The following is a 55445-nucleotide window of genomic DNA, read 5'->3' on the forward strand; positions in this document are numbered from 1 at the left end:
CACCTGACACAGCACAGGTAGATTGAGTAAAGAATCACCGCTGTTGCACAGAAATAATCCATTTTCTGAAAGAGAAAAAACATTTAGTGAAGTCAGAAATCAACATCAAGGATCAAGAGAAGAAAAACGGTCTGTCGTGAAATATGTAACAGAAAATACAGAGCACACAGCTGGGGGGGGGGGGTAACAGCATTAGGATGCTAGTGATTAACCTAACTCATTAGCTGATGAATAAGCATAACGCTGATGGCACCAGGGAAGACATTTCAGCAGCTAAGAGGTTTAATTTCCAATTAACAATTAATGAACTGGTCCCCTGTTAAGTCAAGTTGCTTGTCTAAGTATTGGAACCTCCCAGCTCTCAACAAGCCTCCATATAAACAACGAGAAATATTTTCCTCAGTAGTAATTACAACCAACTGGAGCTATAAAAGCTGAGAGAGGATTCAATTGACATTAGTTAGATGCAGTTACCCGTGTCGCTCTCTTTCTGCTGACGAGGCTTTAACTCTCTACTGACAGGCCGCTGATAAAAACGTATTTTTTTAAACGACGTAGAATCATCAACGTAAAGAAACTCTGAGATCCTGTCATCCATTACCTCAGTGAGATAGGTGTCCCGGGTGTGAAACACTGTTGACCAAAACCAGGCGTTGAGAGATACCTAAAGAAAAGAAACACACGGGCCTTTGTCACATAAGCTGCTTTCAGACATTCACCAAAACCCTCCTGCAGGTCCTCTAGTAAAATGTCTGGAAAACTGAAAGTGAGCAAGTGTTTGTGTGAATGAGGAAACTGAACACGTGTTGGACCCACCAGAGAGAAGGCGTTGATAGTGCGGTACATGGGGCTCTGGCGTGGCACCATGCTCCGGTAGCGCAGCAGCATGAGAAGGCAAGCCAGGCCGTTGAGCAGAGAGGCCAGGGCAGACGCTGGCTCTTCAAAACACAGGAAGCGCGTAAACGGCCACTGTAAAAAATAAAAAAATACATAAAAATATGTCAGCTATATTTTTTGATATAGAATAATTTCAGATTAAGGTTTTGGTGAACACCAACCTTGCCGTGGAACTGGGGGACCCTGTAGCCCTCGGCCTGGTAAAGACCCACGGTGGTCCACATGCACTTGTAGCGACAGTCGTCACGGCAACTCCAACCTGCAACACAGGAAGTACAGGGACGCTGAGGGGTCAGACATCCTCCTATGCCTCCAACAAATAACTCAACAAATTGATTAATATAAGATATACATATTTATTTAGGTCTAATATGACATCTGTGCTTGTAAAATACACAAAAATTATATCATTATTGAACCTTAATTATAGATATTTATTGTTGTTGTATTGTATATTCCAGCCCGAATTACTTTGTTAATTGATTTGTCAGCTGTTCTTTTTCAATTGATTGTTTAAATAGTTTTCGTTGCTTGTTTTGTCCTAGATACAGATACGATAAGATAAGATACTTCTTTATTGCAATATTACAGCAGCAAGAGTCAAAGTAAGTAAGTCAGTAAGTAATAAGTAACATGCAATACTTAAGTTTAAGGAAATATACAAAATATAGACAAACATGAATAAATAAAAACTAATATATAGAGTGTAAAAAGAAGACAAATGCATGCTTCAAAATATAAATCACAATCATGAGCTGGAACAAGAGGAGGTTGAGTGTTCCTGCTTGAGAACTGAACACAACTTTGTGATTGACTGATAAGGTTCATCTCTATTTCAGTTTGCTTTGCTGACAATTACTGAAGACGGAAAGTAAAGAGTTGAGAGGAGAGAGTGATAGACTTGCTGGAAACTGACTGAGGACTGTGCAGTGAGTCCCTTCAACCAAGAGAAAAAACATTTTTCAGCATGAATGTAAAGTGTATACACTTTACATTCATACAGTCCACAGTCGGTTTCCAGCAAGTCTATCCCTCTCTCCTCTCAACTCTTTACTTTCAGTCATAACCAATCGAGTTCAATTTAATATACTCAATTCCCTTGTGTATAATGTATTTGATTTCATTAAGTCCATATAACGAGAAAATGTACATAAGCAGTTACTTAACACAGTTGTGTGGAACCACTTGACAAAACTTTGTTAAGTAAATCCAAAAAGCCATTTTTTTGAGTGTATAGGTACAATTTTTAAACATCAAGTACAGATGGAAACGTTTATTTAATATATAAGAAACCCTCTATTGAACTTCTCAGTCTCTTATTATAATTGTCCTGCTGTTGGTTTGAAATCTGTCACAGTGCCTCCATACATCTGCTAAAGACTAATGGTTGCCTGGGCCTCAAGAGGCACCTGACCCAGCCGGAAAAACTGGATTTGACAGTTTCAACCATAGACTGGTTTCAACCCAGTTCCTCACAGAGCAGCACAAGTTCCATGCAGACATCACAGGAGAGGAGTAAAGAGCTGTGATCTCTGAAGCAGCTCCAGCAGAGAGCCCAGTGAACACAAAGCAGTCAGCTGATCACATGTGTAGTGGATGTAAACATGTGTATCATCACAGTGGGGGGGGGCAGTAGCCTCCAGGGTGCTAGCAGCAGCAGCTACCTCTCACCTGTCAGCGCCATGTACCGGGGCTGGTCGGACTGGAAGCCCCGCAGCCGGTCTCCGGTGCAGTCGGTCCGGACGCACAGCTTCACGCAGTCCCGGTACACCGGCTCCTTGTCCCCCGGGGAGGACCGGACCCCGGGGACCGCCAGCAGGAGCAGGAGGACCGCGGCCAGCGCAGCGGGGGGGCGGACAGATGTGCAGCGGGGGGACGCCGAGGCCATGGCGGGCGGGTGGAGGGTCTCTGCCCGGGCGGGAGGAGCGGAGGAGCGGCTCGGTCTTCCACTGCCGCCGGTGGTCGTCAGCGCGGAGCCATGCTGGGTTCAGTGGGAGACGAGCTGGGCCGGTTGTGTTGAACTGGGACTGTGGGTCCGCTGCCCCCTGATCACACACACAAACACAAACACACACTGCTTCCGCTTTCACTTTCTGTCTTCAAAATAAAACACGAAATCTCCCCTCTCCTCTCAGCTCACGTGACGATTCACTCCCAGATATTGTTCTGTGCTTTTATTTTTGAGGCTTGAACGTGTTGTTCCCTCTGGTTTTACTTCCGGTTTCGGTTGGTCACGTCACCCGGTCACGTGACTGCCTGATCTTTGAGGTTACATATAAATAAATATGAAATGGTTGTTATAATACTTTTTATTATCACAAATAATAAGTAAATAATAATAACAAATAATAATAATAATATGTCAGTAAATTTAATTCTCAGAGAAACTTGAAATGTCCATTACTCATTAAATAAATGAATTCTTCTGATTCTGAGACTTTCACTCTTGGCCTGTGTGAAAAGCTAAAGATGAAAACAGTTTTACACTTATTTGAACTTTTATTTAAACTGTTTTATTTTGTTTTAATTTCTCCAACAGAAGTTTTGCAGAATTTGATCCAGCAACTCATTATTGACAGAATTTCCGAATCTCAATCTGTTGTCAGTTCAGTCGTGGTTCATGATCCACAGGGAAATATGTTGTATGAAGACACAGGTTCTGTGTATTATTGGGTGTTTTCATTATTATGTCTGTCTATTAATAACCATTAAACTGATCCTATCCCGACCTTATGCAGTCAGCTTTCACCCACAGCCCAATTTAAAGCAAGAGACAATGGCGTACAAAAGAAAATGTATTTTTATTTGTGTTTCTTTATTTGTTACAGTGGATTTGAGACAACAACAGGAGGGGAAACACCAGTGAGAGGGAGAAAGAACAGTCCAAAACAAAGCTGTTTTACTTTTGTTTATTTCTTTCCTCACTCCTACTCACCCTCTTTCACCATCTCTTTCTCTATTTACTATCTATTTTCCTCTTCTCACTGCAACTCTTCCTTGTATACGTGTGAATAAGAGAGGCCGGTTTAAAAAGAGCCGGGGTAGAGAAACTATTATAGCACAGTACTCCCACTCTTTCACTGTGCACTCCTCCCTCATACATTTGCAGGGACAAACCCGTAAATCACTCTGTGTCAGGTTGAGACTAACAGAGCACATGGGTCAGGTTGCTCACTTGTTTCAAGCTAGAGCTGCTGCACCCTGAGAGACGTTTCCTGACTGACCGCGTCAACGCAGAGGAGCAGAATGAGAGACGGGAGGAAAAGCAGGAGGAACAAGAGGCAGGGACAGAGATGGAGAGAGAGTTTCACTGGCACAAGATTATCTTTTATTGAAAAATAATCCCATGTTCCCCCTGTTGGTACTCACACACAAACACCCCCACGGCCTCCCTTCCTCTCACTGAGGATCTCGATAAAGGAGACAAGTCTTTTCGTAGTGAGCTGGCAAGCGGAAAGAGTGGGCCGGGGGGGCGGGCGTGTGCGAGGACGCCTGGGTGATGGAGAAGAGGGAGTGAGTGGATGTTGAGGTGTGAAGGGGCTTGGACGGAGGTAGAGGTCTTGAGAGAAGGGGGACGATTTATTCCTCCTTCTCTTCTCCGTGTGTGATGACGTAGCAGATGTTCTTGTAGTCAACATTGCCGGCCACATCTGGGGGGAAAGCCGCCCACAGGTTGGTCATCTGCAGAGGAGGAATTAAAGATTTACAATCCTGGACAACTGAGGAAAACAACAGAATGTGAACCCCGACGGGGAGAGAAAGACAGAAGAGCTCACCTCCTCAGCGGTGAACCTGTCGCACTGGGTGGTCAGGAGCTCCTCAAGGCTGCAGGGGAAAAACAAGCATGAGCTGTCGTGTCCTAGATTCAAGACGAACAGACGAAGAAGCTGTGAATCAAAGTGAAAAAACAACTCACAATTCCTTCTTGATGGAGCCGGTGGCCTCGGGGTCCAGGACCTTGAAAGCGCTCACGATGACGTCCTCGGGATCAGCACCTACAAGACCAGCCAGCACAATGAGTTGATAAGATAAGAGAAATAAATGTGAAGAAATATCAAAATGCAAATAATAAATACAAAGTAATATTTGCAGTGGGTAGAGAACAAAAAAAAATCGAATCTATATGAACATGGAATCCATTTGGGCAGATCGGAAGATAAACTTGCCCCTTGAAGTTCCAAGTATTTTATAGAATGAGAAAAGGAAAATAAATAAGAAGATCTGCGTTAAATATCTGCGTGGACGCACCCTTCAGCTTCTCTCCGAACATGGTCAGGAAAACGGTGAAGTTGATGGGGCCGCTGGCCTCCTTCACCATGGCCTCCAGCTCCTCATTCTTCACATTCAGTTGGCCCATGGTGGCCAGCACGTCCCTGAGATCGTCCTTGCTGATGATGCCATCTCTGTTCTGGTCGATGATTGTGAAAGCCTGCCAGGGAACAAGTAAGACGACACGTTTGATCTACAGGCTGAGCTCATTAGAAATAAAAACAGACATCCTCACATTTCTAACGAGGTCCTTATCGCTTGTAATAATTATTTCCGTGCGGTAGCCTGCCAACACAAACGTGTAAATGTGGCGCTGTTATCCACTTCTCGGCCAAAGTAACCGGGCGCAGCAGCCAGTGAAACCCAAGACGGCTTTGGAAACCTTTTGGGACTTGGCAGCTGGTCCACCACTTGTCTTTCTAAGGTGTTAAAACGGTCTAGGAATTTGAGACAAGCCCCTTGCGACATTTATGGAGAAGGTATTGATTACAGCTGTCACCCTCCCACCCCCCACCCCCCCACACTCGCTCTTCGCCTCATGACAGAACAACCTGCCCCAAATATTCTTTCACCTTGTGTTGCCTTTAAGGGATCAGCTGACCGACTCCAGCCATTTTGTTCTTTTATTTCTACCTGCATACCAAAGTAAAGCATAAACATTTTGCTCCCCTCTTTCTTCCCTGTGTCGACTCAGCATAAGATCTATAACCTCTATATTTTGCCTTTGTTCTTTGGAACTTGGTTGCGACTCTCCTGCTTTGAATTAATGTCACTGTCCACCAGCTGTTAGGCGGCATTCCAGTGGGGTCACAGAGCGACTGTTTCCAGCCTCCTTGGCAGATTACTGAGCTGCCACACGGGAGAGGTAGCTGCCGTCACCAGAAAAGCTCTGATTGACGGTCCTGTCACGATCAGGTCTACATCTCTATGGTGCTTCCTCCTCGCCTTATCTCTAAGGTCAAATGACAGCGCCACTACATGTCCCTCTTCTCACATAACTAAAATGACCTAAAATCTTACTGCTAGAAAAACATTAGGAGATCAATTGAGGAAGAGGACGTTACCTCCTTGTACTCCTGGATCTGGCTCTGCTCAAACATGGAGAACACATTGGAGGATCCACCCTCTCCCTGCTGCTGCCTCCTCTTGGCCTTCTTGGGTGCCTGGGGAAGGATGAGAAGGAAAATACAATTGAAACAAACAGAACATAAACCAAAAAATACATCCTGGCAATCTCACAGAAAAATAGAAAGATTAATGGAGGCCTGTGTGTTGTCAAAAACCAAAGGATGCACAGGTGCACGTTTAAAATATTTTTACATCCAAATTACTCAAACAAATAAAGAATAGCTCAAAAATAGGTATTCAATTGTTCTGATTCTGCCATAACAATCAAAACATTCTTGGCAGGAGGTGATTTGTATTCCTTGCAGTATTTTAAATCAATTAGTTTAGGGTTAACGACTAAATCAAATCTATGGGGAATAGGATGTTAAGGCAATTATCCCCAAACAGCTCGTTTCAGAGTTTTATCCTGAGCCAAACTTCAGATCAAGCCAGCAGGTTAAAGTAAGACTGGGTCCACATCCTCAGTTTGAGAGGCTCGGCTTAAGAGACGTTTGTGGGATGTTTGTAATCCAGACAGCAAATGCATCAAGTGATGCTTTTCACCTCATCAGATCCTAGATCCCTAGAGAACGTTCTTCCACACTCACCATCTCTCAAGTTTGTTGGGTTGGTGTTGATGGTCAAGAAGAGAAGCCTACGCAAAGACGATGGGACTGACATGTAAGTAATGGACCCTAGGGGCCTTATATACTAGCCCACCGGAGGGCTAACTTTAGCCGCACCATCAGGTTTGGCAGGAAAACAGAGCCGGAGGAAAGTAAGTGAAAGAGGGAGGAGCGAGGAGGTTGCTGGACGGATCGGTTTACCGATGCTCAGAAATAGGCCACTGGAGTCTTGGAATGAGGTGAATTCAATGCCAACAGAGGCCTGACTTTGGTGCCATCTGTGGACTAATATGGCCAAACTGACAGACAGGACATGCTGAGTGACAACTGAAATCCCCCCTCCCCCTCAATACCCTTCTCCTCCTCCTCAGGGGTCTTTGTCGTGGCTATTTTAGTTTTTTATATCCACTGCGAGAGAACAAAACCCAGTGCACGATGGCAGGTTACCGCTGCCGCACCGGGAAAGTTATCCTGCAGTCACCCACACTTTCTATCAATTAACGGACATGATCTCCTCAAGGCGCTGACGTGTAATTGCAGTTAACATATCCTGGAGTCATCGCCTGTCCAGATGATAGGTTTGGTCTGAGGTTTGGTCTCACTATGAAGCGGAGGATTATAAACACTCATGAAACTTGAAATCATTTGGTCCCGCTCCAATAATGACACTCGACTACTACTAGTCATCCAGAAACAAGTGACCTTCCATCAATATGAAACGAAAACAACCTTTTAATACTGACACAAGTGGTGGAAGAACTTTGTTCAATCCATTGTTGATAGTTTACACACAGAAATATATATTTTTTGCATTTTCTACAAGCAGCCTGCTGGTTGTGTATTCAATGTTTTTTATTATTTTGTGCACATGTAGACGTTCCAAACAACTCACAGTTAGAAAACGTTTGTATAAATTAAGCTTAGTATCACGTGACATAATTTAAAAGATCCTTAACTTCCACTTTTAAATGTCTGACTTCTGATTCCCTGAGATTGTGGTGTTTGGACTTAATGAGCAGCTTTCCCACTGCGGACGCACTAATTTTGGGTGCTGCTGCTTCAGGCGCCCAGTATAGTTTCTTTAGAATGGGAGGACACCGGCCCACCCACTTCTCTCCATATATGAGCTAAATAGGCTGCCATCAATCACACCAGCGTACAGCCAAGGTATGTATTGGGACCAGTGATACTGTTCCCTCAGTCGTTCGTACGCCTACTACTTCAAGTCGCAAAATACGACCTCATTTTTCCCAAATGTACAAATGTTTACGTGAGGTTCATCTGATTGAGACGCTTGCAGTGAATCAGTGGGAAGTGAACCCTGTGCACAGAGGGCTGCCTGCCACGTCCAGTATGGGGCTTGAAGGTGAAAAGAGAGCGAGAGACACAGAGGGAGAAAGAGACCAAGCTCAGTCAAAGACCATAAAAACAAGACAGCTGGACAGACTGAAATAGCCACGCTGCCCCCCCGCCGTTCTATTTATCAGCCATTTTGACTCACGGAGAAAATTCAACAGACTTCACCCTTCTTGGCCTGCACTGCCCCCATGCAACTGGTAGCCTTATTTTACCCTAAGTCGGAAAGTCTAATTTAGTCCTGTAGAGTCAAATCAGTCAATTAAGGGATCAATAAGATCTGATTATTGGTAAATATGACCTGGTATCAAACCTCTGTGCTTCTTACGTATTGAGAAACAAGTTATCTTGTCAAGACGGACTTAAAGTAAGGGCTGGACAAAATCAGCCATAACAATACCAAAATTTAATTGTTAGCAAATATCAATAATTATCACAATAAATGCCACTTTATTTTTTATTTTATTTTAGCTTCTGAGTGGTCGTGGTTTTTAACTTTTCTTTATGGGCAGAGAATGAATGAAATCCATAATTGATGAACATCAAAACATTTTACAAATGTTGTTTTTCAATTATGTATTATACCTCCTCACTGTGTTTACACAGTTCATCGTTATTATATATATATATTTGACTTTAATTGTAAAGCTAGTGATAGATATGTATATAAATATACTGCGATAATTATTGATATTTTATTGTCCAGTCCTACTCAAATTATTATTGGCTGTTATGCTATTATGATTAACTTTTAGTAATTGGAGAATATAACCATACAGCCCCTGTTAAAAGGTTTAAGAAGAAAATGTATTTCCATGACAACTTCTCATGTACAATAATGGAAAATGCAGATTAGGAGAGTTTATCCCGGTAAATCAGATAAAGATAAATCAGGTGTTTGTCTCTTTATAAAAACGGTGTGTGTGATTCACGTCACTATCATAAGGGAAAAAAATCAATATGAAGCAGGTCACAGATCATTTATTGACTCTATCACATCGTAAAAAAAACTATATCTTAAAAATATTTTTCATATTTGTAAAACCTATTTACATTGGTCCATTGCAATGTTACCATGGTTACTGGAATTTTAGTTTAGACCCATCGCATTCATCAATTTATCCAAAATCGATCAAGTTCTCTTCCTGAACGTCTTCAGCTCCTTGTCCTTGTTTTGACCAATTAACAATCAGTTCTTTGACTTCTCTTCCAAAATCTTCGTGCAGTTTACTGAATTCCTCCAAGCACAACGCTGACCACTCCCCCATGGGCGCAGCCGGGGCGTTAATCGGCACCACGTTGGCGTTCCTCTTCGGCCAGAGTTTGGGAGATCTCTTACTGGCTGTTTTGGAAGCAATGGTCGGAGCTAGAAGCATCGGACCGGAGCTCAGCCCGGGTACTGCCACCACGGCTGGTGCTGCGAACAAAGGCGGCGTTGTAGGTGGTCTGCTCTGATAGGCTGCTGAGGATCCGGCCTCCGTTGGGCTGAAATTTGGCATCGTGAAAGGGTTTGTTGATTCCCCGGGTAATTCGGCTAAAAGATCTGTGTAAGAAACAGTGGGAAACGATCAAACACCTGAAGTGACATAAATGACTGACTCTCTCTGCCACCAGAGTCCAAATCACATGTTAAACCACTTTTCAGGAAAATTATAAAATGTATTAAATGTACTATATGTAACTTTACATACAAACACCTGTATCATATAACCTTTGAACGACCCTGCAATAAAAAACAGCGTTTGTTAAGTTCATCAGGTTCATGTTCAATGACTCATAAACAAAGAGAGGCTGATTCAACTCTTTTGTGTTATTGTCCCACGCACACACACACACACAATATGACAAAACAGTTAATATTTTACAACCAAATACAACAGAACAACAAACTCTGCATTAAAAACCTCTACAGGGTTGAATTAACAGCTCTAAAACTTGTATTTACAGGAATGTGACATAACGCTGTACCACGGTGTACATGGTATCTGATGTGGTAACCAGTGATGCAACGCCTCCTCCCACAGCTGCTCTCCTCAACACAGACTCCTCTCTTTCACCCACAGGGATAAAGACTCGCGGAGCTTTCTGCCGCTCACCTCTGTACTTGTTCTCCAGGTCCATGACGAGTAGCGCCAGGTAGCTGTGGTTGGCCGACAGCAGGGCTTTGATCCAGCTCTCCTGGCTGGCCTGGTCCTCGGCAGCGAACTTGTACGTCCGCAGGCCCGGCTCGCCCCACACCAGCGAGAAGGCAAACTGCTCCTCGGACTCGCACAGCTGGATGGTGCAGCCCTCCAGCACAATCACTCCGATCAGGTCTCGGTCGGCCGCCCGGTCCTTGTAGAAGAGGAGGTTCCCCTTCAGCACGCACCAGCGCTTCGAATAGGAAGTCTTTATCTCGCCCTGTGTGATATTCGAGTCAGTTACTGACTCATTTACTGACTCATTTACGCAATTTCTTACACAACAGTGCGGGTGAAGTAAGCAGCTAACAGGGAGGTGGAATGTGACACTGCCAGGAACCTACAGAGGCAAACATTTAAAAACAGACATGGAATGGTTGCCTATGCGTAGAGACATTTTGAAAGTCTTCTAAACATTTGTAGTATCCTATGTGTTTATCTGACTGATTAGGGCTGAAGTGTCGTTGAGGCCTGGGAGTTTGAGGGTTCTGCTGGTATTTTAGCTGACTGTGCTTTTCTGGACATGACCTTGAATCTGCTGGAGCCACTCTCCCAGTTTGGGGGGGGGGGGGGGGTCGCAGCCCCTAAAGCTCCCACTCCCACATGGATCACAATGCATTTCACCTTCCACATCTGTTCTAGCTGCTCTTTCAGCCCTTCAATCTTCTCTCGCTCCCTTTTCCTGTCTGCTGGAATCGCCCCATCTATCAATAAGACCAATTTCTATTCTTTGTCCACCACCACTGGGATCTGAAGTCCCACAGGATCTTAGCTCCGGGGGGTACATGTAAATCCCATCGGGACTCGGGCACCCCTAATCCCCACCCGGCACAGATGTACCTGCACACTCTATCCCAGCCACCTGGTTCTGCCTGTCAGTGTCCTCTGTCCCCGCCTGCATCTCACACCCTGTCTCACAGGCATCTTTGCATCTTTGAGGTGGACCCTAGCCTCTATGGATCTTGTGCTTAGGCCCTTTTACCACCACTGGTTGGAGAAGGTACACATGCAATAAAGCTCAAATATAAAACAGACAAAACCAAGTCAGGAGGAGAATTATTTCTGTTTTGGAATATAACGTATTGTGGTATTTGGGTGGGATTTACCTTCTTGAACAGGAAGCCCTCCTTGTCCACAGGTGAGCTGCACGATTCAAAATGCGCCAGAATCTTCCCACCAACCTTCATTTCAACACAGGCTGTTCAACACACAAACAACAACAACAACAACAACACAACTTTATTCAGCTCCTACTCCCTTATGTTTTGTTTCCATTATACTGACGTGTTCAAACAACAACACAACTTTATCCAGCTTTCTACTTCCTCATGTGTTGTTACCATAATACTGACGTGTTCAAACAGCAACAACACAACAACTTCCTCACGTGTTGTTACTATTGTACTGACGTGTTCAGACTCGTACCACAACGTTATTGAACACGTTTAATAAGAAGTCACGCAGAGTTTAAGTGTGTAAGTTGTTTTACTTTCACCGCCATTGACGCGTCGGTACAGTTTGTTTGAGTCGCTCGTTAATTTCACTTCCTGTTTGCAACGTGGCGATTTAACAGTGCAAAGAAGAAGAGGAGGAGGAGGAAGATAAAGAGGAGGAAGATAAAGAGGAGGATAAGACACAGTTTGTGGTTCAGGGATCAGACACGTGTGGGGTTCACTCACCTTCCTGAAGTGTGGAAATGAGTTTCAGTTTCCTCTGAGTGTGTCTGTGCGTGTGTGTGTGTGTCCCAATCACTTCCTGGTAGGGAAAGGTGAGGTGACGTCACCACCACGTCACAACAACAACAATGTGCACTAAACTTTAAGGATATAGAATTATGTATTATAACATTTTAAATCATATACACTGTGCAAATCGAATCTTACCACAGACTCTTTCCTGTGCATAAGTACTTGAATATATATACTCATAAATATCAATACTCATTTGCACCCTTATTTAATTTGCATTGTTTTTGAGTTTCTATTGTTTTTATTTCATTGTATTTATTTGCTGCTTCTGCTCAGTTTTTAGATTCTATAGTGTTTCTCTTTCATTGCTGCTCACGGCTCCTCACTGCTTGGTTTCATTCCCTCTTATGTACCTCATGTTTTGGAATGACAACACATTTTTGTAAACGCTATTACACATTTTAAACATGATATTTAGGGTTAATTTTTGTACATTGATGTTATTGTAATCTGTCAAGAGGAATTAAGTCTACACACACATACATATGTCTTGTACTTGTAATGTAACTTAATACAAGGATCTGTGGTTCCTCAGATGTAACTTGATGATGATGTGCACTCTCTGGCTGGGATTGAGTGTGAGTGTGTGTGTGTGTGTGTGTGTGTGTGTGTGTGAACTCCATTGCGGTCAGTGTTGCATGTTGTTTCCTCCCTGACATCTGTTTTAAAGTCATGTAAGTGCAGGTGATAAGTTCTCACACATTCTATCTGTGTAACATGACTCAACACAAACCAGTAATGAGGAACAGGACAACACACCTTCAGGACATTATTCCTATTTAATGAATTCATCCACAAGACAATGTTTGTTTAAAGAGTCCCCCACTGACCAGTTTATCATTTATTTAGCTGTGCAAGGTTCATTTCTTTTTATCCTAAATAACTAAATTAATCTGCAATAAATATATCCAGCAAACCACAAGATTCGGTTATTCAGGGGAAATTCTCATTATTATTATGACAATCATGCTGTTGAGAAGTATTTCAAATATTCAGTGTTAATCATTCACATTATGCTTTTGTTTATGCATTTATATATGTTAAAATAATTACACTGTGCCTTGGTATCACTGCATTTCCAGCTGTAAATTATTAGCCTCTTTGGTCTTGTTACATCATAATAGACTTTTTACACAGCAGGGAAAGTGAAACTAATTTCCTTCACTCCCAATAAGTGGAAACTGCTTACCTGAACAGTATGCATGTATTTTTAGTGTCATCAGTTATACCTGTGATTTTCATGTTAGGATATGTCAAAAAGTCAGTTGTGATAAAATCATATAAAAGAACACAAGAGACTAGAATCCCAAACAGCAAGCGACTCCTTGGAACAATCAACCGATGAGTTACAGGAAAGTAACATTTCCACAAAGTCCGTAGCTTTAATTATTTAAATATATTTAAAACTTTACTTTTTCCACACACCAAAAAGTATCCGCTCACAATCCAAGTGCACTGTTTTTTAATGTCTCACTCTGAGTCTTGTTTCATAATCACAACTGCTGCTCGCTCCACGTCTGCTGGATCTGCAGTCTCTCTCCGATGTGGACCTTCTGGTGTCTCTTCAGATTCTCCCCTCGACTGAAGCTCTTCCCACACTGGTTGCAGTAGTACGGTTTCTCCCCCGTGTGGACGCGCTTGTGTTTCTTCAGGTCTCCTGCCTGACTGAAGCGCCTCCCGCACTGTACGCAGCCGTACGGCTTTTCCCCCGTATGACAGCGCTGGTGGATTCGCAAGTTCCCCACCCTGGTGAACGTCTTCCCACAGACAACGCACAGGTGTGAGTCATCTTCCGTGAAGTCCTCCCTCTTGATTCTCCTCACGTCGAACAAAGTCCTGTTGGGTTTTGCAAATCCGTGCCTCCTCTGTATGTGCTTTGAGTGGGCGAGGACGAGTTCGTAAGGGTCAGGGCCGACTTGTGGCGGGGGGGCCTCAGCAGGGTTATGACGGGAAGAGTTGCAGCTTAAGTCCACGCATCTGGGATATTGCTCTGGAAGAGGTAGAGGTTCTGATGTGCTGCAGTTTGTCAGCTCTGCTTCTATATTGACGGCAGGCAGGTTTACCTCAAGTGGACAGATGGAGGGAGGATTGTGTAAATGGTGAGATGAGACAGAGGTGATTTCTCTGTTAGCCCTGTGTGATGGATGGACAGTCATTGCCTCCTCAGTTGTGTACATCCCTTCCTCGGTTATGTGCATCTCCTCCTCAGGTTGTGCTTTGCAATACTCAATCGATGTTTGTGCTAAGCTGCATTCAGCCGGTGAGTCAGTATTATTGTGGCTTTCACGTTCTCTGTTTTCCTGCTTCACGTCATGCTCAGGTGTGTGGCTGCTCATCGGCTGTTGCTCAGTGTGTGTGACGCCTGAGTTGTGTCTCTGAGTGACATTGGAGTCCTGCTTGTGAGTCTTTGTGTCTTGTTTTTCTTCAGACAACGCTCCACTGTCAGGCTGAGCAGCTGAGAAATGAATCACACAAATCAAGGAATGTTTAATAACTTATAGACACAGTGGAGCCAAAATGGAACTGATGCATTATCTGTCATCACGACTACACTCACGTGCACTCTCTCTTGTTATTTTGTCCTGAAGCTCCAGCAGGCGTCTCTTCAGACTCTTGTTCTCCCTCTGCGTCCGGGCAGTTTTCTCCTGGTACTCCGACACCGTCTCCTTCACCACCTCCAGAACCTCCTGCACCGCTTCAGACAGCAGCTTGGCCACGCGAGCATTCAGACGCTCAAGTTTAGACATCCTGAAATCCAACAGCACTCAGGGTGAGAAATTACTGTTTGCTGAGGCAGCTATTAGTGTGGAAGTGTTGAAGACTGTTCAGCCTGGCTTCAGATTAATTAAGTTTTTACCCCCTTTTATTGAGCCTTTCTTCTATTTATTGCTTTTATTGTTATTATAGCTTTGTAAATTTAGTTTATAGTATTTTATCATCAGCATTTATATGTGTTTTGCCTGTTCTTCACTCTGCAATAACCTGTATGAAAGGTGCTGTACTAATAAAGTTTGATTGATTAATTGATTGATTGATGACTGTGGACCAGTAATGCATCAAGTCTCTGGACAGGGTTGACAAATATTGTTTTGTTGTATGATGTAAAAGAGAAAAGATGGTTGATAAGATACACATCCATGCGTCCAACCTTATTTTATAAGCTATGAACCTCCACTATAAAGATGACAAGTTGAATAAGCATTAAAAATACCCGAAAATCTACCAAAACCTACAGAACCACACAATATCAATCAATCAAGTGTCCTGATTTGGAAATTAAATTTACAAACATGCCATGTTAGCTTAGCTTTACAGTTATTACTTATATTATTAAAATATGAAATATCTATTTATAAGCAATGTGGCTGCAAATCAGATTGTTAGATTTAGATATGGTTAGATTTAGCATTTCCACAGAAAGGTAATGTGTACTTGATATCTAATGATAGTTGGGTTTAAGTCGTGCAGTTAAACCAGTCTAACCAGTGTGTTCCCTGTATGAAGACAGAAGAGCTTCATTTATATGTGTTTTGTCTGTTCTTCACTAATCTGACAGTTGTGAAACACTTTGAACTGCAATAACCTGTATGTAAGGTGCTGTACTAATAAAGTTTGATTGATTAATTGATTGATTGATGACTGTGGACCAGTAATGCATCAAGTCTCTGGACAGGGTTGACAAATATTGTTTTGTTGTATGATGTAAAAGAGAAAAGATGGTTAAAAAGATACACGTCCATGCGTCCAACCTTGTTTTATAAGCTATGAACCTCCACTATGAAGATGACAAGTTGAATAAACATTAAAAATACTCAAAAATCTACCAAAACCTACAGAACTACACAATATCAATCAATCAAGTGTCCTGATTTGGAAATTAAATTTACAAACCTCCCATGTTAGCTTAGCTTTACAGTTATTACTTATATTATTAATATATGAAATATCTATTTATAAGCAATGTGGCTGCAAATCAGATTGTTAGATTTAGATTTGGTTAGATTTAGCATTTCCACAGAAAGGTAAAGTTCATGTTTACTTGATATCTAATGATAGTTGAGTTTAATTCCTGCAGTTAAACCAGTGTAACCAGTGTGTGTTCCCTGTGTGAAGACAGAAGTGCTTCAGTACCTGGAAGCTGGTTCTGAACTCTTCTCAGTTTGACACGTTAGCATCAGGAGCTAACTCAGGAGCTAACTCCGGATTTTCCTTTTCTCTCTGAACATCGCAGAGCTTCAACATCACGTCGCTCGATCTCCGTCAGCAACACGTTCACTTTCCACCAAAAACGCGTCATTATTCACGAATTAATCCCAGAAATGGATCAAACATATGAAAACGCAACATAGGATCATAACAAATACGCAACACCAGGAAGCGGAAATGGATTCTCTTGCTTTTCACAATAAAAATCATGGCTTTAATGCTTTTTTAAATTTGAAGTCAACATTTCTGTTTAATACTGATGCTCCGACTTGGTTCATTTGACAACAGAAACAGAGTTATAACGATAATAACCTCATATTAAATTGTGTTCTAAAATTACATAAGGCAAATGATACAATACATATCAAATCAAGTAAATATATAATAAAAGTTTTAGTAAATAAAATATCTAAAACACAGTGTTGTACATTGAAGGTCAAACTCTGCAAAAGAAATATTAAAGAAATAGGAAAAGGTCTCTTAACCTAAATTAACTACTTATTATCATGTCATTAAACACAGTTCCATAAAACAATCCCTGGATCTTCCACCTAATTTGTATTTGCATCCAAATTTAATGGCTTCTCCCATCCTACTACAAAGTTCAGTGGATATCAGTTTAGAAGTTTTTGTGTACAATTAAACCAACAAACAAATACAAAGTGCAGTAGCTCCAGTGTTTGCTTGTAGAGAAGCCGGCATTATTCAGTTTATTCACTTTCTACAGTAGATTAAAACGTAAATAAAACATCAGGATATCACAGCAGAAGGACGTGGCTCAGTAGCTTTGTAGAAACACAGCACCCTCACAGGTGCGTTTGTTGGTGTTTCTTCAGGTTACTCGAGTGGCTGAATCTTTTGCCGCAGTGGCTGCAGCCGAACGGCTTCTCTCCCGTGTGGTAGCGTAGATGCACCGTCAGGTAGCCCGACTGACTGAAGCTCTTCCCACACACCGAGCAGCAGTACGGCTTCTCCCCTGTGTGCACCCTGCTGTGTTTCTTGTAGTCGCCCGCGTGGCCGAAGGTGCGACCGCACAACGAGCAGCAGTAGTTTTTTCTGACGTTTCTCTGGAAGGATACCGAGTCCGAAGAGCCAGAGTCTGCACCAACAATGTTTGTGTGACTGTATATTGGAGATTGAGGCTCTTGGCCCCGACTGAAGATGAACCCCGACACGTTGTAGAGTCCTGAACTGGGTTGAGGGGGTTCAAATCGGTGTAAGAGTGTCGAGCTGGTCGCGGGATCATCATAGACATGATGAATGTGTGTGTGCAGGGTCTCCTCATCCAACATGGGCTCCTCTTTCATTTGATTTGATGTAAGGGACAAAACAGAGACATTTTCCTCGATTGTAATTGTAGCAGTGGGTTCTACAGGATTTGTAGTTGGTGATGATAACCTGTCATCAGTCTCAATTTTGAGAGTTCTGGGATTGCTCAAGTTATCATCATGCAAATGTGATTCTGTCATAGCTTCAGGGGAGAGGCACGGAGTAGTGAGGGATGCTTCACAGTCAGTGTCTGCAAATGAATCTGAAACATCCTTATAAGCAGGTTCAGCATCATCGACCAGCTCCTGATTCTCTCTCTGTTCCACCTCGGCCTGCTGGGTTGTGGTGGGAATTTGCGGCACAGTCCCTGCAAAACAACAAAGGCCATGAAGAGACAAAATTAATGATCAGCTTCCACATGTCTGGACGCCAGTGCTGAGCTGTGGTCTCTTACCACCGCTCTCCAGGTCGATTTTGTGTTGGAGCTCCTGCAGCCTCTTCCTCAAACTCTGGTTCTCCCTCTGGGTCCGGGCTGTTTTCTCCTGGTACTCCCACACCGTCTCTCTGACCACCTCCAGAACCTCCTGCACCGCGCTGCACAGCAGCTTCTCCACTCGCACATTCAGACGCTCAATTTTGGACATAGCTATGAACGGAAGAAAAATATGGAAACACTATTAAGAACAAGATAAGATAACATAAGGGGAAATCAGGGTAAGAGGTAAAAGCAATTAATCACATGTGGTGATAGAGCGTGGTGAAATGTTGTGATATAATATTATACAGTAAACAGTCCAGCAATATGGGTCAGCTCCAGGTTAATAATACATATATAGAGAAAATATACTATCACCAAAGTACTAATAGTAATCCTACAACCCTACAACAATACAAAATAAGAAGTGACATATAAATACGCCTTAAATTTGCCATCATGCTTCTATCTGATCATCTTTCTCAGTTCAGTCAAATGTAAACACAACAAAAATCAGGATTTACACACAATCTTATAACAACATTTATGAGAACTCCAGATATTTAAACACCAATATTACAGATGCATAATGATTCGTAAAATGTAAAACCAACCTCACACCCAGTTCAGTCTGTGGTTGAATCCTCTTTATTTTCAGTCTGTGGTTGAATCCTGGTGTTTAACACTGCAGCGTCTTCAGTGTGAATCCCAGCTCGTTTGACCCGGATGTGAAACATTCATGTATTTAAAATATTCACATTAAAGCAGTTACTCGTGCTGAAGCTGCAGAATCCTCCAGACGAATCAGATCGATGAGTGAAAACTATTTTAAAATAACACATGCAGCGAAAGAGTGTGAAATACCGTTCTGATCTTCTTCCTGGGTCTTTAAAAAGGGTTGAAATGTTGTAGTGGTGCGTTGCTGCCATCTACTGGTCAAGAGGCCAACAAAAATACATCAAGAACATATGAACTCCTTAAAAATATATTTAAATCCAAATTTTAGAATGTGTAATTTGCTTTTTAAAAGGATGATTAACAGACGTATTTTTAATAGCTACAAGTGTACAAATTTGTTTGTTTTCCATTGTTAATTCAATAATAGAAGCATATTATATAAACACAAATATAAGCATTTGCTTATGAATGAACCTTCTCAGTTACTAATTTAAAAAAAGTATATACATTACTTACACGTTGATATTGTTTATACTTATTCTACAATGTTTGACTAGGAAATTTGATCGAATGACTCCTACATTATCACTTGTCATCTTCAAGTCACATCAACTTGAATAAGAGATTATGTATTTTAAGTCACTTACAATAAGAAAAAAAACACATCACACAAGTTGAGATTTTGCTTGTTCGCCTTGTTTTATTTCCCTTTGCAGCCCTTGAGATACACGACTCAGAGCACATCAAGCTAAAGATAACTTATTCAACAATAAACCAGGACTCAAGTAACAGATTGCATTTACCCAAACATAAAAAGTGCTTTAAAGGTTTGATTACATGTTCAACGCTCGTCCCTAAAAATGTTTTCTCCATCTTTTCAAATACACGTTAAAAGAAGCTGTTGTAAGACTGTGACAATATGGCAGAGAAAACAGTTCATACGAGCTGATTGGTGAACGTAGTACATTCAAACATCAGGTGGCTTTTAACCTGACACCCGGCAGGCGAGCTGGCAGTCTCACTGCTTTTCCTCGACAGTCGTTTCCTCGAACAGACTGAGCAGGTTCTTTGGTTCAAAGCTGGGTCGCGGTACAACCTCCTCCGCTCGCACTGAGTCAGGGCCGCGCCGCTGGGACGACTTGGCGGATGACGAATGGCGGCTGTGCGCTGACATCTCATTCACGCCGTCTGTGTGAAGCTCTGTGTGTATGGGGATGGCACTTGGGGTCAGAGTGCGACAGGAACCATTTGAGTGGATGCTGGAGGGGGTCTGCGCCAAGTTAAAGGACCAGTCACCCCTATTTGAGAGAGTGGGTGTGCTGGGAGGACTGTGATGACTGTGTGTCGGTGAAACTGGGAGAGGAGTGGATGTGCTTTCCACAGACATTCTGGATCTGACCCTAAAGGAGCAGATACAAAAGAAATAATATAAGTGGACTGTTAGGTGTTTCTACAAGTAAGACATTTCTAAAATACTACAGTAGGCAACAACTTGTCAACACAATGATTCTCTACCTCTGGGAGAAGGTGGGGGAAACCTCTGGGTTGGTGTGATCCAACAGAAACACTGCGTCCCCTGGGCTGCCTGGCTCAGCATGCATGGCGCTGAGGGACAGGGACAAACTTCTGTCCCAGCTGTCCTTAGGAGGGGTGCAGGGAGCTGGTTTGGTCCAACGAGGAAGAAAGGACCAGTGAAGGGAGGACAGGAGTCTGCATCCAAAGCAGAACACCAACTGTGGGGGGGGGGGAAAGACAAGAAAATATTATTAAAAAGGGCTGAAAGACACATTTTCTGCTTCAGGTCCATAATTTGTTTCATGTAAGAATAGTTACATTTTTTGAGCTCATTTGTTTTTGCAGAAAGCCGTGTTATATTTATGAATATAACTTGTTAGAGGCTGTTGATCATGGACTATGCCAGGTGAGTCCATCTTTGTAAAGCCACATGATAAAAAGGTTTGATTATATTATTCAAACTCAAAAAGTTTAGGTTTGAAAAGTTTGACATTACCTGGCAGAGGCTGGTCAGAGTCAACCAAGTCTCTGTGAGCACGAGATAGATGCGCCTCTTCCACCTGTGCTTCCTGACAGAGGGAAGAGCCAGCAGCTCGTCGACTGTTGGTCTCTGAGAAGGTTCTGGGACCAGCATCATCTTCAATACTGTCTGCAGCTCAGTCGACAGGCCTGCAGACACAGGACGACAAGGATAAAAAGTCATCAAGATAAATAAAACGGGACAATTCACGAGGACTTAAAAGAAAAGTAGAACCTACTGCTGGTAAACTCTGAGGGGAGGCAGCCTTGTCTGAGCTGCTGCCAGCCCTCGCCCCCATTTGGAACTTCCATATTACAGGCAAGCTCCAGAATAGACACGCCCAAGCTAAAGGAAAGAGGCAATATTCAGGCACAAATTTAAATCAAATCAGTTAGGAGAGTTTTAGAATTACACTTAATCTTTCCTTTTTGGCTTTTTGTACCTGAAAACATCCGCAGCAGGTCCATATTTCCCAAGGAGGAGCTCACGGGCCATGTAGCGGGGGTCCCCCTCCTGAGCATCGTCTTTCACTTTCCCCTCCACAGACTCGGAGCTCTTGTGTTGGAGCTCGAGCAGCAGCCCGAAGTCTCCCAGCTTCAGACGTCCAGAGTCGGTGATGAGGACGTTGGCCGGCTTGAGGTCCAGATGAACGAAACCATGAGAGTGCAAGTGCTGCAGCGCTGAGAGGAGGTCGCACAGGTAGGCCCAGGCTGCAGGCTCATCTGGATTGAAGAGATTTAAACGACAGACATGTCAGTAGTAGTCTAAAATCTGAAATTGAACTGGGGTAAAAAGCACAGCACGTTATGCATCTCGTTATTGTCCTTTTCAGACAGACCTGGGCCGGGAGGCTGGTTCTCAGCATGGAGCAGCAAGCTGGTGCTACACAGCTCGGTCTGGATGTACAGTCGACCATACTCCTCCCAGGCTGCCACAAATTTCAGGATGTGGGGGTGAGGACGCAGACGCTCATGGTTCCTCGCTTCCCTCACACTCAGGTTCCTCTCACTGTTTCCCCTGAAGCGATGAGCCGAGCGCTTCACTGCGTACTGCCGACCATCCTCTCTACTTAGAACCTAAAGAAAAATTCAGAAAAAGCTGAGGTTTCTCCTCTAGTCTGGGATCTCAACATCATGTTCAGAGACAAAATACAGTCTCCCAGATAAACAGTAGTATTTTGAAATTGAAAACCTTAAAATGCCGAATTCAACTTCCACAGCTGTTGTCTTGCTCACCTTGTAGACCTCTCCAAAGGATCCTCTTCCCAGGAGACCCAGATTAGTGAAGCACTGACTAAAATAGGACTGCTGTTTGCTGGGATCATACACAGACTTTGTACTGGGAGATTGACTAAGGGAACGGGACAGGGGCGTCCAGGGGGATGGATGCTGGGGGAACACCCTGCTCAACGGGGGGCATCCCTTGGACGGTGGCAGGGGAGGCAAAGAATGTGAGACCCGGGCGGGGGACGAGAAGGACAAGTGGGACAAGGGGACATGTCGCTTCTTGAGGGAGAAGGACTGCTCTGCATGGGAGAAGTGGGTCGGGAGAGGGAGAGGAACCCTGGACGCCGTGGTCTCCATCGCCACTGACATTGTGTCGGTTCTTTTTCAGTTCCTCTCTCTGAAGATGGCGTGCTGCAACAGACCAAAAAAAGAGATAATGGTTTTGATTGACAGTTGAGAAAGTACCACTGCGATTTTTGCGAAGCTCGTCCAACGCACTTTTTTGAATAGACGTACACGACGTAGGACATGACACATAACCCATTGACCTCGGATTTATGAAATCTTTTGCAGTGTGTTGTTCTCCGAGTTTAAAACCCAAACCTTCACTCAGGAGCCAAAAGTTGCTTTTTAACTTACAAAGTGATATTATAGAGATAATTATCGATATCAACTGGTATGGACATTTTTATCCTGACACATGTTTTGGACTTATCGCTCTGTCCTTTATGCCACCAAACAGAATCAAAGACTTACTACTACTTGACACATGGGATGAAAATCTGCAAATTGAGGATCAAAATCTGTCCAGACTTTGTATAAATCTGTATTTATTTTAGGCTTCTATACTAAGTAAGTAAATAAGTAAGTCAGTAAGTAATTAAGTAAGTAAGTAAGTATGCAAGTAAGTAAATAAGTAAGTAAGTAATTAAGTGAGTAAGTAAGTAAGTAAATAAGTAAGTAAGTAAGTAAGTAAGTAAGTATGCAAGTAAGTAAATAAGTAAATAAGTAAGTAAGTAAGTAAGTAAGTAAGTAAGTAAGTAAGTAAGTAAATCAAAGACTTACTACTACTTGACACATGGGATGAAAATCTGCAAATTGAGGATCAAAATCTGTCCAGACTTTGTATAAATCTGTATTTATTTTTGGCTTTTATACTAAGGAAGTAAATAAGTAAGTAAGTAATTAAGTAAGTAGGTAAGTAAGTAAGTAAGTAAATAAGTAAGTAAGTAATTAAGTAAGTAGGTAAGTAAGTAAGTAAGTAAGTAAATAAGTAAATAAGTAAGTAAGTAATCGAGTGAGTAAGTAAGTATGTAAGTAAGTATGCAAGTAAGTAAGTAAGTAAATAAGTAAGTAAGTAAACAAGTAAATAAGTAAGTAAGTAAGTAAATAAGTAAGTAAACAAGTAAATAAGTAAGTAAGTAAGTAAATAAGTAGGTAAGTAAATAAGTAAGTAAGTAAGTAAATAATTAAATAAGTAAGTAAGTAAATAAGTAAATAAGTAAGTAAGTAAGTAAATAAGTAAGTAAGTAAGTAGGTAAATAAGTAAATAAGTAAGTAAGTAAGTAAGTAAGTAAGTAAGTAAGTATTTATATATATATCTACCTATGAAGGTCTTAATACTGTCATACTTATAGAGACATCCACCCTGGTCCTGTAGTAATTCTCTCTGAGTTTAAGTAAATAAAGAGCAGGTTTCGCTCGGACGTCCTGTTTGACAGGTTCCGGACCTGAAACCAGGGTTCAGGACCTGAAACCAGGGTTCAGGACCTGGAACCAGGATCCAGATGTTGTGATGCTCAGGTGCAGAACATCAGGTCCCAGCTGTGCGCGTCACGAGCCAAACCTGAATGTAACGTAACGTGAATCACACACACACAACATGACAACGTGACAACCTCCGTGTTAACCTTTGAAGTGGACTCCTCTGAAGCTGCTGAATTAGCTTCGCGCTAACAAACACACAAGTCACCCTCAAGACCCACGTCACCTCAGATGTTAGCTATCTGTCACCGACAACATCTCCACGTTAGCTCACAGACAGCTCACGTACCGCAACTGACGGCTTCATCAACACCATCCCACCGACATGGCTCCAGTCACAAGCACCGACGGTCTGCACCACATTGAGACGAGCTGGGTTCGAGTCCAGCTGCTCCTGCTCGTCCTGCTGCCTCGGAACGAACCTGGCGCCAAATCCTGCGCACGTCCACGCAGCGCCTGCGTAGCGGTGCTTCGTGAATACCAGCTTCTTATCTGAGTTGCGCAACTTCCGCAGGCTGTGCAGTCTGGGCTTGAACGCAGAGGGCTACGTGCCTAGCTAGCTGACCACTGGAAATGGTAACTTCATTATTAATGTCCATCGCTTTGTGAGGGTTTCTTTTTACCAACACGTAAACAATCCATATTAACGTTCGGTGCGTTATTGTGTATACATTGTGCCAGGATAACAAACTATAGTGTTGTTTGTTTGGGAGTGTTTATTTTCAGTTTGTGCTAGCTAAGGCTGCTAGCGCTAAGTTTGCTGTGTTAGCTTAGCATTCCATCTGTGGGGAGAGGTGTTAGCTAGGTAACTTGTGTTAGCATGGGGGGAGGGGGGGCAGCTAGTCACACATAGCTAGACACACACAACGGACACACACTGTCACAGCCGCCGGGTTTATTAACGCAGAGCTAACTGTCAGGCCCCTGGTTTGTCTCTATAAAGTCTCTATGCTAAGCTAAGAGCTACGTGAGCCTGCTGCTGCTGCTGCTCCCCGTTGCTAGCCAGATTAGGAATCAATGAATTACAAGCAGCTAAAATAATCAGTCCAACACCTACATGTCCCTTGTCCCTCTTTAGAAAGACACTCTGAGTGGACCTGTGTGTTTGTGGTGTATTGGGAACAGTCGCCAGATGGACGCTGGTTAAACACTTTCATGGCCTACTGACATGTTTTGTCAGATAAAGACGGTTTAGTGTCATTTCATGTGAATTGTCACTCCAGACACACAATCTGTCATCCTGCTTGATCCTGTGTTCAATTGAGAATAACGTGTTTTTCACCCCCTAATCTGTGAATCTGTCATCTTCTCGTCTGTGCACTGGATTTACTCTGACTTGTTGTCCTGTTGTGTTCTTTTCTTTCAGGACGTGTTCTTAATGATCCGGCGTCATAAGACTACGATCTTCACAGACGCCAAGGAGTCCACCACCGTCTATGAGCTGAAGCGTATTGTCGAGGGAATTCTTAAAAGACCTCCAGAAGACCAGCGGCTCTACAAAGTATATATCACTAACGCCAGACCAAGTCCCATGACCAAAATAATTAAAACCTCACAGAGCTAAAGGGATCGTTCACCCACAAATAAGAATGCACTCATCTATTAACCACTATGCTGATGGAGGAGGGGTGGGTGAAGTGTTTGAGTCCACAAAACACTTTTGGAGTCTCGGGGGTGAACAGCGTTGCAGCCAAATCCAATTAAATTGAAGTAAATGGTGAACACGTCTTAAAATGTGAAAAACCATTAGATGCCTCCACACTGCTCCTGTGGTGTCATCCAAATTCGACTCGAAACAGCGTTGTTTACACTGTGTCTTTAGGCTAGATGTCATATGATAGCCTCTTCCTAGTAACTGCTGCAGTTCTCGCAAGTTACTGACAATTACATTTTTTTTTTGCCTGTAAATGTCTCACACATTCATACGTTTTGGGTCCATTAGGTGATTTTGAGACATTTTCCTCTCTTGCTCACAGGATGACCAGTTGCTAGAGGACAGCAAAACTCTGGGCGACAGTGGATTCACCAACCAGACTGCCAGACCTCAGGCCCCAGCTACTGTGGGTCTGGCCTTCCGTGTAAATGGTACGTGTAGTTTATGTTATTTGTGTGAGTCAGGGATGTTTCGTTAACTTTCTTTGTTTCACTATCACTTCCCTGCTATTAAGCCTCTTTCCAAATTTGCTATGGATGAGGAATTATTCTTTAAAGCCATAAGTAGACACAGAATTCTTGAAAATGTCAGGAAAGTTTTGTTCCGAACAGATTCTGGGGTTTGTCTTTTGCGTATGAAGAACTCAGCAGGAGATGGTTCTGGTCAGACAGGTTTACAACCACATGGCCTGAAGCCACAACTCTCTCAGCTGCTCCATATGTCTGTGATATCAAGTGTGTCTTGAATATATATCCGTCCAGATTTGATAAGAATCACATTTCAGCAGCCAGTTTAAAATACTCACTGTGGCTTGAGAAAATAAATGATCCTTCTTGAATTAACGCTGTGGCTTAAGTCTGAGTGCATGAGCCACATTATTTTTACATTTAAACTTGAGTAAAAGTAAATATTTACAGTAGCAAATTTGTGATGTGAGTGATATATCCAACTCTGCCTTCTTGATGGAGATATGGTTTCCTTGTCGCCTCTGTCCTGCAGATGAGATGTTTGAGCAGCTGCATGTCGAGGCCTTCTCCAGCCCCCCGGAACTCCCCGATGTGATGAAGCCGCAGGACTCTGGCAGCACTGCCAACGAACAGGCCGTGCAGTGATAGCAAGGAGGGGAACCGAGCGACGTGGGGAAGGATGGAAGTGGGTGTGTGTGGATTAACTGCATTGGAGAAGTAGCGGGGGGCGGAGGATGTGTAATATAGTTTCAGTTGATGGATGGGAACACTGTAGGTAACCAAGCCTATCCATGTTACCTTCATGCTATCATCCCAACACCCTCCCTCCTCAAATTTGCTTCACAAATGTTTCTTTGTTTTTTTTTAAACTCTTAATAATTTCCACATCACATGCAGTTCCTGTCCTTGACTTAGCTCCTAAGCACCAACTTGCTCAAACCTGTAGAGGGAAGAAGGTGGTTTGGAAAGTATGATTGTGTGTATGTGTGTGAGTTATTATAATTATTCTCATTAATATTTTTCTGAAAAAGGTGAAGGCGTAGTTGTGTGTCACAGTGCTCTAGAAGTAACATGCATGGATAAGGAGTCTGGCGTCCTCATCGGCAAACTGCATGATCAAATTAAAAAAACGATGGCTTTACTTTCACAGGAACAGATGAACCTTCATCCTTTGTCCGATTCTCCCAGTTTTGTTGTACATTTTGGATTTGATTTCACACCAGGAAAAAAAACACCAATATGGTTAAATATGTTACTTTTTTTTGTTTGTGTTGTCATTTTGTGTCTTAGTATGTTTTTACTTGTCAGTTCTTTTGTTGTGTGTATCATGCACTGAGACCAAAGGCAGGTACCTCTTCAGCAGCAGAGGGACGTTTTGGTCAGAGGACATTCTGTCTGTGACATACAGTGAACGCAGGAGGAGCATTCTCTTGTGTTAGAATTACATACATCACATGTCACCAACATCAGTGTGGCACCTTCCTCTAATCACATAAATATAGCCTGTAACTGTAAGTTTGCTTAATTAAAAGTTTTCCTGTTTTGTTTTTTATGCTGCTGACTGATTCTTATTTTAAACGCAGGTTTGGGTCAACATTTAATGAAAATGAGTGAATTTAAGGGTTTACACTTTACAGAAGTCGGGCAGACTGTCGCTGCCGTGAGGAGTTTTATTAAGTCAGACATTTTGACTCGTCACAGTTGGAAGAGTAACAATGGCTCTGTTATCTTCAGGTGTCACAATAAGTGGTGGCGGCGAGCCAACATGCACAGGACTGGGAGACTCAAAGTCAAGCAGCTAAATTAAATGAAGCCATCATTAATTTTATTATGTACACTTGCTATGACATGTCACAATGTCTTCAACGAGACGGGTCCAGTGTTGACACAGTGGTAATGGCCTGGGTGTTCAAAACTGCAACTAATAGTCTATAAAATTAAGTTTCAAAGCGGATTTAAAAAAAGGGCAGATATACTTAATTCAGCCATAGAAAATAACGATATTTAAAAATGAATATACAAACAACAAATGAACAGTTGTCTATATGGTGGAGATGAATGAGGCAGGATTACCAGAAAGTCCAGAATTCAGTGGTTATCCGTCACTTTAGATTAAATTAGATTACATTCAAATTAGCTGGGGAATTTGTACGGCTGTTATCAAGCGTGACCATCTAAGTATCATCTGAGTCCAGCACCACAGACCATAAGTCTTATGAATGAATATTTCAATTCATAAAGACCAATCCCAATATTCAAACAAACACCAATGTAAACAAGCTCAATATTATACACAAATGATTTATTTTATACATCTATCTAGCTATCGTTATTTACACACACGCATATATATACTATGTGTAAGTGTTTATATATATATATATATGTGGCCTCTACACCTATGGGATATGAGTGCATACATATATACATCGATCTATTTACAGCTAACACAACAAATGCACATACTCATGTATATGCCTACACACAGATAAACATGTGGTGATATCACAGTTTCCAGAGTTGGATCCACATGTTTGAATCCAGATGTTGTGTTTACAATCTTCTCTCATTAATAACAAAGGGATGTTGTTCTCTGAAGGTCAATAAAATCCATTTCACAACATTTCCCTCTGACACAAGTTTACAAACAGCAGCAGCAGCAGCCGGAATCCTCAGATCTGCCTCCCAAATAAGGACGAGGAATGTCCGGGATGACGTCTGTGTCCGGGGTTTGTGACCACACTTATTTAACTACGCCTTCCCCGCTCGGAGGTCCTGTATTGCACAGGAAGACAGCGGTATAGGAAAGAGAGACGGGACCTCCTCCTCCTCTTCCTCCTCCTCCTCCTCCTCTTCCTCCTCCTCCTCCTCTTCCTCCGCCTCCTCCTCCTCCTCCTCCTCTAGGCGGATAACGGTGTCCAAGAAGTTGTGGAGGAGCGACGCAGACAATAGCCCCCGAGCCCCCTGTGTCTGATTCTCGTCCATCACCTCTGTCTCATGCTGTCCTCCTCCACCCTGAGTCTCACACAGAGGAAAACACTCGGCTGAAACCACATCATGGACGATCTGGGTGAGTATCCGAGCTGTTCTCCGTCTGCATGGTATCTGGAGGGGGATCTGTGGGAAGGGCTGGTGTGGCCAAACAGAGGAAATGAGCTCTGTGTTGATCCTGGCAGTCAGAGAGGACAAGCTTCCCCCTCTTTTCCCCTCAAGGACATGCATGAGGCTGGAGTATGAAGGGAATATTCTCTGTAAACCTTCATTTGAAACTGTCTCACAACTTCTCTTTTGTCTGAGGATCCTGGTTCAGAGCGATTCTCCTTCACTCCAGATGTTTATACTCTCATCCTCCTCCTCAGATTTTTACTTGCAGACACATTCATACAGGTAACACAAGAACTGGTGCTACACTGCTCGGGGTCCGCCCGCCCGCCATCGAGTGTTTCCTGCAAATTCAATAAATTCTTGGTAAATTAGATTTGAAGGGTTCCACAGCCGGTCGCCTCCATCCATTAATATTAACAAGTCAGGGGACGGAGAGAAAGTCCCATAATGTTGAGCAGAGTGTCGTCCATTTTGAAGGATGAAACATCAAAGAGGACTGTTCTTTCTTTTTCTTTTTTCATTTTTTTGACTGATAAAGATGTTGAAGGAGGATTTTACTCTTTCTCTCCGTCTCAGAACAACATTATGAGGAGCTGCTGAAGAGGCCCTGAAATAGCCCCGGGGCCACGCTGCTATTTCAAAAAGCCACAGAGTTCAGTGAAAATAGAAAGGGACCTTTTGCCTCAGCTGCCCATTTTCTCGCCCCAACAATATGTTTTTGAAAGAAATGTGGGGATGTATGCTTTTCAAGCAAGGCTAGGAGGAATGGCGAAATGCAGCCAGGCACATCTGGATCAGATTGCACACCCAGTCACTGGGAGACTGGGTGAGTGGCGGTGAGGCCGTGGCCATGTTCGCGAGGCTCAGTTTATGCTGTTGTCCGACAATGTTGTAAGTTTATGTATTGGATCTGGCGACCACTTGTACGAGAGGCCGTCGGCCAAGACAAACAAGGCGGCAGGCAGCTCTAAATATGGTCATAATTCCCAATGAGAGAGGTTCAACTCCTTATATGAGCAGTTGAGTCTGTACAAGTATGTGTGTGTGTGTGAGACAGAGGCTCACAGCAGGAAAGGAGGAGGGCAAGTCGTATGTGCACAAGATCCTCAGCACATGGTCGTACCAGAGGTGTGAATCATCTGGGACTGAGGTGACGTCAGGCCTGGTTAACTGGTCATGTTTATGTTCCACACGTCCTCCAGGGACTGGGACGACCACAGATGGTTTAAACCGTACTTAACACGCTCTACTCAACTTTCCTCGTGCATCCACAGAGGGTTCACAGAACATGAGAAGCAGGGGGTTAATGTCTTTGTTGAAACAGAAGTTAAACAGCAGCTTATTCAACAGAAACTATGACTGTGTCCTCCAAACACTAACATGCAGCAACTGTCTCTCTGTCTGATGAGGCACCAGAAGTCTTGTTTATCTTGTCTGAAAAATATTTTTTTGGACCATCAATACCTCAAACGGTAACTTACAAACAAATTGAGCTTTTTACAAAGTCAAGAATAAAGTTTGTTCAACTTAAAGTTAACAAGTGACACAAACCCAATTGTTAACTTTAAGTTGAACAAACTTTTTTCTTCTGTTTTTTTTAAGTTGGGGTTCAAAATTGAGTTCAAAATTGCTGGATTGTCCCTCTAATGGTGTTAAACTATATATTTGGTGACCTGTGCCCTGCCTCTCATCCAGTGCCAACTGGGATTAGCTCCAGCTCCCAGCAATCATCAAAGGATAAGTGGTACAGATAATGGATGGTTGATGTAGAACTCTATAAAGGAGCGAGGTTGATCAAATCATCAAAGTTAAATGTCCAAGGTTAAAATCCCTGAAATTCAGTCAAAGCTGCTCTATGTTGTAATTGCTCAGGTTCAGGTCATTTTTTCACCTTCTCTACAAACCTACATGGATTCTCGGCTCTGATTGAAGTCATACAGCTCCACACACTAACACTTCAGTTTCAGTGTCCACCTCGTGTGCAGTGAGTGAGTTTGTGCTGCTGGAGGACTCGGTTCAGATATCAGCTTCCAAACACTCTTCCTCCGCTGCTTCCTTTCCCTTCTGGCATGTCTCGGACACGAATGCAGAAATGTTTGTGTGCTGAAATACGTCGGCTGTGTTGAAGGTTAATCTCGCAGCCGTGCCGGCTCTGACTGTTCCTGTCCTCTGACTGATTAGTTCATCGGGAGGCTCATTGTGTTCCATGTCATGCACCGGTCACACGGCCTGTCTGTGTCTCCTCAGAAGGGCCTGAGCCACCTAACTACCCTCTCAGTCCTCGTATTGTTGTGTTTGGTACGTAACTGCCTGTGCACGTGTCTCTGTGTGTTCCACTCGTCTTTGCATGTTTTCACTTCACGTGTTCTGTCCGTCTTCCAAGTGTGTTGCATTGCATGATTTAAACATCCTTTCATTAACTTGTATGTCTTTCTGTCCACCTTTAACACCCCATACACAACTAGAGTAAATGTACTGATATATTATAATTCCCTGCACTCTCAATCGAAACCAAACCTTCATCCCATCCATGCTGTTGTGTGTTATATGGACTTCTCTCTCTTTTTATTCACTTTCTTTTCCCTCCCTCTCCCCTTCAGACGCCCTTCTGGCTGATCTGGAGAACACAGGTTCTCCTCTAGCTCGGTGTCCCGTCCTGCTCACCTCGGACCCCCCTCAAAATGCGGATCCTGTCACCCAGGACCCGGCCGAGGCCCGGCCACCGCCCCCTGCCTACACCCCCCAGCAGGTAGACCATCAACAGGGACAATTGGTACTCGTCAAGCCTTACGTAAAGACATTTAACGTGATTTCATATCATTAAAAAAAAATAATTTCACTGTATATATGGATCGTTCCTCTGTTTCGTCTCTCAGACTGTTTCTGGTGCAATCAAGTCCTCCCAGAACTCCAACCCAGACAAATTATACAGGTAACTTCCTCCTTGATATTTCTAACTCTATCTGACACCATGCAATCAAACCCACATGTCATCTCTCACTAAGCAGAGTGAATTATGGAATACATATCTGAGCCTGATTCCAGACCCCTGAATTCTATAATAATTATTATAGATTTGTAATTCCTTGCAATATTAAGACGTTATTTTCAAAATTGCAGATTTGTTTTCCCATATCATTGTAATACACAATGTCACAATATTCAAATGAGTGAGTTGAAAATAATTTTAAGAGTTCAGTATGATTACCTAGCAGTACATGTTTTGTTAATCTCACTGTGTTTGGATCTTTAACCCTTGTTATAGACAGATGAGAGAACTCAGCTGTGATGAAACCAACCACATCAGTGATAAGATGCTGGATAATCAGAGTTAATTTTGGTCACTGCCTCTTTATCTTACAGCACAGTGTGTAAACCGCGGTCTCCCCGCACAGCCGACCCTCCTCCGGCCTTCTCCTCCTCCTCGCTGTTGGGAGGAGGTCTGAGTGAACTGGACCATCTCCTCCAGGAGCTCAACGCCACCCAGTTCAACATCACAGGTCAGCGATGTAGGGTGTGTTTTTACGTCCCTGTGTTAAACTCTGAAGTGAATTTCTTTTCTCATGGCCTCGTTCTGTTGTCATCAGACGAGATCCTGGCTCAGTTCCCTTCTTCTAAGAAAGATGACAGGGACAAGATTAAGGACAAAGCCACAGCCTCCTCCTCCAGGTACAGAATCTAATCAGTTGGGATTTATCTCAAGAACACTGATACTCTGGAAATCCCTTGTTGAGAAAGCATTATAGAGAAAGACAATAGATGACAATACACTGTGGGTTATATCAGTAATACCAGAATTTACTGTGTAGGTTATTCTTTTGGACCCTATTGAGATGAAAGTATTTCTTTTGTGGGTTTGAATCATCCTTTGTGTTGTAGCTCTGCGAAACCTTCAGCCACATCAGCCACTCTGGAACTGGATAAACTCATGGCGTCTCTGTCGGACTTCAGAGTCCAGAGCACGGTAAGAGTCCGCTCGACACAGAAAGAGTCCACTCGTCAACGTCTTCAGGACAAGATGTTTGTTTCCTGTTTAAAACATCCCACGCAGATTCACTGTGGATCCATGAACACGTTCACTGGACTTGGCGCTGTGACAGTGTGGCCGGACCGCAGCACATGCCTCCGGGTCATAAATCAGTCACCAGATAAGGCCTGAGGACGGAAATTAGTCTTGCTGGGGAAGATATCGAGCGTCATAAATAGTTTAAGATAGAAGTGAGAGTTATAGATCTGCATTTGCTTTGGGACATAATCTGGTTATGGTGAGTCAATGACGAGCATGTGAGCGAAGAACGTGCTTCTGTGATTATGAGGCTGCTCGGTTCCAGTTTGCAGTTCAGTTGTAAACTAGCCCGATAGTTCAGGGCTGCAGAAACAGAAGAAAACAAATTATTGGATGTTATCATCACTAACATGTGATGTTGAGTACTGCGGTGTTGACATTGACCCACTTTCAGTCGAACTGTTAACAGCCAACAGAGAAAAGCATGAGAGGCTCACAACAAGCCTCTCGTCTAGTCTCTTAAACGTCTTATCACAGTTGCTCTTAGTGTCTATTTGTTGTTTAGCAGGATTACACAGAAAGGACTGAAACTATTTCCTTGACATTCTCCAATTAACAAATTTCACACACTCATGGATATCAGTCCCCGGGGAAAACAAGAAAAAACAAAGAAAGATGTCATAACTCGCAATGATAAAGAAAGTGATAAAGAAAATCCTGGGTCCGCTCCGGATCTGTGTCCCTGGAAAGTTCTCTCCTGACTTATAACACGTCCTAGCACCAAGTTTTGTGGAAATCTGTTGTGTTGTTTTTGTGTAATCTTGCTTACAAACCGACAAACAAATGGAGAGAGTATAAAAAACACAACTTCTTTGGTAAAACGAAGATGACAATGACAAACTCCTGAAGAATTTAAATCCCCCACACATATGAGCCATCCCTCATTTCTCTGTCTCCTCCCACAGCCAGCTGCACCCGTCGTCAGTCCAGTGGTGACGGCCCCGTTGCAGCCCGCCGCCACCACCCCCCCACAGCCCTCCTCTGGCGGCTCACTGGACAGCATGCTGGGGCTGCTCCAGTCCGACCTGACCCGACAGGGCGTTCAGACGTCCTCCAAGGGAAACTGTTCAGCCTGTCAGAAGCCGGTAGTAGGACAGGTGAGCTGTTGTGTTTTTGTTATGCCTCCCTGCCAGTCACAGACAGCGGCATAATGTGTCCTAGTTAGGGTTGCAAAATTCCAGGAATTTTCAAAGTTGGAAACTTTCCATGGGAATTAACGGGAATTAACGGGAATTAACGGGAATATACGGGAATATACGGGAATTAACGGGAATTAACGGGAATTAACGGGAATAAACTGGAAATTTTGTGGGTAATTTATACTAACTGTATTTACCTTGTCATATACAGACATAAATATAAACATTTTGTTTTGTCATAGGCTGATTTGAGCCCTGAGGAAACTTTGGGCACTTGACTATATGCTTCTGCATCGTTGTGTCATTCTTAACATAGGTCTTTGCACAGTATTTGCTAATGAACACAGCCTTTCCTTCTACATTGGATGGGGTTAAACGTGTCATCACGAGATAGTGCACGTGGCATTGTTCTGTAGAATAAGATGAGAAAAAAGTTTGTAAAAAAAACGCTAATGCACTGCCAGAGATATAAATAGTTAGCCAAACAATTGGAATCGTCTGTAAAAATATTTTATAATTGATGGATAAATGAATAGAAATAGGCTAGATGAACAGATGAACAATCCTCAATCAGCATGCTGATATATTTTCCCCAGTAATATCATCGAAACTTACCTGACTGGTCCTGCACACTACAGCAGGCCTCAATAGTGCTGTAGTGTGAAGGATGCTGGGAGTTATCTGTGCATGTGATGGAAGAATGCACAGTGGAGGGTTGAAACTCAACGTGCAGTGTGTGCTGCATTCTATACATCTTTAAAATTGAGTTTTGAATGATGTTTTTATTGCTCAAAGTTTAATTTGCGTAGTTGTTTTTTTTCAAAATTCCCAAAATTCCCGAGCTTAACTTCCCATGGAAAGTTGCCTCTTTGCAACCCTAGTCCTAGTTGTGTTATTGTGATCACAATATCTCAAGAATGCCTAGAGAGAATTTCTTCAAATTTGACACAAACGTTCACTTGATCTCACGGATGAACTGATTCGAATTTGGCGGTCAAGGGTCAAAGGTCAAAGGTTAAAGTGGAGGGAATGAAACCAATCTGAGGGACACAAGGTACTTCTATTTTGCTTTTTTAACCGAAATCGATTTGAACCATCTCCTGGTGCAGGTGGTGACGGCTCTGGGGAAGGTGTGGCACCCCGAGCACTTTGTGTGCACCGAGTGTGAAGCGGAGTTGGGCAGCCGCAACTTCTTCGAGAAGGACGGACGCCCGTACTGCGAGTCGGACTACTTCACACTCTTCTCTCCTCACTGTGCGCAGTGCAACAAGCCCATTCTGAACGTGAGCCTCTTGGATGTGCACACGTCTCTGTCTCTCAGTTTTATTTTGCTCGAATCAGCCCCATGTGAAACCAGTTTCCTCCTCGTTCCTCTTGTTGTTTAGAAAATGGTCACCGCTCTGGACAAGAACTGGCACCCGGAGTGTTTCTGCTGTGTGAAATGCAGCCGGGCGTTTGGAGAGGAAGGTAACGGGCGGCACTGCTTCCTGTCTGGGTTCAACACACATCTCATCTGTTCACAGCAGCCAGCAGCTCACACCTACATTGATTCCTCTTATCAAAGATATTCTGTTTATCATTAATTTTATCAGGGATTTAATGTCACATGATGTTCAATAAATTGGTCTTTGGTCAATTGGTTATATTCTTCGCATCACATTCACCATCAATGTTTGTGTTTGAGTTAAAAATCTCAAAAACGTTAAGGAACACTGGATCTTTGTTTTCATTTAGCATGAAATTGAACAAAGTTAAGCTTGTTCATTTGTCTAAACAGGTGTGTGCGACTGTGACTGTGTCTCCTGCAGGTTTCCACGACCGTGAGGGGCAGCAGTACTGTCAGCAGTGCTTCTTGACCCTGTTCGCTTCTCGCTGTCAAGGCTGCACTCAGCCCATCATGGAAAACTACATCTCAGCCCTCAACTCTCTCTGGCACCCGCAGTGCTTCGTGTGCAGGGTGAGTGTTTCCCCTTGGTCCTAGTGAATGTCTGTTGCATATAAACATTTTAAATGTGTTTGTATTTGTTGCAGTTCTTATAGGTTTGTGCTGAGAAAAGGTCAGGGAGGCTGGAGCAAAATAATGACATTTATTCAAGGACATTACTTTGTATGGGGTCTTGTAAAACGCAGATCAGCTGCTAGCATCTGCAAGTGACTCTGACATTTGCGTTGTCACATACAGCCCCTCAGGATAGTCTCTGGAAAATGTCGAGTGCACGTCTGACAGCAGCTTCATGTGGTGGAGGTCCTGCAGTGGCAATGAGGACCTCTGCTATGGGACTGGAAATGGTTTAATGGTACATCTCTGATATTTGCCTCTAAGTGAAGCTCAGTGACCAACAACCCAGAATGTGGTTCCTGAGTAAAGGCGTCACTCTCAGTAAAAATAACATGTTAAAAGGGTTTTTAAAATAGATGGAATTATGTCATGAGAAACGGTGTAATTGCAGTTTCTGGAGCCAGGACTCGTTGCCGTGACTGAGTTTCTCTTTCTTTCTCTTTCCCTCTCGTCTCCAGGAGTGCTACACCCCCTTCGTCAACGGCAGCTTCTTCGAACACGAGGGCAAGCCGCTGTGCGAGGCCCACTACCACCAGTCCCGTGGCAGCATGTGTCAGGCCTGCCAGCAGCCGATCCTGGGCCGCTGCGTCACCGCCATGGGCGCCAAGTTCCACCCCCACCACCTCGTGTGTCACTTCTGCCTGAAGCCTCTGAGCAAAGGCTGCTTCAAGGAGCAGGAGAACAAGCCCTACTGCCACCCCTGCTTCATCAAACTCTTCGGTTGAGGACACAGCAGGACTTTGCCCACTTTTCCATCCTCAGGGTTAGAGAGGCGGTGTGACTCTGAATTCTCAGTGTGTGTTTTTTACTGTGGGAATGAGGGTGGAGCTGGTCTCTTTGTTGATTTTAAGAATATTTTGGAAAGGAAAGAATCGTCCAGCCCGACTTCTTTCTGCGTTCAGACTTACAGGATGACATTTAACTCTCTTATTGCTTAGACACGTACAAAACAATGCCAAATGATCTTTTTCATGTATGTGAATCTTTTGCATACTGTATTGATTCAAATTGAATATATTGAGAATTGAATTCTTTTGCCAAAGGTAGAAAAACAGAATGAGAACAAATGTACTGTTGCAGTGAAATACTTTGTACTGTTGTGCAAGGACATCCCCCTTTAATATATTTGCTTTGTATTGGAAAAAGGAAAAGTGTCGAGTAAGTGTCGCTGCAGTTGCTTTTTATATATTGAATGCTGATCGCCATGTTTATGTTTTTGTGTAACAAAACAAAGCTGTCATATGTTTAAAATGTGCATTATTCTTTCACTTTTGCTCTATGCAATACGCCAAAAACAATTCCAAAGAATAAAAAATAAAGGAGAACACAACTTGTTTTTGCTGTTTCATTGTTGAACCGATCACAACATTAAATATAAGCACAGGGACTATTTTTAAACAGGACACATGAGGAGTGTCAGTATCTGAACAAAGTTAATTCGGGAGAAAGAGATTGGATAAAATTACGAGTAAGTAAATTATTGAAATACAAGACTGAATTCATCCATCCATCTATCTATCTATCTATCTATCTATCTATCTATCTATTTATCTATCTATCTATCTATCTATCTATCTATCTATCTATCTATCTATCTATCTATCTATCTATCTATCTATCTATCTATCTATCTATCTATCTATCTATCTATCTATCTATCTATCTATCTATCTATCTATCTATCTATCTATCTATCTATCTATCTACATCTCTCTCTCTCTCTCTCTCTCTCTCTCTCTCTCTCTCTCTCTATCTATCTATCTATCATTTTATCTATTTTATTTTATTTGTGAAGCACTTTGAGCTGTATTTCAAGTATGGTACTATAAAAAACTATAATAACAACAACACAACAAGTAGTAGTAGGAGTAGTAGCAGCAGCAGTAGTATGAATCCGGTATAAAAATACTGTCACCACTAGGGGTCAGTGTTGGCTCGCTGCTTTTCCCATAGTAATAAGTCCACCACACAGGGGTTGAGTTGACGTTCAGCGTGATGACGTGGACACGCCTCCACAGGTGAGTTCATTTAGAAGGTGATGAGGCGCCTCGCGTTCTGAGCAGAGGAAGAAGAAACCCTCAGAGGAAAGTCACCGTTTACCAAGAGTGTCACAAAGAAGAAGAAGAAGAATCACACAATGAGTGATTCAGAACAGAAACCAGTAAGTCAGTGCATCCAGCTGCTTGTACTCACTGGTCCTGTTGGTGAAGGGAGCAGGGGCTGGTCTCAGTTTGGGGCCTAACACCCCAGAGACCATGTGTTGCACCTCCTATGTGAAATGTGTGTTTCTGTTGTGTCCAGTTGTGAAATGTGTGTGTTTCTGTTGTGTCCAGTCGTGTCCCTCCACCCAGCAGGCCGAGGAGGTGACTGAGTCCCAGTGGCCTGAGAACGGAGCCGAGTGGAGCGATGCAGAGGAGGAGACCCACAAGGACTGTGGTCTGCTGCAGGCCATGGTCGAGGAGGACGAGGACATCAACGTCCACAACGAGGAGACGTTTGGAGACGGTGTGTTCAGGTCTCGTTCCACACGGGGTGTAAAGGGGATCATGTGGTTCTCAGGGGTTGATTCCCTGCACACTGTGAAAAAGAGACATTTTAAAGGGGTACTTTGACATTTTGGGACATGTGGTCATTTGCGTATATCATCACTCTGCAGCTGGGAAGTCACTTTTTAATCCAAATTTGAACATTCACATTTGATCTGTGAGGATCTGTTTGAATTCGCAATGATCAGTCGGGATGTGCATTGCTCAGATTTTTAGTTTCCCCCGTGGTCCAGCAGGGGGCGCTCACTGTCAGCCGGACCCATTTCGTGCCCTCTTGACCTGTATTAATAACTTTTTTCTTTTGCTTTCCACAACAGAGAAAACAAAAACTCTCACTTTGTAACTTTGATCACAGATGAAGATGATCAGGACCGACTTATTTTTATCGAGTCTAGTTCATTCAACTGATAATTTTCATATTTCAAAGATATTTGTAAAGACTCGACTGTCTCGTAGATCTCGACGCCTGTGAGACTCCAGAGGACCCGGGCGGCAGTCTCCTTTTTTTTGAAGAGCCGATGCCGCCTCTGCCATCCCGGCCCCCCCCGCCATCGCCTCAACTACCGATCCCCTGCCCTCCGATTCACCCAATCGCCCCCTCCCCTCCCAGACAGAAGACACAGGACCTGCCCCGGCCCCCCTCTCGGCAGTCCACCAGGGGCAGGGGATACAGGGGCGGCCTGAACAGGGGACAGATGTTTGAGGATCCAGCTGTGATGAGGACAGTGGAGGGACGACCCAATGTCAAGGTGACAAAAAACAGAATTTATTAATTGCAGTTTGACGTCTCGCCCTCAAAGCAGCTTCTCCTCATTGTTCTGTGTTGTGCTTCTAAGACTCTTGACAGTGCCATCGTGGACTGTGGGGACACCATGTGCCAGGAGATCAGTGAGGACGATGTAAGCATCAACCTTCAAATACATTTTACTTCTCGCTTGTGCTTTTAAAGTCACCGTTTTTATTTTTGCCCTCAGTGGATGGCGTCGTCTTGCAGAAAAAACAGGCGGATCTCGGGTTCGCTACTTCAGGTTAAAATCACAAAAGGGCACATGTGACCATCTGAATCAGGGGTTTTCAACCGGAGGTCCGCGGCCCCCTGGTGGTCCGCGACGGCATTGCAGGGGGTCCGCAAAATTTGCTTTATTTCAACACATTTCCAGATTACTCTTGAACATCGTGAAAGATATCCAAAATAAGAAAAATGTCTGAAATAATATAAAGGTGATGATGAGGTTAAACTTAAGTAGGCCCCAATTGTTTGTGTGATATTGTATGATTTTCGTTTGTGACATATTCTGCATTACTTTGTCATCTTCCCTCTTCAGTTGTAGCCCCAGTTTATGTTGATTTGTTATTGATCAACGTTACTTTAACGTTCTCTCAACATGTCAGCTACATGTCTGTACATTTAAGTCATGAACGTTATATATTGATGTTCATATGGTGCTGACATGCAGTACAACTACAAACTGCATTTTAATTTTGTTTTCAATTCTTAAGCACTGAAAATCAACCGTTTTTGTTGTTTTTTCACAGATTTTTCTAGATTTGTTTGAGGTTTTTAAATAAAACCAACATGGAAAACCAAATGTTAAAAAAAAGCACACACACGTAGGCACATCAGTGGGCCGCGGATTACTTTCTAGTCAGAATGGTGGTCTCTGGGACAAAACCAGTTGAAAACCCCTGATCTGAATGATTTTTTTTTTTTTTTTTTTTTATTCAAACAAATAGCTGTTTTTATTTTATTCTGTTTCTCAGGACAGTGCTATAGTTTGTGTGATCGATGGTCACAGAGGCGGAGGTCAGCACCAGACCGCCGACCTCCTGGATTTGCCACATGCTGTCAGGAGAGGGGAACCCAGAAGTCCCTACTGCAGGAGGCAGTTTGGCGAAAGAGGCCCAGCGCAGGTGGACAATTAATTTCGACTCAGGATTAACTGATGAGATTTGGAAGGTCAAAGATCAAAGGTCACGGTGGCCTCACAAAACATGATTTTAAACACTATTCCATGAACACTTTGACTAATTTCTTCAAACTTGTTGCATCTCATTTGTTAAATCTGTATGAAAACTTGTGATTTAGTCACTTTCTTGAGTTTCACCATCACTCAAGGCAAAAAATATAGGAAATAAGCATATTTCCCATGTGGGAATAGTACATTGTTGCCTGTCAACTTCCTCACTCTGAATATCTGGATTTCTTCTTGCAGATGCATTCCCCACTGTTGCCAGGGTCGCCCATCTTCTCACGTCAACCTCTGACCCCATGGCAGCTTTACAATAAGGTTGATTCCACAATAACTCTTTCTCTGATGCAGTGAAACATCAGATTTGTTTACACAGACGCAGTTTGTCCTGACTCATGATGTCATTTGTGTCGAATCAGACGGGGAGGTTCATGTTTCCTGACGGCCGCCCGTGTCCGTCCACTCCTCAGTCTCTGACTCCTAAGATGATGCAACTTCGCTTTGGTGCCAACTCCCCGAGACCGTCCCCCTTTTACAGCCCCTCGTCCAATCCGGTGCAGCATTTCAGGTGCGTGGTCAAATTTGTGGCCTGAAGGATTTGTCAGCAAACGGGCATCTTTTGAGTGTCTACATGTCACAGAGCAGGACAACGTGAAGCCTTTAAATGTGCCGTCTCTCTCTGACCCTCAGGTACCCAGGTCCCGTCACTCAGCTCCACCCACAGCACACACGACTACTCAGTCAAAACCAACGTGGGTTCCAAAGGTTGGTTCGACATTAAGTGAAGAATTTGAAGTGAATCGTATTCCGTCTGCTGAGGAAGAGGAACGGGCTCTTTAACAGAAGGTGTGTTTGTAGAAAGATGGACAGCGGCGATCCTTTCTGTAATCTCATGACGATCAAAGAGAAGGAGTGGATCACCAGGCTGCAGATGATTCAGCTGCAAAGTGACAATCCTTATCTCGACGATTATTACTACCAGGTAGGAAAGATTTGCTGTGGTGTTGTCAATCATTTTTTTTATTAATTCCCCTTTGAGATGAGTTCAATATCAAACAAGGAATCTTTAATATGCATAACCAAAAAGTGAGACTTTTCTTTGGAAACTAAATTGTAACTGTTGTAGGAGTACTATCGACGGATAGAAGCTAAGACGGCCGAGGAGGAGCTCGGCATCCGGAGCAAGAGGGAGCCGCCCAAGCTCACCACACCGTACATCACCAAGACGGAATCCTACGCACCAGGTTCTTCACCGCCTCGTGCCACTAGAACACATTACTTCCCACTTTATAAATTCTGCGTTAAAACAAGGTTGACGTTTCCATCCAGTCGGCCTTGGTGGTTAGGGATAGAAACTCTGAAGAAATACTTATAGATATTAGGGGTGGGAATTGGCAAAAATGTGACTATTCAATAGTATTGCGATTCTGCGATATATTGCTATACTGCAAGTATTGCGATACGATTCTGCGATATATTGCGATTCATGTCCCCCATATTATTCAAAGGCATTACAAAAAATGAGGAAAATAAGACTGCTCAACTCACTTCAAATGTCACATTTAATTCTGTGAACAACATTGTCTTCTACACATTAACTGAAGTGCAAAAACTCAGCAAGGGTAGTGCAAAAACTTTGTCCTTGAACATTCAGGACACAGGACCTTTGTAATTATTTTCTGAATAGGAGACCTCTCACATGAACACTGAGCTCAATCGTATAAATAAGAGTAACCTAGAGCTTCAATCAAATTAAGACCTGCAAGGTCATGACCCAAAATGTAAATTCATTTGGGAATATTGGCGTTTTTGTTCAGAAAAAGGAGTTGGTCAACATGCTCAGATGTTAAAGTTCCTCTGGACCGTTACTATATCTCCTGCAGTGGAGAACATCCTTTCCGCAGACACACTAGATATCTTTTAAACTCTGAAACTCTCCTCGTCATGCTTTGCCAGCCAGGGGCTGTTACATATATAATTGGAAATAAATATAAAAAAAAATAAATGCTACAGTATCGATATAATCGCGGGCGCAAAATATCGCGATACTGAACAGAATCGATTTTTTTCCCCCACCACTAATAGATATTAGATATCGGGGCTGACAAAAGGTACATCCTGCTGTCCTGGTAAAAGTATTTGGTTCAAAAACATTTAATGTTTATATCGGGCGTCATGGGTGCTAAATTACGTACTTATTTCACGTTTGAAACCAAACCTAGATTAATGCAAGATCTTTGTCTATATAAGTTTTCAATACATGCATGTTTTACTACAACTCAGTCTCTGCTCTTCCAGTTGTGCACATCGAAGGCTCTTTGGGTCAAGTGGCTGTCTCCACGTGTTACTCCCCCCGTCGAGCCATCAGTGCAGTTAATGCCGTCCAAGCTCAGGGTCCGCTGGAGGTGACTGTGTGCCGAGACGCATTCTGGTAACTATGGAAGTGAATCAATCTGCTTCCTGTGACACTGACATCGTTATTTACCACGTTACAGGAGCAAAAAGACATCAGACAGCAGCGGTTAGAGGTCCTCAGCAAAATCGAGAAGGTGCTGGTTTGTTGTTTTAAAGCAGAGAGATGGTTTTCTTTTTAAATTCTCTAATAATCAGCCTGTTTTCTCCAGATGTTCGTGGCTCTGTTAGAGGTGGAGGAGACGGACAGAGTGAAAACCCCCATCCTGTCTGAAGCAGAGGAAAGACTGCTGGTGGGGAGAACCCAGTTCAAGGTGCAGCACATCTACTCCCAGCTGCAGAACCACTACCCTGCGTGAGTCACCTACCACTCCCTGTTTGTGATTGTTTGAAGATTAGTTTCATGACTCTGTTGAAGATCTCCCAAATAACTAAGGTTAAAACGAACATTCTCGAACTTTTGGATGTAGAGATTCAGGAGGAGAGTTTCTTCCAATCCTGCACGTCTCAAAAGGCAAAAAGCTTCTCTCCCGTCTGATTCCGTTCCTGAAACACGATCCTGCCCTGAAGATCTTGTGTATCGTGACGTCCAACCTGCCATCGCTGATGAGCAAAGATACAGAAGAGGTAGGGGAGTGTTTTTCTTTTAAGTGGATTGTGGGTATTTAAGATGGGGACTCTATTTTTGAATGTATCTCACCATCGTCCTCCACCTTTTTAGACTCTGCCAGTTCTTTACCCTGCCCTTCAAAATGTGATCGGATGTCTGACGTTCAGTCAGCTCATTCTAGTCCTGAAGGATCTGACGTCCTCGGAGGCTCTGTCCACATGCGAGTGTCTCACGCTGGCCTGTCAGAACAAGGTCTGTGCTTTCTGTCTTTCTTTCTTTATGTCTTTATTAGAAGTTTCTGGTGTTTTCTCACCTGCTGCTTCTCCTTCCAGTTCGGACTGTCGCTGCTGTACGCTCTCCTCTCCCAAGGGGAGAAGCTGCTGTCCTCAGATGTTCCTCTGAAGCCCAGCATCGGGGACTTTGAGACCTGGTGCGCCCTTTGAGTCTAATAATTCATGAAGGGAAGTCATTTTTACATTTGTGTTGGGATTGTGATGTTTGTGTTCCTGTGGTTTAGGACCGACACAATATTCCAGGTGGCGGGGCAGCTGTCCCAGTGTTCGCTGGTGGAGCCGCTCTTTCTGCCCTCCAACCTGCTCACTCTCTTCTGCCGCTACCTGGACAAGCGCACCGTGCATCAGCTGAAAAGCAACTTGGAGTAAGTTGAAAGTTTTTATGCTTTACACAGATAAATTTGCTGGATCCTGACTCAGATATGATTTTAATTTAGGTCTGTGACTGGATTCCTGGCTCTTCCGTCGTAAGCTGGACTGAAGCTGACGAGATGCTCGGCTGATAACCAGGTTGCAGTGAGAGGAGCAGAAGCACAAACTCCTCAGTGTTTGCTATAACACAAGCTCTGTAAAATAATGTGAACTGTAAAAAAAAATGCTTTAATTCTTATTCCCCTCCCTCCCTCGTCCCTTCACGTTTCTGCACTCCAACTGTTTCCCCTTTTTTTATTTCCTTTGTCTGATCTTTTTTACTTTCCTCCCATTGGTCTCCACTCAGTTGTCTGAAATTACAAGCTGCGTTTCTTTTTTCATTATTTAAACCTTAAGGTGTTGATCACTTCATTCGATCGCCATGTTGACATTAACTGGTGAATGAGGCGGTTTAACGTCTATCAAAACGCATAATATGTATTTATTTCTGTAAGCTAATTACATTTAGGAGATAAATGTCCTTGCGCAGATATTCGCAAAACCTTTCTTGCTTAAACTAAATCCCCCAAAAGCAAAGTAATTTATTTATTACTGATCTCAGAGAAAACACTCATTGTTAAGAAGTGAATCCTTCTTTCTTTGAATACACACTTTTCTTTTCTCTGATACAAAATATAAGCACATTGTGGAACTCCTACGTTTCCAAAAGTAGCATCTCAGTTATTCAGGAGAATAAACTACATGTTGTATAGGACAATGGTGACCAGGTTGAGGATTGTATAGTAATATGATTGTATAGTAATATGATTGTACAGCTGAACCTGTGTGTTCATATATCGTTTTTGTTTTTGCAAAAAAAAGCATGCATTGTGTATACATGTGTTGGAATACTAAATATGATGTATTTTTATTTTATTGTATTTTTTTGGAAACAGGAAATAATTTAAATTGCACCATTGTCGAGCACTTGCAACATAAATAAAAAAAATATTTCAAAATGCTCAACGGTTTGATCTGGTTTGCTGAAAAACGCTCTGACATCAGAGTCCTGCACGTCGTATTGGGTTTTAATTCTTGTTATAAAGTTTGAGAGAATCATCAAATCAAGTCTTTCCTCCAGATATTGTGTGTGTGGCCGAGTTGAGATTGAACCAAAGTAATTGACCTGTGTTGAAACGCCAGTGTGTGACATTCCTACTGGGAGAAACTGGCGGGAGCACTGAACCCCAAAGTTGATGTGGTTACGTTTCTGGAATTAACAATATACCTACTTTTATATGGAAGAAAACATACTGTAAATTATACACAAAAGAACCCGACCATTTAATTAATGTGTTTTATTAATTAGTTTATATATATATATATATATCTGGGTTCTTGAGCATTTGTCCCAGGACCTCAGGCTCCAACAAATAAACCTGTTGATGTGACGATAAAATTTGGATAATTTTCAAAAAGATTATGATCTTTTAAACTCACTTAAGCTCTCTGCATATTGAAGTGACAGATTTTTAAAACCGCTGTTCATGCCTCTCAGCCGTGGGTCTGTCAGGTGGAGTTTACGACAGTACTCCCAGTGCCAACCAGCTCTGGACACATCAGTTGGCAGATTCCACTGGCTGTGAACCAATCACTGAGTCAGAACACAGTTTGCCGGGTTCCTTACAGCTGCAAACATCTAGCCAGGGATTCAGTCTTCTTGAAAACCAACAGTTGACATCCTGTTTCCACTTCCTCCCACCATCCAGAAATGATGCCAAATATCCCGGACACGAATGCTACCATCTTGTGAAGCTGTCAGTCTTAGCGTTTCACCCAGTTTTGATAGCATCAATAAACTACAAGTACCGTCTTGTCCAATGCTCTAAACTTGGGGGAAATGTGCACTTACGGCCAAGTGGGAGGGTTGAGGGGTGAATTGGGACAGGCTCGTGGACATCAGAAGAACTACCTACGTTTGACTGACGTGTACTTTGACTTTGTAGATTGGCCAAAGTCCCTTTCAGAGAATATGGATAGGCAGTCTCATCCTCTGGGAACCCTGAATGTCCAAAGAAAGAAGTAATCCATATGCAACAGTTGGATGCCGTGGCTCAGGGGTAGAGTGGGTCGTCCACACACTGAAGGGTCCGGCACTGAACCTCAAACGGCTCTTGACGGATGTGCCGGCAGTGTGTGAATGAGATTCATTAAGACTTTAAAAGTGCTTCATAAATGTCTGTTCCATTAATTATTTAAGAATTAGTTTCTGTCCCATGAGGTTTTCATGAATGATTTAAACTTATCACACAAGAGATGAGGGTCAGAGACGCTTTGACCCGCCCGGTGAGGACTTACAGACCCCTGGTTTGTCAAAGGCAGCAAAGGTTGTGTGTTTGTTGAGAGGCCAAGTATGTGAGAGGTCTGGGTGGGGGGGGGGGGGGGGGGCTGCGAGGTGAGACGTTAACCTCTCCTTGACCCCATAAGAAGAGGATTTGGACTTTAGGTGAGGAATCTCTGTGAAAGGTGAGACATCTTTTCTCTTTTCACCTGCTTTTTTCTTGAAGTATTCAAAGGGGCCGCTCTCGTCACCATGGAGACGTCAGGGCTCAAAGGAGCCTGAATAGAGGATGAAGACCAGTCACAGTTTCCATCACGTTACCATGGTGAGTGACGTGATTGTCAGAGTCCATTCACAACTAAAGCTGCCGTCCAGACAGGTGGTGTGTTGAGCTGTACACTACCATACTGTAAATATACATGCAATAGAGTTTCTGTGTTCTGTTTCTGAGCCGAGCTTCTTCCCGACTGCAGTGGGCCTTATCAACAAGGCCCGGGACCCCCACCTGACTTGGACTTTTAAGTAAATAAATGCTACCTTGTATAAGTATTAGAAAAAGTGAGTAAATAAGAAGTAAATAGTGAGTAAATATGTATTGTTTTTTTATTATTACTATTGTTTTTCTTATGTGTGGTGTATTTATTGTGTTTCTATGTTCATTGTATGCACCAATAACCAGAGCAAATTCCAGGTAGGTGTAAACCTACTTGGCAATAAATACTTTCTGATTCTGATTCTGATTCTGATTCTGATTCTGATTTTGATTCTGATTCAGCTTCTTCCTCTTTAAGTCTTTGCATGTTGAGTTCTGTCACTGTGGTGATTTAGCTGATATTAATCAAACCAGTCTGAAGTTGAAACCGTTCAAATCGTCCTTTTAAGGCTGTTTTTATATTTAACAAGGTGTCTCCATGTGATCTCTGTCATCTTCTACATTATACAGACACTAGCTTAACCAATGGACTGTATTTATATTGAGCTTTTCCACTCAGGAGCTTTACAAGTTGCATTCAAGCATTATCCGATATTACCATAGCCACGAAATCCCAGTAAGAATATACACAAACCATTTGAAACTATGGCAATGATTCCAAAACGCTTCTAAACAACTGGATCTTCCTTCATCCATCTTGTGTGATGGAAGCTCCACAGTTAATCAGTCACTGCCCTCGCTCTCTTTGCTTCTCTACCTCTCCCTTCAGTGTTAATGTACTTTAACCGTCCAATTATTCAGTTGGTGTGTGTCTCCGCTCCCAAAACGAGGGGGGGAGGAGGAGGATCTGGAGAAGAGGAGGTGAGAGGAGGAGCGGACCTCGGACCAGACTGTATATCAGACCCTCACTATCACGCTCTGCTCTCCTGCTGGGTCTGAGATCCTTGTTTCCTCCGGCTCCACTATGTTGGGACAGCTACTTCTTCAGAGTGCAGTGATCCTGTGGCTGGTGCAGGCGACACGTACGACTGGTGAGTGTCTGAGGGCCCTGCTGCGGAAAGCAATGATCCGCTCAATAGTCAGATTGATTTGTCTTATAATGGATTTATATTCCTATATTTTGCAAGATTAAATATATGAGATGACTGAGGCCTTTAGATCAGGGAGGTCGGTTTGAGGAAAGTGCCTTGTGTAAATGTTGAAGTTAGAGTTCAACTTACCGTGCAAACGTGAAGGTGGTAAAATCCTTGTAAAGTTTATACAGGACTGTAATGAGTCAATTAAGCAGCTTTGGACTTAGTAATCATAGTTACTAGAATCCTATAAAGAAACTGAGCTTTGTGGTTTATTGTTTCTGGGACCTGTGATCATGAAGCTGAGGAAACTGCTCTGCTTCTCACAATTTATCTAAATGAATGTGTCCCTGAAATATTTGATTCCAAATCTGTTGATAAAAGTTTATTTCAGCAACTTTTTACACTGTTTTATTGTGAGAGTCTTAAAACCAACAACATGTTTGTTGACTTTATTACCTCCACCAAGGATGAACAGTTTTTGTGTTTTTTTGTTCGCTAGCAGAATTACACAAAAACTACTTTCCAGACAACTGCTTTTTTTCCGTTATGGGTCAATAAGGAACCCTTTATATGATTGTACCCGTGAACATTGGTAGAAAGAACAATTTTCCACATTTTCGGTTGACTTCTCAGAATAATTCATTGACCTTAATGAAAAAGTCGGGTTTGTTTAGGGGACTGATATTTGAATGTGAACAATTTGGTGCAGATCCAAATAAAAATCCAGATCTCGTGAATTAGAATGTAGTTTCTTAAGAGGAATGAGATATAATTAATTTGAAGCATTCGTATCATTCGCACCAGTCGGTTATTAACCATATTGCTCTTTGAATTGATTGGACACCATCCAGTCGGATACCAGAACTGAATCGTGCAACATTTTTCCAAACTATTTTAAAGTACCTGTTCCCTCCGTCTCGTGCGGTTCGACCTGCTGAGACGAGCGAGAGACAACACAGATGTCTCTCTGTCGGGTTTGCCTGTCAAATTTCAAATGATGATGTTAAACTGAAATCTTAGCAACGCGACTTGTGAAACTCCTCCGTGTGTCTGGCGCTCCTCCAACTTTTCTTATGACGACGCGAAGCAGCCATACATCCAGTTTTCTCTTAAGGCCGCGGCCTCGGCTCCTGAAATCAAAGGCCGCTCGGCTCCAGTGGCAGCAGCAGTCTAAATCTAACATCCCCCTGTGAGGGGCGAGAGAATGGTTTTACTGCTTGTACACAGTCACTCCACTGAGTCCGCTTCAGTCTCACAAAAAAATGTTCGACAGACTAGTGACTCACCAATAATCTGACTTTAATGAACGTTAGTGTGTAATTATAATCCAGGGACGGGCCCTCCCCCTCATTGGCCTAAAATGTGTTATTATAAGACAGCTAAACTTTAAACGTCAATATCAGAATACATTTCAATAATGTAAGAAAAGTTATAGTGAATATAGAGCAACTAAATGAACGGAATTGGACAAAAATATGGAAGCATTCTTATTCCAACGATTAGCAGATGAACTGTTTGAAGAAGTGACCTGACACTAGTTTTATATATGATGTGTTTAAGGTTATGGAGCTGCATCAGGAGTTTCTAATGGACAGGGGCAGTATCCTCACGGTGAATCCTTCACTTTCTTTACACTTTCCATCTTTAGGAAACATGAAATTATTCCAATGGTTTAATTTTGACTCAAGTGAAAGCTTGAGCTCATATGTGTTGCTTCTCCTTTCTTTAGGAAATATGCCCCAAAACGGTGGAGGTTTGGGAAGAATGCTGATTCCATTAAAAGGTAAATGTCTTTACCCATGAACTCACCTTTTCCTCAGCTTCTGTTTGTCTTCTTCTTATTTTACTTCTTGTTTTGAAGGTGTGGGTCAGCCCATGGGGGCACAACATGGATACGGTGGATACCCTACGAAAGGAGCAGGTCAGTGACTACAGAGCGTGAAAACTGAATAAATCTCTGACGGCAGGTTGATCTCGTTTGAGAATATAATTTACCTGATGTTTACCTCAGGTTATGGACGAGCAGCTGGAGTTCCAACAACAAACGGAGCAAAGTCTAATGGTAAATGTGTTTTCCATCAAATTATGATGTTAATTAAAAACTTTTCTGACCACATATATGATCTGATTAAGGCTACGGAGCCGCCGCTGGTGCCACTAATGGAGGAGGAGTGAAAGGTGAGTTCACCATGAATCTGACTTTATTAAACAAATCATCAACATACACCATAAGTGATAAATATCATAAATATGCTGAATGTTTTGATTCTGTTTTAAGGTTACGGAGCAGCAGCAGGTGCGACCAATGGAGGAGGAGTGAAAGGTGAGTTCACCATAAACCTGTCATTATTAAACAAATCATCAACATATACCATAAGTGATAAATATCATAAATATGCTGAATGTTTTGATTCTGTTTTTAAGGCTACGGAGCAGCTAGAGGGACAAATGGTCAAGGTGGCAAACCACAGGGTGCGTATTTTATTCTGAAACCAAACACACTGAAGAAAAGTGCTGTATTATACTGAATGTCATCACCAAGGTACATTTTTCAGCCAATGGAGGAGGAGTGAAAGGTTATTTCACCATAAACCTGACTTTATTTAAACAAATCATTAATATATAAATATGCTGAATCTTTTGATTCTGTTTTTAAGGCTACGGAGCCGCCGCTGGTGCGACCAATGGAGGAGGAGTGAAAGGTGAGTTCAACATGAACCTGTCTTTATTTAAACAAATCATCAATATATACATATGCTGAATGTTTTGATTCTGTTTTAAGGCTACGGAGCAGCTGGAGGGACAAATGGTCAAGGTGGCAAACCACAGGGTGCGTATTTTATTCTGAAACCAAACTCACTGAAGAAAAGTGCTGTATTATACTGAACGTCATCACCAAGGTAAATTTTTCAGCCAATGGAGGAGGAGTGAAAGGTGACTTCACCATAAACCTTTCATTATTAAACAAATCATCAACATATACCATAAGTTATAAATATCATAAATATGCTGAATGTTTTGATTCTGTTTTTAAGGCTACGGAGCAGCAGCGGGTGCGACCAATGGAGGAGGAGTGAAAGGTGAGTTCAACATGAACCTGTCTTTATTTAAACAAATCATCAATATATACATATGCTGAATGTTTTGATTCTGTTTTAAGGCTACGGAGCAGCTGGAGGGACAAATGGTCAAGGTGGCAAACCACAGGGTGCGTATTTTATTCTGAAACCAAACTCACTGAAGAAAAGTGCTGTATTATACTGAACGTCATTAACAAGGAACATTTTTCAGGCATTGGAGGAGGAAACCCAGCAAACGTACCAGGTGGACATGGAGCTAAATCCTCTGGTATTTACACTTTATTGAATAAATCTCTGCACCTTTACACAACGATGGCAGCCGTCGATACGAAGCCATTTAATGATGGATTGATAAACTACAATCATGCTTTGCAGGATATGGTGTTCAGGCCGGCCCAGCTAATGGAAGACAAGTGAAGGGCAACGGTACGATGCTGACGACACACATACACACACACGCAATCACACTCACACACACACTGAGCAACGACACAAATTAAATGAAATTATCTTTACATTCCTAGGCTATGGAGCTCAAGCTGGTGGATACGGTGGACAAGGAACTAAAGGTATATTAGATGTGACGATGTACTAAAAGGGTTATCGATTGTATTTTGGGGCCAGACTTTAACTTAATAGAATATTTAGACATTTTGTTGTTGTTTTATCAGCCTGTGTCAATGTGAACAGACTCAAACAATTGAAGTTTTTTCTAACAATAAAGAGGGTTTCATTAAAGAGATATATCTTTTATATATTTTCATTGGGTTTAAGTTAATCACTATGCGTCTCTTTACTCTGCAGGTTATGGAGTTCCTGCTGCTGCTGCACCAAATGGAAACGGTGGACAATTGAATGGTGAGTCCACGGTTTCAGTCACTATCTGGTTTGTTGTACATATGTAACATTAATAGTTGAAATAAAGTGAATTACTTTAAAATCAATCACAAAACCACAGGAGACCGAACGAGTGTCTTGTCTGGTTTTTAGGTTATGGTGCTGCAGGTGTTCTGGGAGGAAACGGAGCTAAATCCAATGGTGAGCAAGATTCCCACTATGCTCTGTGTTCAATAAGATATTACAAAGAAAGATACAGTAGATTTCACATACGTCGACAATCTTAAGTAGATGGATCACAACCTTTTTGCTTGATTTCAGGATGAACTGTGTCTGTGTTGTTTGTATTTGTAGGAAACGGAGCTGCACATCATGGGCAAGCAACTAAAGGCAAAGGTAAGATTGGTTTCATGTGAATGTTCATTGATCAGATTGATTTTTTGATTAACTTGGCAAGAGTTCAGTCAAATCAAAAAGGAGAATTAAAATAAATGAAACCCTGTAGAGTTTTTATAAAAACACTATTTTGCTTGGTCGTCCCTGATATAAATGTGGATAAAACTGACAGAGCTTTAAAACACACATTTAAATAAATAAATTGGTGTCAGATGTTTAAATATAATAATTGTTCTTTAGGTCAAGGAGCTGCAGCCGGTCCTTCCAATGGCAATGGGGCGAGACCAAATGGTGAGACGTGTGAATGGTCGGCTTGATGCTTCTTGAGTTTTTATAAATACAAGGTATTCGTCTGTTTGACTGAAGTTGTCTCTCTCTGCTAAAAGGACACGGAGGAGCCGGCAGTAAACCCATGAATGGTTACGGGCGTCAACCGTACGGCGCAGGTAAATCCTGACCTGTCACGTTCTCGTCCAGGGAATCAAACGTTCACTTCACACGTCTGTATTTGTGTGAGTTTAGGTGCGGGTGTGGGAACGGGACCCTCCAGAGGTGCGGGAGTGCCTCAGCTGGCCCAGAACCAAGGGAAAGGTGAGTGGAGGTCATGACACAGAGCGGAGGTTAAACCTCCTGATCCACCAGTTGACAAAGTGTTTCTGTTCTTCCAGCACATGGCGGCAATGGTTATAATGGTTACGGAGCTCAGCCCATGGGAGGTGAGTCATACACCAGTCAGTGTGTGTTGATTTCACTTCAAGGGCCATGGTGAATAAAACATAAATACGATTTGTTAATATATATATTTGTTTGTGTGTGTGTGCTTTATTTATAGCCTATAATGGTGGTTATGGTCAGGCTGGTATGGCTCTGGGGTCTCGGTATGGAAATGGAGGAATGAAGGGGCCGAAGCACGGTAAGGTTCTCTCTGATGCCTGGTGAAAAAGAAATGATCAGTGTTACAAGTTTGTTAATTCAGCTCAATTCCAATTTGATGTCAAAATTTCAGGTTCCAATGGTGCTGCTGGTGTGCCCAATGGACAAGGAGCAAAATCCAATGGTAAATGTTATATAATACAAAATATCTCACATAGCAAGAATAACAACCCCTCAGATCAACTATTAAAATGTTTTATTTTAAATATAAAGGTTATGCAGGAGTCAGAGGCCCTGGGGGAAATGGAGCCAGGCCCAATGGTGAGTTAACTTCAGAAAATAGACTTAGCAAATAAAATAATGCTGATTCTGATTCTGAAATTATTTTTATTCTTATCACATTTAAGGTATAAGATCAATAATCCTCTTTGTGTTTGTGGAACTGTTCAGGTTATGGATTCCAGAATGGTGGAGCCACCAGGCCGGCAAATCCAGGTTTGTGCACGGCCCCGATTAAATAACCTCGATGATTTTCAGAAATTACACATCATGTTAATGTATATGTGTAATGTAATTTTTAGGGTATGGTGGCTTTCCTAATGGGTACGGAAACAAAGGTGAGACTATTAATCCTCTTTTAAATGATTGATGATGATCGAACACATTTCAATCAGATGAAGAAGCATTTTCTTTTGATTGACAGGTTACGGAGGCAACAGGGGAGGACCAGTGAGAACTCAACCAGGTACAACTCGTGTTTTACACTTTTGAAAATAAAGTCAGTTTTTAGATCTTTCCATAACGATTTCTTTGCTCTCAAGGTTATGGAAACGGAAACGGAGCTGTTCCAAATGGATATGGAAATAAACCCAATGGTGACTGATTTAGATATAATGTTAGAAAATATTCATCATGTAGAAATGAGGCCCTGTGATTCAGTATGATGGAGAATTATAATATGTTGTATTGTGTTTGACCCGAGGTTATGGAGCTGGAGCTGGAGCTGGAGCCGGAATTCCCAATGGATACGGAACAAAACCCAACGGTACATCCTGTTAATATGCAACTTATATACAGACGTAAATAGTTCGAATTCAAAACAAATCTAAAAAAAGATTAGTTGAGGAAAGAAACATTTAGGCAATTATCTATTTATTTGTAATGTTATGTAAGAAGAACTGAAAACAGTTTGTGACTTTTTAACTCAGTTATTATAGAAATATGATTAAACATTATTTTGGCATTTAATCATGACACCATAAAACCCAGCCTTGCTCACTTTTTGTTATGTTTTCCTTCCAGGTCATGGAGTCAGAAATGGGGCTGCACTCGGGGGATATGGAAGCCGTCCCAATGGTTCGCTCCACCTTGTATTTAGAAAAATTCATGAATTATTAATTTGTGTATAAGTTCATCTTGTGAGGTCATTGGTCAGTTTACAGTGTCGCTGTTTGCAGGACATGGAGGCCAGAGAGGAGGGGCCAAACCTCAAACTACCAAAGGAGTTGGAGCTGTGTCCCCGGGTGAAGGAGCTAAAACACTCGGCACCGGTGAGAAGTCGTGTTAATATTAATATCCATATATAACTCATTCAATGTCTGCACTGCTTGTGTGATTTGTGAAAATGTTCTTTGACAGGCTATGGTGTTCCTGCTGGTTTACCCAATGGAAAGTTGGCTAAAGCGGCAAATACTGGTAAATGCCCTTATTCTGTTCTGTTGATGAATATGTCATGTGAGGCTGTGAATTTATTTATTTATCTGTCTTCTAAATGATGCTCTGAGTGTTTTTTTTACTCAGACTTGGTTTGGATGTCTCTTCTGTGTTTGGTTCTCAGGTTACGGCGTGATGCCGGATGCGATGGGTACGAAGGGGGCAGGAAAAGGCCTCAAGGGTGGAGC

At 42.6% G+C, this 55445-nt stretch overlaps 9 protein-coding genes across 12 annotated transcripts in view; 3 read left to right on the forward strand and 6 right to left on the reverse strand.

The window, feature by feature from the left end:
* The window catches only part of pgap3 (post-GPI attachment to proteins phospholipase 3), a 4615-nt gene extending 1674 nt beyond the window's left edge, over nt 1–2941 (reverse strand). The window contains exons 1-5 of the mRNA XM_061094923.1: nt 2569–2941; nt 1059–1156; nt 817–969; nt 602–664; nt 4–65 (exon numbers count right to left, since the gene is read on the reverse strand). Of these exons, the coding sequence (XP_060950906.1) occupies nt 4–65; nt 602–664; nt 817–969; nt 1059–1156; nt 2569–2785 (593 nt within the window). The 5' untranslated portion in view covers nt 2786–2941. The remainder of the gene's footprint in view (nt 1–3; nt 66–601; nt 665–816; nt 970–1058; nt 1157–2568) is intronic.
* Nucleotides 2942–4476: 1535 nt separating this feature from the next.
* Nucleotides 4477–6332, reverse strand: mylpfb (myosin light chain, phosphorylatable, fast skeletal muscle b). The gene is made up of 5 exons (XM_061094924.1): nt 6231–6332; nt 5146–5326; nt 4814–4892; nt 4674–4722; nt 4477–4578 (listed from the first exon to the last, which is right to left on the reverse strand). Exons 1-5 carry the CDS (start codon nt 6264–6266, stop codon nt 4477–4479), a joined length of 447 nt encoding a protein of 148 aa, XP_060950907.1. The 5' UTR covers nt 6267–6332.
* Nucleotides 6333–9220: 2888 nt separating this feature from the next.
* On the reverse strand, nt 9221–12183 carry LOC133027766 (sesquipedalian-1-like). Its single transcript, XM_061094882.1, has 4 exons — nt 12115–12183; nt 11542–11633; nt 10352–10655; nt 9221–9798 (listed from the first exon to the last, which is right to left on the reverse strand). The coding sequence occupies exons 2-4, from the start codon at nt 11620–11622 to the stop codon at nt 9374–9376; spliced, it is 810 nt and encodes a 269-aa protein (XP_060950865.1). The 5' UTR covers nt 11623–11633; nt 12115–12183; the 3' UTR covers nt 9221–9373.
* Nucleotides 12184–12943: 760 nt separating this feature from the next.
* Nucleotides 12944–16549, reverse strand: LOC133027684 (zinc finger protein 596-like). Its single transcript, XM_061094758.1, has 3 exons — nt 16315–16549; nt 14741–14931; nt 12944–14638 (listed from the first exon to the last, which is right to left on the reverse strand). The coding sequence occupies exons 1-3, from the start codon at nt 16356–16358 to the stop codon at nt 13677–13679; spliced, it is 1197 nt and encodes a 398-aa protein (XP_060950741.1). The 5' UTR covers nt 16359–16549; the 3' UTR covers nt 12944–13676.
* Nucleotides 16550–16794: 245 nt separating this feature from the next.
* Nucleotides 16795–18939, reverse strand: LOC133027685 (zinc finger protein 287-like). The gene is made up of 3 exons (XM_061094759.1): nt 18748–18939; nt 18113–18304; nt 16795–18025 (listed from the first exon to the last, which is right to left on the reverse strand). Exons 2-3 carry the CDS (start codon nt 18300–18302, stop codon nt 17196–17198), a joined length of 1020 nt encoding a protein of 339 aa, XP_060950742.1. The 5' UTR covers nt 18303–18304; nt 18748–18939; the 3' UTR covers nt 16795–17195.
* A 546-nt stretch (nt 18940–19485) lies between these two features.
* On the reverse strand, nt 19486–24252 carry pkmyt1 (protein kinase, membrane associated tyrosine/threonine 1). Its single transcript, XM_061095013.1, has 8 exons — nt 24126–24252; nt 22082–22483; nt 21685–21922; nt 21289–21568; nt 21085–21191; nt 20823–20995; nt 20327–20544; nt 19486–20211 (listed from the first exon to the last, which is right to left on the reverse strand). The coding sequence occupies exons 2-8, from the start codon at nt 22439–22441 to the stop codon at nt 19830–19832; spliced, it is 1758 nt and encodes a 585-aa protein (XP_060950996.1). The 5' UTR covers nt 22442–22483; nt 24126–24252; the 3' UTR covers nt 19486–19829.
* Nucleotides 24253–24344: 92 nt separating this feature from the next.
* LOC133027576 (elongin-B-like) lies at nt 24345–27509 on the forward strand. Its single transcript, XM_061094621.1, has 4 exons — nt 24345–24412; nt 25203–25337; nt 25813–25921; nt 26490–27509. Exons 1-4 carry the CDS (start codon nt 24410–24412, stop codon nt 26600–26602), a joined length of 360 nt encoding a protein of 119 aa, XP_060950604.1. The 5' UTR covers nt 24345–24409; the 3' UTR covers nt 26603–27509.
* Nucleotides 27510–28868: 1359 nt separating this feature from the next.
* On the forward strand, nt 28869–37660 carry LOC133027715 (transforming growth factor beta-1-induced transcript 1 protein-like). Of its 4 annotated transcripts, none has more exons than XM_061094797.1 (12): nt 28869–29027; nt 31310–31360; nt 31663–31835; nt 31939–31994; nt 32426–32562; nt 32650–32731; nt 32942–33026; nt 34034–34225; nt 35377–35550; nt 35653–35734; nt 36076–36224; nt 36785–37660. In XM_061094797.1, the coding sequence occupies exons 1-12, from the start codon at nt 29015–29017 to the stop codon at nt 37049–37051; spliced, it is 1461 nt and encodes a 486-aa protein (XP_060950780.1). In that variant the 5' UTR covers nt 28869–29014; the 3' UTR covers nt 37052–37660. The 4 variants fall into 4 exon arrangements, with proteins under 4 accessions (XP_060950780.1, XP_060950781.1, XP_060950782.1 ...); XM_061094798.1 differs by having other exon boundaries at nt 31663–31811; XM_061094799.1 differs by lacking the exon at nt 31310–31360.
* Nucleotides 37661–38463: 803 nt separating this feature from the next.
* patl2 (PAT1 homolog 2) lies at nt 38464–44628 on the forward strand. Its single transcript, XM_061095548.1, is given in 19 exon segments — nt 38464–38487; nt 38678–38841; nt 39300–39621; nt 39709–39771; nt 39847–39900; nt 40634–40783; nt 41086–41160; nt 41262–41410; nt 41533–41607; nt 41701–41824; nt 41969–42086; nt 43141–43247; nt 43338–43391; nt 43467–43609; nt 43725–43881; nt 43976–44116; nt 44197–44294; nt 44382–44522; nt 44595–44628. Coding segments are annotated over 19 exon segments (2193 nt in total).
* Nucleotides 44629–55445: the final 10817 nt, after the last annotated feature.

Source organism: Limanda limanda, chromosome 21 (assembly GCF_963576545.1).
Source record: "Limanda limanda chromosome 21, fLimLim1.1, whole genome shotgun sequence".
In the NCBI taxonomy this organism is placed as follows: domain Eukaryota; kingdom Metazoa; phylum Chordata; class Actinopteri; order Pleuronectiformes; family Pleuronectidae; genus Limanda; species Limanda limanda.

Coding starts and splice junctions, on each gene's coding strand:
- LOC133027685 (XM_061094759.1), bottom strand. CDS start 18,302: ATGTCCAAAATTGAGCGTCTGAATGTGCGAGTGGAGAAGCTGCTGTGC. Junction 18,026..18,112: donor AATCGACCTGGAGAGCGGTG/GTAAGAGACCAC, acceptor GTTGTTTTGCAG/GGACTGTGCCGCAAATTCCC.
- LOC133027684 (XM_061094758.1), bottom strand. CDS start 16,358: ATGCTAACGTGTCAAACTGAGAAGAGTTCAGAACCAGCTTCCAG. Junction 14,932..16,314: donor AGTTCAGAACCAGCTTCCAG/GTACTGAAGCAC, acceptor GTTGGATTTCAG/GATGTCTAAACTTGAGCGTC. Junction 14,639..14,740: donor AATAACAAGAGAGAGTGCAC/GTGAGTGTAGTC, acceptor TTCATTTCTCAG/CTGCTCAGCCTGACAGTGGA.
- LOC133027576 (XM_061094621.1), top strand. Junction 25,338..25,812: donor AAGACCAGCGGCTCTACAAA/GTATATATCACT, acceptor TCTTGCTCACAG/GATGACCAGTTGCTAGAGGA. Junction 25,922..26,489: donor TCTGGCCTTCCGTGTAAATG/GTACGTGTAGTT, acceptor TCTGTCCTGCAG/ATGAGATGTTTGAGCAGCTG.
- LOC133027766 (XM_061094882.1), bottom strand. CDS start 11,622: ATGAAGGTTGGTGGGAAGATTCTGGCGCATTTTGAATCGTGCAGCTCA. Junction 10,656..11,541: donor AGGGCTTCCTGTTCAAGAAG/GTAAATCCCACC, acceptor AATATCACACAG/GGCGAGATAAAGACTTCCTA. Junction 9,799..10,351: donor CCTGGAGAACAAGTACAGAG/GTGAGCGGCAGA, acceptor TTTCTTACACAG/ATCTTTTAGCCGAATTACCC.
- pkmyt1 (XM_061095013.1), bottom strand. CDS start 22,441: ATGTCAGTGGCGATGGAGACCACGGCGTCCAGGGTTCCTCTCCCTCTC. Junction 21,923..22,081: donor CCTTTGGAGAGGTCTACAAG/GTGAGCAAGACA, acceptor ATTTTTCTTTAG/GTTCTAAGTAGAGAGGATGG. Junction 21,192..21,288: donor CCTGCTGCGGATGTTTTCAG/GTACAAAAAGCC, acceptor TCTTTCCTTTAG/CTTGGGCGTGTCTATTCTGG.
- LOC133027715 (XM_061094797.1), top strand. Junction 31,361..31,662: donor TCCTCGTATTGTTGTGTTTG/GTACGTAACTGC, acceptor TCTCCCCTTCAG/ACGCCCTTCTGGCTGATCTG. Junction 31,995..32,425: donor AACCCAGACAAATTATACAG/GTAACTTCCTCC, acceptor TTTATCTTACAG/CACAGTGTGTAAACCGCGGT.
- mylpfb (XM_061094924.1), bottom strand. CDS start 6,266: ATGTTTGAGCAGAGCCAGATCCAGGAGTACAAGGAG. Junction 4,893..5,145: donor GTTCGGAGAGAAGCTGAAGG/GTGCGTCCACGC, acceptor CTGGTCTTGTAG/GTGCTGATCCCGAGGACGTC. Junction 4,579..4,673: donor ACAGGTTCACCGCTGAGGAG/GTGAGCTCTTCT, acceptor CCTCCTCTGCAG/ATGACCAACCTGTGGGCGGC.